A 62,871-nucleotide genomic window follows, 5' to 3' on the forward strand; every position below is an offset into this window, starting at 1 on the left:
ATGAGCAGCTGAAGCTTTTCTTGCCATGAAGATAAGCAACACTTGGTAACTGACATACCATTAAGCTTCTACTAAAGCAGCACGCCAAGCCTCACTGCCAGGCACAAGGTTGCCAGCCTCCAGGTGGGGCCTGGAGGGCTGGAATTACAACGGATCTTCAGAAGACAGAAATCGGTTCCCTTGGAGAAATTAGTTTAAGGCGGGTAGCCGTGTTGATTTGTAGTAGAAGAGCAAGATTTGGATCTAATAGTGCCTTTAGAACTACTGGACCCGAATCTTACTCTTCGAGAACCTGGCTGTTTTGAAGGAGGGAGTGTACGGTATTTTACTCTACTGAGCTCCTTTCCTTTCCCTTCCCAAGCCCAGTCCTCTCTAGCCTCTAGCCCCAAATCTCGAGAGCTTTCCCAACACGGACTCGGCACCCCTATTCAGGAAAGAAAGACACCCCCCCCCCGCCAGCCGCCCCGCAACTTGGCCACATCTTCCACTCTAGGCAGTCATCGCTCCTTTTCTTTTAAAAGAGCCCACCCGCTTATCGGCATTTCCGGGACTGCTTCCTGGTTCGAAAGCAAAGCTTCCGGTCCGTCCCCTTCATACCAGTCTTCGCGCCGCTCAGAGAGCGGAAGTCCGCCTGCCCTTTAGGGGCGCTGAAACTTCCTGTCCTCTTCTTGGACACGCCCTTGAGACAATTTCTGGAGCCTGCGGCCCCACCCCGACGTCTAGGAACGGTTGACGACCTTTCGTTTGTCGCGAGAATTTGCAAGGTTAGCCCATGGTGCGCGCCTGCGCTGTCATGTTGCTTGGTGCCGGTCAAAATGGCGGCGCCCTTGTGGAGGCAGGCGAGGCAGGGCTTGCAGGCGAGTTTGCTGGTTTTATTTAGTTACTTAATATGGTTTTTATTCTTATTCCCGCCTCCCTTTAAACTGTAGGGAATTTGCAGATTCGGCCCTGCTGTTTTGGTGTTATTAAGATATGCTGCCCTAGGCGGGCCGGCTTCTTTTGTTCTTGGGTCTTAGTTGCAAGGTTTCAGTTAGGTGACCGTGTTAGTTTGTAGTATAACAGCAAGGGGTGAATCCAGTGGCGCCTTAGAGACTAACAAGATTTTCAGGGTGTAAGCTTCTTAGAGTCAGAGCTCCCTTCTTGTGTCTGAAGAAGGGAGCTTTGACTTTCGAAAGCTTGCACCCTGAAAATTTTGTTGGTTTCTAAGACGCCACTGGACACATTGCAAAGCGCTCTTTTTTGTTTGATTGTTTTCACACTTAAAAAGATCGTATGTATACACCTAACACGTGAAGCGGGTTGCTCTGCTCAAGGTCTGGCGATCCTGGTAGGTGGGACTTACCTCTCTCTTCCCTTCCGGGTAGGTTTTTTCTCATGCGAATGCCGGGGGAAGGGTGTTTTGGGTGTGACCCCTTGGTAGGCTACAGGCGGGAAGACTTTTGGCTGCTGTTTCGTAGTTTACTTTCTCGGGTGGAAAACGTAAAAGGAGCGAGGGAAATGAAAAATTCACATTTATTTTAGAAAATCATTTGCTTTTGCTTATTTTCATAGGGAATAGAGAACATACTTTACAAATGCACGCTGTATCAGTTGTGCCCTAGCTGTAAAATAGGTGGGTCTAAGGAAAGGCTAAAGAGTTATGAAATAAATTGATTCCCCAATCTACAGTGTGGCCACACCTGGAATGTAATGTACAGTTCTCTTTGAAACTACAAATCAGACCATTGGCCCATTTAGTTCAGTATTGTTTTCTGTGACTGATGGCAGCTCCCTGGGATCTAAGGCAGAGAAACACCTTTCTTGAGAGTCATGAACTGGATTGCTCTTCTACATGCAAAGCATGTACAAACAAAACCTGTACAACCATCTCATTTTCTGTAAGACTGGCACATGGAGAAGGCCAATCCAAGATCTTAGGCTTGTTTGGGCAGAGCTATTTTATTCCAGGGAAGATCTTGGATACCTTTTCACTGCTTGCAGCCACATGACTGTTGCTGATTGTACTGTGCTTTATCAGGCCTTTGCAGGAAAACTTGACCACCTTTCCTGGATCCTTTGTTCAAGGCAGGGTTTTCACACCACCGCTATTTGTCATAAGGTAAGAGATTAATGGATCCAGTGCACACATAGGTATTTACTGTGGTGAATTGTGGGAGATTTGCCTTTTTGTAGAAAACAAATGTCCATTGTGTTCTAGGGTATGGTTGGTCAGTTTAAAAGTGTATCTGTTAGATACATGTATCTCTTACGTGTAAGCATTTATTATTTGAAACAAGTATTTCTACTAAATAAAGGTTTTCATGTTTTTAAAATGTTGAAATTTTGATACGCCACTCTACTTAATTCAAATACATACATATGAAGCTGCCTTATATTGAGTCAGACCTTTTGTCTATCAAGGTTGTCTGACCAGCAGCAGCTCTCTAGGGCCTGACAGATGTCTTTCACATATGGTACCTGCTCCTTTTAACTGGAGAGAGAACCTTGGATCTTCTGAATGCTAAACAGATGCTCTGTCAGAGACTTGCAGCCCCACCTTCCTTTGTAGCTAAAAGGAAGCTTGTGGTGTATGATTCTGCTCTTGTTTCAGAGAAGCACTGAGCCCAATGTAGCCAGCTGAGAAGCTGGTCTTAGAAGATAAAGGGGAGAGAAAAAGCTGGGATTCTCCATGCTCACAGGGTCATACTGGGGGTGTGTATTGCTATTGTATGAAATTGAAGGGAAGGGCAAAATTATTTTTCATCCTATGGGGAGGCCAGTTTGAGCTCTTTTAATTCTTTGTTTCAGTTACATTTCTCAGGTCTTTTTAGCTCGAGCGTGGATTGCTATGTCCGGTAGTGCTGAAGATGAGGTTTGGGCAAAATGGGTTTTGCCAGGGAAAAATGCAGAACGCACATGATGCACTAAGCACATGCTCCCTTTAGCATTATACTTGTTCCCCCATCCCTGTCTTACAGAACCAAGCTGCTCGGGTTCGTGTTGGAAAAGGGAACAAGCCTGTGACCTATGAGGAAGCTCATCCACCCCATTACATTGCTCATCGTAAGGGATGGCTTTCTCTACACACAAGTGAGTGAGGGAGCGAACAAGGGAACTAGTTGCCCAAATGGTGTTTCCTTTCCCTAAAATCTCCTTTGAAAAGAGGAGTGGAGATGGTCCTGCAACAAATATCCTGCCTTTGCTTTGGGAAGGTTATTCTTTGGGTTGTTCACCTACCTAAAATGACTTTTCCCAGATAATGAACCCTCCCCCCACTTGCAAACTGTATGTTTACTTGCCCTATAGGTCATCTGGACGGTGAAAGTGGAGCTGCTGAGCGCACCGTAGAGGATGTCTTCATTCGCAGGTTCATTTATGGCACCTTCCATGGCTGTCTAGCCAATGAGATTGTCCTGAAGCGCCGTGCCAATACTTTGATAATCTGTGTCGTCTTTCTGCAGAAGCTGCCGCCCCCCAAGTTCTATTTCCTGATTGGTTACACAGAGGTGCTGCTCTCCTTCCTGTACAAGTGCCCTGTCAAGATGGAAGTGCAGACAGTCCCTGAAAAGGTTGTCTATAAATACATCTAATCCTGGCTGGGTGCAGCTTCCGGGGGTCCCCAAGCCAAGGCTGAATTGCACTTCTCACTTAGCTCACATTTGGGCAAAAGTTGCTTCCCAGACAGTGATTCTCATAGATCAGTCAACAGTGCCTGGGGGAGTTGTTGAATACTCTGGAGTTCCAGGTTGGAGGATGTGAACTGAAAGGACTTATCTCTTGGCTTGGAATTGAGGAAGTGGGTGGATGCTGGTGCAGTACAAACAAGGGGGTATTGCTGTTCCTATGTATGGCTGTTCATAAATCAGTGTCTTCAGAGCGTGCAGAATGTATGACTGCACAGCAAGGCAAGTAAAGCTATTGAAAACTCTTTTCGCTTAACCCTCGGTAAGTTGCTACAGGCAAAGGAGTTTGAAGTATTTATGTTGCCACAGGAGTCTCAGGACTTACATAGGCTAGTTCAGTGCATCTTCCCTCCGCGCCCCCCGCCCACCATGCTGAAACTTTTGTTGGATAGTCCTGCATGTTGCAGTTCAAAAGGCATTGATGAAATGTCTGCTGGGCTGCTGTTCTCTTTCCCTCACCCTCCCACTGGAGCGCAAGCTGTCACTTTCACTTAGTTGAGCTGAGCTGAGGACTAGTTGCTGGAAGCAAAACTTTCCAAGCTGAGGAAGGTTAACATAACACGAGGGGGAAGGAATTGGCCATCATTGCCAGTAATCATCACAGACCGTCAGGAGCAGTTTTGGACACTTATGTAACTACATTCCAGGCATTTAATCAAATCAGAGTAGTTCTGCTGCAGAGAGAAACAAATGCATTTTCCCCAATGTAGGTACATTGCAGTTTAGCATGTTGAGGAAACGTAAATTCTGTGGGTTATGTGCCAGAAGATCACTAAATCAATGCAGCAAAGGTGCAACAATTGTGTGTTACAAATGGATTGCCTGGCAAACTTCTGAAAATGAGAATGCTTGTAGTCGGATGGTAGTAATATGCAGCCTTAGATTTTTTTAAAATAAAAGATAAATAATGGCATCAATAGTTTGACCTTTCACTGCCTGTGCAGCCCCCATGCCCGGCTGCAGTATTGAGTTCTGGGGGAACATTTCTTGACAGAAGCTGCACTGTCTTGAGATGGTCTCTTGCGGTGGCTGGATTCCCTGTCAGAGGGGCACTACTTTGTGTCTCCTGAAACAGCAGTGCGCTCTAAAAGTGACAGTGTGAATAAGTCTGAATCTTAACAGAGGTGAGCTTCTGGATCAGTGGATTGAAAAGGGATGGCTATATAGGCCTTAAGACAGAAGTATATAGTCAGGTATTCGGGTGTTGCTTCCATGACTGTTCCTGACAAAACTGAAGCACTGTTCCTTATGAATACACTGTTGCTGTCTCATCCTGCTTTTAAGAGGCAGGGGCCTCTGCAATCAGACACATGCACTCATCTTCAGAATCCCTTCTGTTCATGTTTGTTGGCTGAGCCCTGGCACTGTAAACAGGCTGTGGAGGTAATTTCCAGTGAGCCTTGGCAGAAGCCACCCGTCCTAATCCAATCTAATTTAAGTGCAATCAACAGGGTTGATGTCCAGTTGGGCTTCTGGGGTGTGATACCCAGATTGGTCTCCTATCTCTGTCCCTGCCACCTGGTTGCACCCAGTGACTCTTGGCAGGATCAGTGCCAACCAAAGCATGTGATGCAACATGAACTGGTTTGATGCAGACTCTGTTATCCCATCTGAATCACTGGGAGTTAATCATTTATGGCTGTCACGGGATGGGGAGGGACGGGGACCAAAGATAGGCAATACCCAGAGATGCAGTTTCTTTGGAGGTGTGCCAGTATGAACTCCATCAGAGCTGACTTAAGCATGAGAGGGGCAAGGGAGGGGGGACATCACTCCATGCGTTCCTCAAAGTCAGATGTACCCAAGACCCAGCACTGTATTGCAACTAATGTTTGTCCTCTTTCTCTCTGCCTGTGGGGCAGAGTGCCAAGGTGTAACCAGAGTGCACAGAAATGCTCAGCTCTAATCTCTGAGCCCACTTAAAACTCCTAAAGTAGAAGAGGCTGCCCCCAAACTGGAGGCCCCACCAGCACTACTTGAATTGTATAATAAATGCATGTTTCTTGTTCCTTGAGCCACAGAGATTCTGGGTGGCCATCATCACTCCTTCCTTGATTGTGTTTGTAGTGACTGCTATTCCCAAAACAGTAATTTTTAACACTTTGGGGGTTGAGAAACCTAGTAACATATAAGAACCCCAATTGCCTCCCCTTGCTCCCCCATGTAAAAACTGGTTACTTTCCCCCAATGCTAAGCTTAATATTAAAGTTTACCCTTACATTCCCAAACCAAAGTGCAGTAACATTGCCCTGCCTGTATATAAACCTAAATAAAATCAAGATTTATTCTTTCCTGGTCTGTTGCGCCACTCAAAATAAAAGACTGATTTTGAATATTCTGCACTGAAGAATGCAAGATGCATCATATAGCTTGACCAGACAAAATATTGTTTATGGCACTCCCATTCTCGGAGTGGGTGTGACTAGCTGGTGCAAGAAGAGGAAGTAAAGTGCCTGAATTGGGAGGTCATAACATTTCGTGGATTTCCTGGGGGAAAAACAAGGGCACCATGGAACCCTGGTTGAAAAACTGCAGTCCAATGAAACTTCATATTCCTGAAGTTGGGGATATGCATCCCCACTGGGAGTCATTCCTCATACCATTCAGTATCTCTGTGAACGGTATTCCAGAGAAGGCATGGGTTCTAGCCCACACTGGACAGATTGGCCTGGGAGCTTTCCCATCAAAACTAAGGGAACAAAAGGGGCTCAGTCAAGCTGGGAACCGCCTCCTCTCAGGACTTCTGTTGGGGTTGTATCTCCAGTTATAGCCCCATTTGTCAGTAAGCAGCCTGCAACCCACATCGAGACACCTAAATTCTGTGTCTACTCATTTGCACGAAATCTTGTTTAAGATAGGATCACACTAGTGTTGCAATCTTAAATATGCTTGCTTATAAGCAAGCCACGTTAAAATTAGCTAGCATAATGCACACCAACCCATGTGCATACAGTGTGTTGCGGACGATGGACCTCTAGCTGACTGAGATTGAAGTCTATGGAAATACTGCCAAGGACAGAAGGTCTATTGCCATTTATAAAGCAATATTGTACTGGGTGTGGGGTGTCACATCAAGCATTTCAAGGCTAATGGGACTACTGAACCTTAACTCTTCCGTTTTGGGCCTTCCTTCTGGGTTAATGATGCAGACAATGGCAACAGGACATTCACTGCCAGACCTCCAAGAACTGATTGCTTTGTGATGTCTCTGAACTTTGTCCTGAAGGACAGCAGACCAAGGTTCTGCAGCACCTGGTCGGGGAAGGGAAAATATGATAGTTGTTGATGTATTGAACTGGTTTATATTTATATTGCTCTTATCATATCATTTGGTGCATTTCAATTGTTTTCTTGTGACAGACTTTGGAAACAGAGGCTGGAACTGAACAATTTGTACAAGGCCACATAGTGAGCCATGGCAAAGATAGATGCTAGTACATCAGCCTTCTCGCTGGTGGGCCAGCCTGGTTTTGATGGCCATGCAGTCAGTGGCATTTGTTCAGTTGAACATAATGAAATGGATTGGATTTGATCACAGAAAACCCAGTTGCAAATCCCCTCTCACTTTGGTCACCAAGGTTGAAAATGAAAAATATTTCGTACCTTCAACCAATTCAAATGATAATTTAAATGCTTTTTCACAACTAGAAGCACAACTGCAGGGGCTCTCTTTAACTACCTAAGCAGCATTTCCTTTCAGTTCAGCCTGAGGTCCAGAATTGCCTTTCTTCCACCATGTGCAAGGCAGGAGGAGGACGGCACAATGAGCCATTTCTTGGCCTCGATTCTAGTGGGACCTACTATGGGCTTTCCACAGTTCCCTAGCAGCCATCTAGACATCCTGCTATGCAGAAGGAAAGCTTTGAACTGCTTTGAACTTATCTGTGCAGGGGAGGAGAGATTGGCTGTTTCCTTAAACAGAGCTAGGTGGGGGCTGAGTTTTTTAAAAAGTACTATCCCTGAGAGATGAAGGCTTTGAATCACTGCAAGTGTTTCCTCAGCTTGCTAAGTCCAGAGCATTATTAAGGCCTTTTTAATGAATGTGCCACAGCTTGGTATGACAGGCTGCATCTTAATCAATTCAGTGTTTGGTGCATGATCAAGTGTGCTAATATGTGTGTGTTAAAAACAACACCCTTTGCAGTGTGAGGGGTGAGGGTGTTAGCCACAGGGCCGGTTATTCCAGGCTAAGTTATTTTTATTACTCAGTGCAGAAGAAGAGCTAGTCAGAAAGGAAAAATTGGGAAGGCCACTTGGAACACACGAGCAACTCTTGGCCAGTTGCTCAGTGAAAACTGCAGGGAAGAGGGGTCATATGCCATATGCTGGCATCCTGCAAGTTAGTTTTTCTCTTATGGCCAGTTGGTACCTCGCTACTTTATTTTTCTGCCAGAAAGGTTTTCTGGCATTACTTTAGTTTGAGCCATAAAAATATTTCACACCTTCATATATTTTAATTAATTCACGCAGCAAAAGACAAACTCCATCTCAGACAATTCCAAGGTCCCCACTGCTGGACAGGAGCAGGCCGTATGGCTTTCCAGAAAGAAATGTCTAATCTGCTGTTCAGTCTCTTAGCTCCATAAAACTCCTTGGCATATAAGAAAACCTTTAAATAAAATAATAAAATTGGAAGATCCCAGCGTTTAAGTTAGGGGTCAGCAAACTTTTATGATGAGTCAAATTACTTCAAAATTCAGAGCAAGAAATCAAAGAGCCAGTATGAGAGAGCCCATTTGCCTAGCTGAAAATATACAGCTTATCGTTACTGATAATTAATATGCCAATTAACCAGAGTTTTTGCAGCCCAAACACTGGTTGTTGCAAGTCCTTCTGGAAGTGGCACTCACAAATTCTCACAATAAATAATAAAGAGGAGCACCCTGGGCATTTTAGTGCACTGGCTTATATCTGCACTTGGACGATAGGCAATTGCCCCTCTGTTACTTTTCTTTCTGTGAAGCATCTCCCCAAAATATTAGCCTGCCCCTCCCACTTACCCCTGCAATATACGCTAACATAAAGACTTCATTTTCTTTTTACAAGAGCCATATTTGGGTTGATGCTGAGCCACATTTGGGTCTACAGCCATAGGTTGCAGAGCCCTGGTTTAAGTCATCCTTGAGTAGGCATGCACAGCTATTCAGCACCCCAGAGCAGGATGGCACAGTGTAAGCACCACTGAGGCTGAAGCCTCAGATCTCCTGGCCCCCTTTTCTATTCTGGGTCAGAATTGCAAGTGTGTTAGAAGCATGCATAACTCACTGTTCATATTCAAGTGTTTGCAGTAGAAGCAATGAATGGAAATATGAATGTCCTCAGTAGACTTCAAGGGGCTACTGTGCATTCTGAAGCTCTCCCTGTTTTCAGAAACACGGAAGTGTTTTGCAGGGGTGATGGAAAAGCCTTCGCCTTTCGGAGTATACGTTCCCTTACAGCCCACAATATCCAGATAAGGGTGTTTGGTGTTGAGAGATCAAAAGCGATACTTTTATTATTGGCACAGCACCTGTAATTCCCCAAATGCTGTGATGTTCACAACTGCAACATTCAGTGAGATCCAGTTCCCAGAAATACCATCCAGAATAGGCATAGCTAATAAGCAAGAGTCAATATGAGATACAAATACAGACATTGTCAGGAAGAAATGGATGTGGCACTTAAAAATGGGTGAGATTGTTCTTAGCGATAATTCAAAAGCGTTTTTTTCTCTACCTTCATCCACTAAGCTGCTGGATGTCTTCAGGCTCACTTGAGTCATCAGAAACTTAAAGCTATCATTGCCCCCTCCCCTTGTTCCAAGTGACACAAGCCATAAAAGATTCCAGGTTAGAAGATGGGAGTCAGTAGAACCTGTTGTGCCACACAGCCTTAATTGCAGTTGCTGAAAAACTCCAAGGGAAGAACAAATTGCTCCTTCACCATCCAGACTTGACCCTGGTTCTTGTTTATGTGTAGGTCACATGTGTGGGTCTGCCTAACCTTGGGGAAGGCAGAAATGACCTTGGCATACCTGCGTGACTCACCTGTTGACTGCTTATTCACTCTCGTATGGCACTGTTTACACTCCTTGCCAGTTGGCTGCAGCACACAATTCTGTCCTCTGAACCACTGAAAGGATAAAATAGCTGGCTTCTGCCTAACTAGTCCATTCAGCTCTCTGTGCTGAGCCAGTGTCTGGATGCTGTGGTCAGACAGCTGAGGGTGGACAAACTGAGCTGAATCCAGATAAGGCGGCACTGATGTTTGTTGATGTATTGGAAGGGATTATGCTGCCTACTGTCTAGCTAGTCCATACAGCATCCTGTTGGCACCAAATTCAAAGTGGCCTACTGGGAAAAAAGAAAGCAACAAATCATATGACATCTTTTAAAAAAATACTCATTCCACAACAGGCAAAAGAAAACAGAAAAACAACATTCTGAATGACTAACAGTACCTGCCCAAGCAGTGTTACACCCTTCCATTGACTTCAATAGATTCTGAAAGGTAACTCTGTTTAGGATGGCACCATAAAATATTCTCAAATGTCCTGTTTCCTAAAGAGTTAAAAGCAAGGCACTTCCCAACTAACCACGGAAAGCACTTCTATAACTTGGATAGACACAGCAAAAGCCTGTGAGTGAGAAGTGGGAGTTTTCAGCAAATTTACTAGTGGACTGATAAAAGACCCAGCCAGGATGAGTGAAGTCACCGTTCTGATAGGAGGAGAGAGTGTCCTTCAGGCATGTAGTTAGTCACCAGGGTGCTGCAGTTTGGACCAACTGTAGCTACTGTGCTGTCTTCAAGGGCAGCTCCCTGTAAAGCACATTACAGTGGTCTTGAGGTTTCTCAGCATGATTCACTCGGGCTACACTAGCTGTGTATAGAAGGGAAGATAACTTTACAAGTTAAGTGAAGATGAGGAGAGAAAAGGATTCTTGGCAAGCAGAACAACTTGTTTTTCTAGCAAAACAGTCTAACAAGACTCCTAAGCTTTCAACTGTCAGTCAAAGGCAAACTCATCCCATCCAAGGAAAGCAGCCTAATCCCTTTCAATACATCAACAAGCATCAGCGCTGTCTTATCTGCATTCAACTTCAGTTGGTCCTCAGGTGTTTGACCACAATATCCAGGCACTGGCTCAGACCAGAGAGCTTCTAGAGGCTTATATGAAGAGATGTAAAGCTGTGTATCATCAGCACGTCTTCGGATGATCTCACTCCGTGGAATTACATAAATATTAAATAACATGGGTGTGACAGGACCCTGCAGGATACATCCCAAACAGATTTCAAGTTTCCAGGGTGGTTGGAGGCCAATACGTTACAATGACTTTACAATTAAAGTCTTGTATAATTCTATCATTTCAGGTTAAGACCTCCAAGGTACATGTGAACGTGTCCACATAACTGGTTGAAACATCTGTAGAGTCGTGCCTCTCCCCCGCAAAGGGGGAGATAAACCTACCAACTCACGAAATGATAAACGAAAAAAGGTTGAGGAACAGATAAAATATATTACCAACAGATATATAATTCTTGAAGACCAATTCTGCTTCAATAAATAAATAGGATAAAGGATGTGCAAGTTAAAAACTTACAACATACAAACAAAAGTAAGAAAATGTATAGATAAAAAATCATGTAGACCAAACATCTTTCTCTAAAAGGTGATATTGATCCATAAAGTACATACACATATATAGTATAATATCAAGAGTACAGACACAATATAGCCTAACTGTATATTGTGGGGCACAGCCAAGACCTTATAGGGCACTTCCAGTACCAGATGCAGTATTGGACAAAGGAGGCGATTGCCCTGGCTCCTTGAGTTCTAAAAGGCACCAATGAGATCCCATGAGAGACCTGGTCATCCTTCCAGCCGTTCTTGCAGATATTTGTCTCAGGGATGACTCTATTCAGTTCTGAATTTCTCCCCCTGATATTGCCATGTTCTTCCTGGCAATGATTATGTCTAAGGGATTCCTTGAGAAAGTAGGTTTTGATTAACATGTCACCATGGTCTGTATGGCTATTTCTCTTTGGGCTGTCTGAATCTTTTATCTGCCTTTTAGGGCCTGACTCACCTTGGAAGTACCGATGCTTACAAGCACTGGGAATTGCCCAAGTTATGCAACAGAGCCTCTTAGCTGCATGCCTGGGTGTACACAGACTCCTCAAGGCTGAGGATAGAACTGAAATATCCTTTACCCGTCATGCCAGGCAGGCTGCCCTACAGAGAAAGAATGGCTTCATAGAACTGATAAAATACAGAGCAATTTCTTCTGATCTTTAGGAATTAAAATCTACAGATATTATATTGGAAATCTGGTGTGGGCTGGGAAAATGCAGCAAAGCAAATAGTGACATTACACCTGGCTGGGTTACCGCTTTCAAAGGAACAAAGCAGGAAAAAGGGCTGTGCAGAACTGGTGTTCCCTGATGAACAGTGAGATGACTGTGGAAGACCAGAACTTGCTCACATACTGTTTTGGCCCCAGCGTCTTCTAACTCAATGTGCAAGCACAGGGGCATACACAGGGATTTGCTATACAGACACAGTTGCAGCACTGGTGCCATTTATTTATTAACTAGATTTTCACCTCACCTTTCTGCTCTCATATGGCTATCAAGGCTAACAAATTAAAACACACAAATTAAAATCTCATCTTAAAACCCATTAAAACCAGCAAATACATAATTTAAAACAATTTTTATCAGCATGCCTAGGAGTTCAGAGAAATTCTCCATGTCACTTCCCTGCGGAATATGCCAATGGGGTCAAAAGGTCTGCAAAGACTCTCTTGTCCCTTCAGTGAAAATATATTCAATAGACGTAAGGAACCTTTTGGTCAAGGGTTTATGGCACCAGCCAATGGGGCCACCTGCCTGATCCTAAACCGCAGTGGAGTGTGTTCTGTTTGAGTGAGGCATGAGTATGATGTCACTAACAGGCACCAACACAGAAATGAGATGTCTTTTGTTGCTTGGGCAGGAAAGGAGGAGAGGAGATCTTGGCCCAGGAACAGGGGCAGGATGTTAAAGGGAAGGCTTGTGTTCACAGGGGCAAGGATAAGAAAGCAGTGGAAGATGAACTCCTGCAGTCCAGCTTCCATACCACATTAAGCCCAAGCAGGAGAAAACCCAGACAACATCTAGAAAGTTCCAGGAAACCTGAGAGCAGGAAGACGAGAAAAACTCTATTGTTCCATCAGCACCAGCTGGTGAATTGGCGGGGGGTGGGTGGGTGTTTCAAACCAAACCTAGTTCACAAGGCTTATAGAGGCATCAAAAGGTGAACTGGTGTGGTGGTGATGGTGGGGAAATGAATAGGGGCCATGGGTATTTGGCAACAGAATCAGATGGAAAGAGCAGAGGACTTGAGGATTCTGGCTCCTGTGTTAAAGAGCACCTTGGAGTGTAACGCTTTACAATTAAATGCAGTATCTGCAGAACTGTTTCCTGTTCCAATTGGCTTCCAACTGCTGCAGTTTATGTATCTCCACAATCCTGCCCCATGTTGGTCCTCCGTCTCTTTCTTACTAAGTGTGTACCTTAAGGTAGCAGCAATGGTGGGAGCTGCCTGTGTGGGTCATGTGACTGTTGCACGATGAACCCACAAAAAGAACAACGTCGCCTTGTGAGACCCACGCCTGGATCTTTTTCAACACAAACATCAAATTAATAGTAATAACAAACACTGAATGGAAGACATGGTGTGGCAGCAGACGCCTGAAGCTGGCGAAAACAGCTGCTTGTGACTTGCCTTCAGGGTAGAAGTTGGGAGCAGATCTCCCCCCCCCCCCGCTTTCTTCTTCTATGGCTGAGATCAGCACTGAAACAGATATCATGGCATAAAGGAGGCTTCTTAGTATTCCCTCACCATTGAGTAAACAAACTCAAAGCATCTGGAATCCCACAGCAGGATTGCTATATTTGAACATGGGCTTTGGGCCCAGGGCCCCTTTCCTTTGACAAATTCAGTATTGCTCTAATTAGAGCATGGTCTGATTAGAGAACAAAATCCTGTATGCCCAAATGCAACAGTTTCCGCCTGGATTTGCGGAGCCTTTCTGGTAAATGTTTCCAGTGTCCTTTTTCTGAGATCACATTTGGCTGCTCTCTAGAAAGCAAGGCAGCATCTAGCCAAACACCTACAGCTTCCAGACAAAGAACCTTTCAAGGGCTGCTGGTGAAACAGCTTTTCCAAGTATAGCCTGCTGCTCCAGACTCTTGGGACTCAAACAACCAACCCAGGTTCTTATTGACCTCCTGGGGGCTGTACCAAAGGAGTGAAGGGCACCCTGTCCAATTGCTGTCAGCATGCATTTGTGGACTGGCTTGGGTTTAGCAAAGCTTGTGGTTCTTACTAAACCCATGTTGTGCTGTTTCAGGGGCTCTGCAGCATCCCTTTGGACCCCAGAAGCAATAGTGAAAGTTGCCTCACAAAAGAGCCACAGGCTGCCTACTCTCCTCCTAACAATTCTATTGCTTTCATTCTTACAAATGATGCAAGTGGATGGACTTTGCATAAATGAGGACAAACATAACTGCCACGCTCTAGGTCTGGTTATGGTCTGGATCTTAAAAACAATTATTGTCTTTAAGCATACATATAAATGATCTGAAATGGAAGATCTGATGAGACCTCAAGTTAGATGCTGGACCAAAGAAAGAAAATGAGGAAATAAAAACAGGAAGGGGGAAGAGACTGATAAGTGCTTTTCTGAAGATCAAAGGCCAGGTGCATAGAGAAGCTGGTAGCAGGCCCAGCATTCTGGTCTGCTAAAATCCTGAGGTGGACAAGGTCATTGGACTCTTTCCACGGCTCAGTTCCCTGTGACTGAGATTACAGAATCCACTTTGCAGGTGTCATGATGACAATGGTTGTTTAATTTTCATAATTCTGTCCAACAGGAGCCTACCTTGCAAGCAAAGGAAGTGGTTCTGTGAATCCACCCAAAGAAGTAGGAATATACTTGCTTAAACTCATTCACTGTCAGATTAAAAGGGCTGGAAATAGGAAAAAGAAAGCCAGGCATTTTATTTATTTATTTTATTACACTTCTAGACTGCCCTCCCCGTCAGACAGGCTCAGAGCGGTCATTTCAGTTTAGGCACTGCTTTATCCAGTCTGTGGAACACCAAAGAGCCAGGACTCCTCCTGTGGCATCCTTACCCCTCCCATGCATTTCATGAGGGCAGGAAATTACACCATAAGAGATGGAAGAATAAAATCTATTTTCCTTCATCATTTCAGAAGGCCTCAAGTGTCACACACAGCCTTCCCACATTTCCTAGCATGCCAAAGCCACAATGACTTGCTACCCAACCCTGCAAGGAAGAAAACAGGATCTCGCTCCCACTGTCTAGTCTGGGGGTGAGCTGACCTCGGTGCTCCTCAACTTGGGCCAAACCAAACTCACTTTCTCCAGTTTGAAAGTCATGTAAGTCTGGAAGGACTGAAAGACAGAAAGACAGCTCCACCAACTCTGCTCCTGCCGGGCCCAGTTTAGGCATTATTTTGAAAATCCAGCACCCAGGGTCTCTGCTGTGTTCATAGTTTAAATAGTGGTATGAGTGGACAAGACTGTACTTGATGTTTAAATCCATAGATTTGATTTGGTAAGAACTATGGCTCAGTGGTTGAGCACCTGCTTTGTATGCAGAAGGCCCCAGGTTCAATCCCCAGCATCTCCAGTTGAAAGGAGTAGGAAATGTGAAAGACCTCTGCATGAGACCTTGGAGAGTTGCTGCCAGTCCGAATAGACAATACTGGCCTTTATGGACCAATGGTCTGATAAGGCAACTTCATGTATGATACTGGATGAGGGTGCTGATATGGCCTGTACCACCAAGAACTGGTTGATGATATGGGGAAGGTTAGTCTGTCTCAGCTGTGTTTGGTCATATTCTTGCTTAAGCCTACTTGAGCAAGCACAGGGGGTTGGATCAGTGAAATCTGCCCATCAGGATGTTCAAGGCAGTTTCTGTCTAGGCTTGAAGCCAGATTGAAACAGGTGTAGGTCTTCAATCTTAGCTACAAAAGCCTGGGATTGGTCAGCCACTACTTATACAAGTGCCCAACTCAGAGAGGGGATATCTGCTGCCGAGTCAATAGTAGTTAAGATCTTTTGGGTCCAAATACAGCTTTCTAAGGAGAGTTTTCATGACTGTTTTCAAGGCATTTGGCACTACTCACTCTTGCAGTGAACTATTTATTACTCACTGCCTAGATGTAATAAACAATGAAAGACAAGGGTTAAACCTAGAAGTGGCACAACAAACCCCATGAAGTAGCTTGTCCACATACATGGGCTGCAATAACTGAAATTTATCCAAGCAAACACAATTAGACTGAGCTCTGATTACCATGCTGAGAATTTGTAGAGCTCACATCACAGTGAATACAAGCCATTTTGTCTGCTAAAAGTCTAGCAAAAGAACTGTATAATGCTCCAAGTACATATCATCAGTGCCGAAGTTGGGGAAGTCTACTTACTACCCAACATGGCACAGCAGGTTGTCTTTACACAGACATAATGAAGGTAGAAGTCAGTTCACAGCAATTGCCACTGCTGAGTAAGACGTGGAAATGCGCTTTCATTGTGTTCTGTTTAATTCATCTCAAGTTTTCCTCCACCTGTGCTTTTAACAGCCTGCCAACTAACTTCATTGCCTCAGGCTCCCTGGTAAACCATAAAGCTGACTGAGCTTGGAAGGAAGGAAGAAGGTATCTGAGAGTGATCAGGTCAACTGTCAAGGTCATCTGCATCTCCCACAGAATCAACAGGCCTGAGAGAAGAGGAGCAACAGCTATGCCAGCCAGACATTCCCCCCATTTGCGATCCATAAGTTTCTAGGGGTAGCCTGTCAGTTTAGATCGCATCAAATAATATTCAATTCATGATGAGACCTTTGAAGGATGTTCCCCACTAACAACAGAATCAGCTCTGTCCTTGTTTAGATTATAACCTACCAAATCTGCTGGACTAAGTTGTTTTGTGGCAGCCCCACTGATGCCACAAACTCCTGGCCTGCATCTGATATGTTGGACTAAAACCTCAGAGACGTTAATACCAAAGTTGAGAGTTTATTAGCTGCCAGGATTGGTGGTACACCACCATTCTGCCTTGTGCACCCAACATCAGGCACCTATTCTGGAAATCTGAGCAGCAAAGAACCTGTTGATAGTGATGCAGGCACAGGAAACCACCCTGTCTGACCAGAATGCTTAAGCTGAGGTTGCACAGAGAACACAAGAGGACAAAGCTGGGAACGGTCAACTCCCCCTACCTAGTCCAATCTGGTCTCAGTGATACATGCCAGGTCAGCTTTCTCACCCAGGAATGATCCTGGATGGTCAATTGTCTACTGATTTTTATTCAGCAACAGCTCTTTCAGGGTCAGCGGGTCTCTGGCATGCCTATTCAAATCCTTCTGGCTGAGAGAATAATCAGAATTGGGGACAAACTAATTCTCTGACACACACTCACCCTCCCTCTCAACTTCTACTACCTTATCATTCCATAATGACTATGAGTCTCTCTACACGAGACATCTGACACGTGAAGAACACATGTCAGGAGATGCAGCGTTAGCTGGGAAGGGTAGTTTAAAAAGGTAGAGCTGGCGGCAGGGCAAAGGCTTTACTATACACTGGAGCAGTATGAAGGGGCTGTGAAATGTCAGAAAGGAAACTTCAGTCCATTATAACCACTACAGGTCCAAGTCCGGCCCTGGAAGGCAGCTCCAGCCCATTTCCATTCCTCACTGCCCTCTGGTTGCCATCCCACACAGATTTAGACTGGGGAGGTGAAATTGACAAAGCCTTCTGGAAGGCGAAGTTGAAATTAACAAACCCTCTGAGGAGCAATCTCCGGCCAGCTGTCTTTTTAAACTACTCTTCCCAGCTAACATTGTGTCTTGCTACATGTGACGAACACGCGCTGAGGCGTCTCGTGTAGACAGAGTCTATGTCTCATGTTCATTATCACGTCAGCTTTAGACTATCTAGAACTCTGCTGGGATGAGGGACTAGATCATTTGGTCCACTTTCAAAGCCTGAGGGATCCAGTCTGAGGAAATCGCCAGTTAACATGGCCATCAGTTTTGTGAACACTGGTTGAATTCTGGAATATGGAGATAATGTAAGTGATTAAGGTGACTGCTCCTGAATGTCCTCTCCCACTACCTAGAGAAACATCGGTTCCCTGATATATCAGGGAATTGGAAACAATAAAGCAGATGGAATCATGACTAAGAACACAAGTGGAGAATATCTTGGGTCAAATCTGATTAAGCAGAGGGAAGATCCCATTTGACGACCTACTCTGCAACTGATGAAAGAATGTTACTTCTCTGACTGCAGTTTAACAAACATATGGTGGACACCAAAAAGTTCCAAGATAATCATATCAGTGCTCTGTTTTCAAGAGCCCCTTCATCACCTGGAAAAGTATCTTAGGATCACAATGAAAACATGCTCTGGAGTTGGAGACTTTTTGCATGCCTTGCCAAACAGATACATTCCCACTGAGCCATGGCCCCTCCTTGGTTAGAAGCAGTATAGGCTGGGCTTTTGGAACCTGCTTGGAACCAGAATGAATGCTCATTTCTTGTCCAAATGGCTCTTTGTGCTGAAAGAGCGGAAGGTAGAAACAATGGGTATGTATTATAAAGGGGAGAGGCTCCTCTTCAATGGCTGCTGCTTCTGAAGGCCAGTTAAGACTGATTATTATCTCCTTGGGTTGAACGGATAGCCCATAAACTAGAGACAGCCATCAACTAGAAGGACTTCTTTCTATTGGGGCCTTGAATTAGAAACCTGGGAGGGGGGATGGTTCTTTTATCATCTTTGCAGAAAGGAGATTCATATCAAAGACAGAGGGCCTTCCCCACTCATACAAGTGAAGTGAGAGCTCTCTCTCTCCTTGCTGTGCTGTTTTAAGTGTTTCTCTGTCTCTGAATGGAAGTGACTCACAGAGTGAGTTTTCAATGCGGCATCCAGTCTTTTGTCTTCAGTGAAAAATTTCTCTTTTTACTAGGAGTGCCAATGGATTAAAATGCCTTTTGAATCCTTCCATGAAATACATTGCACAACAAGGGGGAAGGGGTGGAATGCTTTCCAGCTCCTGCTTACCTTGAAGCTAATTTTTAAACTGCAAACAGTCAGACTGTAGGCAACAGGTTTTCGCAGACCTGCTGGGATGGCAGCCCTCCTTCAAGTAAAAGCTCCCACCTGGGCCCCAGTCTGGGGTGGAGAGGCACTTTATGCACATATAATCCCCCTCTTGCGTGCTTGCTTCAAAGACTGCTAAGGCCCACCTGTGGGACGAACTGCTTCAGCAAGAGATCTACATGAGAACTTCCCATGCGATCATAAAAACTCAAAAATGCTGCGAGTAAAGAGCTCCTTCAAGTCCTCTTCCATTGTTGCTCACCTCATTCCTCAAAGGCAACTGTATGTACTTGGAGAAGCAGACTTTAGGGGAGGGTGATGCCAGCACTGCACGCGGCAGGAAGAGAGAATCAGACATATTTAGTTAGATATTTATATGCTGCTTTTCTTCCAAGTGTGGAAACAAAGCAGATTGCAACATTGTTCTTCACTCTATCTCATCCTCACAGCCACCACCCTGTGAGGCAGTTTAGACTAAGAGATCAACTGGGCCAAGGACGCTCAATGAGCTTCCACTGTGGAGTGAAGATTTGAGCCTGGGTCTCCCAGACCCTAGCTTGACACTGTAACTACTACACCAAGCTGGCTGGGTGGAAGTTAGACCTTCTTTTTACACTTACAGAGTGAAACTCTAAAGAATTAAACCCACTGACATCACACCTAAATGCAAATGTTTGTGATTTTCCAAAATTCTAGATTTTTTGTTCTTGAGCCTCAGCTATCTTTGCTTGATGTTCTGAAGTTTCAGGACTGACATTCCCATATCTAAACAAAGATCTGGTCTTTCTCTGCATGTAGCCAACGTAAGGCGTGTATGCAAAACACCTGACCTGGAATACTGCTGACATGACAACAGTTACATGATGCAGCATGATACGGGTTACATGGTTACTGTGGAGGTTTGCCCACAACAGACAGAACAAAACAATCGCAGTGTCAATCAAGGTGAGTGTGCCGCCAATGGTCAGATCTTTTTTTATACACAGACTTGTAAAGGTTACCAGTATGGGGAAAAGCAAGATTCAGGTCCAGTAACACCATGAAGACCAACTAGATTTCCATGGAATGAGCTTTCGGGAGCCCCTTTTGTCAGCTCTGACTCTTGAAAGCTCATACCCTAGAAATTTAGTTGGTCTTAAAAGTGCTTGTAATGATTTTAAGTAAATGTGTGTATGTGTCTTTAAATGCTTGGTGTGGTACAGAAGTGTGGAGGTGAAAGAGGGGGATGAGTGAGTGAGATGATGGGCTGATGACTGAGAGTGTGGGCGGAGTGAACGCAGCTTTTAGTTACTGAGGGAGAGAAAAAATTCGGTCAGAGCAAGAGAGGCCAGCTGTGTGGCGCAGCCTTAGCATGTTAAAGCATTGCTGGGAAAAATATTGAGTCTGATTGTAGCAGGCAAGCTGTGTGCAGCCTGAGTATGTTTAAGCAGTTCTGAGAGAAATATTGAGTCAGGAGAAAGCAGGCAAGCTGTGTGCAGCCTGAGCTTGTTTATGTTGTCTGAGAGAAATATAACCTGTGTGGAAACCTGAACTGTGTGTTTGTGAAAGAACATTCAGTCAGGAGAAAGCAGGCAAATTATGTGTGCGCCTGAGAAAAGGTCTTACTTGTAACAGAGAGAAATTAATATCAAAAGCAGGCAAACTGTGTGTGAAGCCTGAGAGAAGATCTATCTGACTGGGTTTAAGTAAAGTAACTTTAAGGATTGAGAACTACTCTTTTGAAACCATCAAGTTTTAGAAATAATATGAAACTCATACACTTCTTATAAAAATAAAAGTTTACTTTGTTTTTTTTTTTAAATCCCAGAATTATTCCTATATCCCATTCCTTTCCTCAGGGCCACTTAGTACCACGAAAAGTCTGACCCTTGGGCACGTTACTAAAAGGAGAAATTTAAGTTATTCTGGATCTTAATTCCTGGTGGCAGCAATCTACCAAGAGGGGGCAAGAATAAAAGGCTTAAAGACCAAATCTACCCAAGAGAAAGAAAGGGTCGTAGCAGTGCTCCTGGACCTGAATCTTGTTCTTCTACTACAAACCAACATGGCTACCCACCTGAAACTATCAGTATGGGGAAAGTAACTGTGAGAAAGCTAGGGCACCCTCTCTTTCTGGGACAGAGGAAGGCCCTTGCGCTTTCCTATCACCTGTCTTGCATTTTAGATCACTGGAGCAAAGAAAGCCATTGGTTAGACAAGAGGTTCTGAGAGCAAACTCTCAAAGGTATTGGCAATCCAGGAAAGACTGATCAAAGATATTTTATTAGAATAACAAAGAGCCTACAAAGACAAGGTTTGATTGGTCCAGCCTAAGATGGCTGCTGCTCTAAGCATACACTAGCATAACTAGTTTGTACTCTATACTTCTCCAACAGCAATGTCAAAAGAATAATTATAAGGAAAAGTACAGGGAGAAAAGAAATCACATAGCAGCACTGCCAGCCACTTTCACACACACCTTGGCAACTACATGGCTACCCACCAATCAGATCCCTCCTGACTTCATCTTCCATATTGCCCATTCATGAAAGACACCTATTAGCAAGCAGCAACAGCAGGAATAGCTTGATGGCAGTATCCGAGCCATTACGCATCCCCTCCCATACAAAGTACAACTTCACTGCCTGACAGCTACCATAGTACTTTTATCGGTATCCTGAATGCTCACCAAGTTAGGGGAGAAGTCTGTGCCTAGCAGACTAAGCAAAGACAGCAAGGCTTTTGCCAAGACAAACAACAGGGACACGTAGGGATTACTCAGTTCTAGCCATGCCACTTAGCCAGCCACCTGCAAAGCCCTATGAGCCCATGCTCCTCTGCCTGAAGAAGGGTTCAAGTCCCACTATAGATACAATGCCACATGAAGGGAAGCAAACTTTTTGCAAAGCCAGCCAGATAAACAAGAATGAAAGTCAGGACTGTAAACAAGTTGTCTAGTAGCTCAAGAGAGAGAGAGAGGGAGAGAGAGAGAGATTTGAGCCCCACCCTGGGGAGATAATCCAGACTTTGCAAGGTAAAGCCTACCATTGTATGTGTGGAGGGGGAGGAGGTCTGGCTAGCAACAGTCTTATGGGATGGAAACAGGGAAACAGATAGGATACACTTGAATAGCTTGGAGGAAAAATTCCAGAAGGGTAGCTCTGTTGCAACAAAAACAAACAAGAGCCTTGTGGGACCTTAACAGTGTTTTATTCCAGCATAAACCTTTGTGGATAAAGCCATATAAAGGTATAACATCTGAAGAGGTGGGCTCTAATCCATGAAAGTTTATGTTGGAATAAAATTAAGTTAGTCTTGGGCAGCGCAATCCTGGGGAGGGGAGGGAAAAATGCACTGGGAGCTGAATAGTAATTACACTGGTATATCCCGGATTTATGCCAGTGTAACCTCCCCTATGCTGGCACAGTGACCCAGTGCCACTTGAGAACTGTGCTTGACACAGCTGTTTAGGGGAGGAGCGCTCCAAGCAGCCCATGGCAGGGCTCTGCTCAGACTGCCTTGCCTGTCACCCATCATGGGCAGAAGAGAGGGCACAGTTGTGGGCTGGATAACTGGCTGCTCACTCTGGAAACTCCCTCGCAATGGCAGGCACACAACCCCTTGACTGTTTCCCTCACAAGATCAGAGCTCTAAGCAGCCATGGGAGCAAAACAGCCAGATGCAGAGGATGAGCATCTTCCTGCCAGAAGTGCACCCATCATCTGGCTGCTGGGAACACTTTTGACAATGGAGCCACTGATGCCACCCCCAGCCATAGACACCTTCCCAGGACATGGCAGACCTGGCAATGGCTTGCACAAGGCCTGGCCCCTCACCACACGTGTGTCTGTTTCACTTTCAGGCAGGTCACAACCTGTCAGGGAGGCCACGGAGCATGGCTGTTCCAGCCCCTGGTGATCCTTCCTGGATCCCACCTGAGCCCCACCCTGGAGTCATTCCCTAGGCAGCCCGCAACTCAACCCTGCTCCTGAGAAGGCAGCATGAGGAATGGCTGTCGTAGTTCTGACTGCAATGCAAACAGGTGCAGCTCCCATCCTGGCTGAGGGGAGTTAGCAGCATGCAGCCAGACATCCTCTTCACTTTGGGCAGTTCAATAAAGTCTGTTTCAACTTCCTCCCGTTTGCCTGCGGCTGTCAGTAGCTCCCCACCACTTCCACCTAGGGCAGCCCCACAACACATCCCCAAGAATACTCCCTAGCCCTGGGCAGCCAGGGAAGCGGCGGCCCAGGGATCCACCATATGCCTCTGCCCCATATAGTGGCTCGGCCCCCAAACAGACCAGGAGTCTGTCTGTCCATCCTGTGGGGGCCATCGCTGTGTGCTGCCTCTATCCCCTCCTCGCATGGTAGTGATGAACCACCCACTGGTGACCTCCCCGCCCACCATCTCCAGGGGGCCTATTGGGTTGCCATCAGCGCCCTTCTGTCCTAGCGCTGGGATGGCAACTAGCAGCTGCAAGGGAACATGGGGTGGCCATGGCAGCCGCCAGAGCAAGGCTCCTATGAGCATCTCCCCAGCAGGGCACAACCAAGAGCGGTTGTTACAAGGACAGCCCCCTCAGCACTGGGGCTGCCCCTCCATGGATGGCTTCACCCTGGCTGGGCGCCCTGATGCGGGTGCCATGACCATAGGGGCATGTGATTGCTGGCTGCCTGCTATCTGGCTGGGGGCGGGGGCGGAATAGAAGTGTCAACAGGCAGCAGGGATTGCAGCCCGTGCTTTAGCTGTGCCTTTACTTGCCACTCATGTCCCTGTCATGAGGGCAGGGCGACCACTGGTGGATGCTAGCAGGGTTGTCAGGGGAATGGTGGGATGGGCACCCTCAGCAGCCTCGCTGCATCTCGCTGAGCTCAGCTGCTGGCGTAGTTGTCCCATGAAAGTCCTTAGGGAGCATGGTGGGGATCAGGATCGTGAGTAAGATGCCACAAGGCACTGCTATGAAACAGGTAAAAGCTTTCTTCCCAACAACAAAAAGAGATGAAATTCTGAAAAGAAATACTGAGGTTGACTGCCTGGAAAGAGCCAAGGCACAGAAAAGAGCAAAGGCCAGCAGGTGCAATGAACAGCAGCCAGAATGTGACACACGTGAGTGGGGTAATGAGGAGGTAGCAGCAGCTGAGGACTCTTCTAGTTAATATTATTTAATGTTTTGTTTTTATTATTTTTATTTTGTAAACTGCTTTGGGCAGGTTCCTGGAGGGCAACATAAAGTTTTCTAAATAAATAAATAAATAGGAGACAGTACCAGTTAGAGTTTGGAGGTTATGTAATTCCCCTCCCTTGCTTTGTCCTTGCATCTCCAGCTAGAAAGGAAGAGGGCCAGGTGCGGCAGTAGCTAGACTGATGGACTAGAACTGGGGCAGACCAGGTTTTATTCCCTGCTGTGCCATAGAAGCTTGCTGGGTGACACACACAACCAAATCTACCTCCCAAGGTTTGCCGTGAAGAAAACATAGCAGAGAGAAGAATGATATAAGCCACTCTGGGTCCCCGTTGGAAAGAAAGAGAGTCTAAATGAAGCAGAATAAATAAACAGACATTTATAGTCCACCTTTCTTGCTGAGACTCAAGGCAAATTGCAACTAAAACCAACACTGCAAAAACAGTACAATACATACAGCCAACGACATTAGAGAACATTGCACTAAAAACAGTATAATACAAACAGTAAAGCAGTAGTTCCAGGCCTGGAAAACAACCTAGTGAAACATTATATTACCAGCAATCAACAATGTAATAAGACTTAATTACAAAATGTAATAAACAATCAACAATGTAATAAAATTGGACTACAAAATTAGAGAACATCACAATAAACACAGTATTGTAAACACAGTGAGAGAGCGCTCCCCTTTCTCAAAACTGTCTCACCATGTGAGGATTCAGTAACCATGAATTCTGCCATCAAGCAATGCTAAGACCAGGCCACGGGCCTTCCTTTACACCTTCCTGCAGACCTTAACCCAAGACAAACACAGAAATGGGGGCGAGGAGCTTAGGGATGTTCCTTGGCAACTGTTTGTGCATCCATAGGGGCCCACTTTATGAAAGCTGTATGAATACATGCAGATGTCTTGATTATTTGAATGGGATTTTACCCCAAGCACAACCTTAAAATAAAATAATAATCCCATGCTCACTACTGAGAAATGGTCAAACAAGTAAGAAAAGAACACTGGCCATTTGTCTGGTCAAATATTGGTGAAATATTTTAAAGCATTAAGTTCATCAGAACAAAAATGACACTTTAAATATACTGATGATTAGTATGTATAGCAATTACAACAATAATCTGTTATTGTGAAACAATGAAATTCATTTACTACTGAAAGTTATTGCAACTTTTAACAGTATTAGATAAGGTTTCTGTAATTGTGAACAATTCAAGGTTTTTAAACCCTGGAGCACCTGGGTCAGCCTACAGTTAAAAAAAGAAAGAAAATGAAACAAAAATGAAGCAAAGTAACAGCAATGACTAAAAAACAAAACTCTGTTTTTAAAGGCAGTTGTAACAGAAAGCAGCATACCAATTTTCAGGTATATGTGTACATACAAAGGCTTCAATCTTAAGAACACTTTCCTTAGAGAAAGACCCATTTAGTAATATGGGACCTATTTCTGAACAGACCTGTTTAAGATTGCTCTCAAATTCACCTTCCCCCTTTTAAAGAGATGCCTGCATGTTATAGCAAGGGGCTAGGAGAAGAAACTGCTTGCCAGAGGTGGAGAGAGGAAACACACCCACTCCTGGCTTTGCTAACAAACAACACTAGAATGAAAAGAAATGACTGCTCCCACACAGGGCAGTCTTGGCTTCAAAAAACAGTTGGAAGTATTTCACCATAGGTGGTCAATTGATCAGTAGCCAAATCTAATAATTAATATGCCTCCTTCCTGCCTAACTAATTAATAGGCACTGTATGACTACACCAATCTCTACACCAATTTGGCAGGGGGAAAAAAGAAATGGTTACTTAGATTGACTTCTTTTTCCATACAGGGGCTAATATCAACATATGTGTATGGGGGTGGGTGGGATTCATGATTGCACAAATGCTGGTTTTGCAGTTAAGTTACACTTTGGGGGATCTGATCACCTGAAGTTTGGTGCAGTGCTCTGGAAAACTAGGCAGACTCTGTGCCCATGTAACTTATTTTAACAGCAATCCTAAGCAAGTCTACTTAGAATCCTACCAAGGTCTATTCAACAGGGCTTACTCCCAAAATAGTGTTTTTAGGATTATGCTGTTAATCATCCTATAGGATGCACCAAGAGGCCTTAACACTTGGCTGCAAAAAGTTGCTCCCCTTTTGTTTTTATTATCCAGCCTAAAGAGGTTTTCTGGAGAACTTGAAAGCTTGTACACTTTTTTTGTAATTTTGGTTGATCTTCATATACACTATTGTTTAGAATTTGTTTTTGTATTTAGCTTTGCAACCTCTTCAAATTATAGTTGGAGTCATTAAATATTTAAGCATCACATCAATTTTTTTTTCCTGCAAACAGAAAACTAGCATAGCAGGGAGAACGGTTCTACTGGCTTTCTTCTTACTGTGCTGTTTTCCTGTTTGTAGGGAACATTAGAGTTCAGGCTACCACCTAGGGCTTCCAGCCTTCAGGTTGGGGCTGGAGATCTCCTGGAAAGCTGCTTTGGAGGGTGGATTTGTCATTATAACCTGCGGAGGTCCCTTCCCACCCGAGAACCCAGTCTCTCCAGGCTCCACCCCCAAAATCTCCAGGAATTTCTCAATCTGGATTTGACAACTCTATGTACCACCTCAGGTCTCTACCACTTTGTTTCTGGTGAGTGAACAAGACCTGAGTAGTAGTTAGTAGTTCCCCGCCTGGTAGGGTTGCCAGGTTGCCTTACCCTCCTGCCGGAGGGGGAACCTGACACTCAACTCTCTTGTCTAGTAGGCATGTGCTTCCAGAGTAGCATGATTACTTTACTTCCAGGAAGTGATGTCATTGTGCAGGGTCTGATTCAGTTTCGGACCCCAATTGGCCCCCTACAAAGTGTGGGAGCGCTCCCAGGGTAGCACAATGCGGGGAATGCCTGTTTGCCCTTTCCACCCTTACTAGAGGCTCTAGCAGCCTAGGAAATGTCTGAAAATTTTGGAGTTGGAGCTAGGGGATAGCAGGGTTAGGGGATGGCTGGAGCTCAGCAGGCTATATACCATACAGTCCATCTTTCAAACCAGCCACTACCTCTAGGGGAACTGATACCTGTTGCCTGGAGATGTTGGAATTCCAGGAGATTTCCAGGCCACACCCGGAGGGTGGCTATCCCAAGTCGAGGCCATTTGCCGCCTTGGGAAATTCTTGGAGTTCTGGGGGGTGAAACCTGGAGAAAGTGAGGTTTGGGGAGGGAAAGGACCTTGGCATGGCATAGTTCCAGAGTCCACCCCAAAAGTAGCCAGTTTCTCCAGGTGAACTGATCTCTGTGGCCGGGAGACCAGTTGTAATTCCAGGAGATCTCCAGCCACTACCTGGAGGCTGGCAACCCTAACTATGACACTCGCGGTCTTTCCGCAGTCTGAACAAAGCCATACCCAACCACGTTGCGGATGCTTCCCCCTCGACCGGAGACACCGCACCCACACAAGTTCCATCCGCTCCGGTTCCGCAAGGGGAAAAGTGCCACTCCCACTCCGACTACGCCAGGGGGCGTGGCCGCCAGCGTGACGTCACTCGCAGAGCACGTGGTGTGCCTGCCGGTTATAAATAGGCGCTCCGCTCGCGCGCCTGCTGAGGTAAAGTCGTTGTGTTTGGAGGGCGTGAGGAGGGAGAGCGGCGCGGTCGACCGCCATTGCCCTCGCTTCGTAACAAGAGCCGCCGGGCCCATTCGGTGAGTGGCGTTAAGGCTTCCAGCCCCATGGGCGGGGGGAGGAGGAGATTTGCCCTTGTCTTTTTCCAGTGCCGGAGCGGCCGTTCCCTTCGGCGCGAAAGCGCGCGCGCGGGGAGGCGGGCAACCGTTGGGAACGGCGCGCTCAGAGAAGGGGCGGGCCCCCTGCTAGAGAGCTGCTCCTTCGGCGGCTCCCTTGCCCGGCGCTCCCTTCCCTCGTGGCGGCCTGAGGGGCTGCCCTTGTCTCTCCGGCCGGAACAAGGACTTGGGGGCGTGAGATGAGGCCGCCCGTTTGTTCTCTCCGCTCCGTCCCGCCGTCCCCCTGGTGGTGGCCTCATGCCGGCCCTTTTCTCCCTCGTGGCGGCGGCGGGGAGTCCTGAGGCGGGCTTCTTTCTCAGGACCCGAAAAGCACCATGTGGCTCCCGCCTGCCTCTTTGGCCTTACTGGAGGCAGTCCTTTGTAACCCCGCTGCGAGGCTGCCCGAGTGACCCAGCAGAAGGAACGGCCGGCGGCGCCTGGGTAGCCAGCCAACGTGGGGATCATGTTTGTCCTTGGGCCTTTGCGGTGGGCAAGGTCTGAGTAAGGGCCTCGCGCCTCATTCGCCACGCGGAGAGAAAGAAACGGGGCAGGAGCTTGAAGGCTCTTTCTCCGCCTGGTGAGGCAGCAGGCCCTCGTAATGTGCGGGATGGTGGTGGTCAGGAAAGGGCTCCTTGTGCGGCCTTGGTCTCGCCCTTGCTGAGCGTGGATCTGCCGGTGCTGTAGTTGGCACTGCGGGGAGACCAGGTCGCTGTTGTCTTTCCACTAGCCTTTCCGACACCTCTCAAGAGGGAAAAAGACCTCTTTCTCTGTGATTACACTGGCAGAGTCTGCCTGCAGTGGAAAGTCATACCTTGGTTCAGGAGATCTATTGCTCTGATAAATGGTTTTATTAGAATTCTTCTTTAAACTGGGCTTATTAAGAGGGACCGTGCTTTGAGATATGGCACTGGCAGAAGGTGGCTTCCAATGTTTTAGACTGAATGTTGATTACTTTTTCCCTCCTCCAGGATGAACAGCCTGCATTTACTCCTGCGTTCAGCAAAATGGAGTTTTGGTCTGTTTTTCTAACTCACCAGAGCCAAAAGAACTTGAACAAAGAGACTGCCATACATACCGTATAGCAATAACTTTCTGACTCTAAATACCCTAGTCCTCAGTATTTAATTTTGTAACTATTTATTATAGTACTTTCATACCTCACTTTTTTGTTTACATATCAAAGTAACAAATAGTTAAAGACCACCAAAAATTAATATCATGGCTTCATTGACAGCAACAACAGTTATGATGGATTTTATAACCAATGCAGTAGGAAATAAGGCCTCTGGCCCTTTGGTGGCTTTCCTTTGGATGCTGATACTGGGATTCATCATTGCTTTTATTTTGGCATTCTCTGTGGGTGCCAATGATGTAGCAAATTCATTTGGAACGGCAGTGGGCTCTGGGGTAGTGACTCTACGGCAAGCTTGTATCTTGGCATCTATCTTTGAGACAGTGGGCTCTGTTCTTCTGGGAGCCAAAGTGAGTGAGACCATCCGGAAAGGGCTGATTGATGTTGAAATGTACAACACTACCCAGGAACTTTTAATGGCTGGCTCCATCAGTGCCATGTTCGGTGAGTAAAGTGTCAGTTAAGTGGCTTAATGATGTCATTCTAGATTTGTCTTTGTTGGGATTGTTGTGAATTAACTTCAAGTAATGACTGTTCTTAACCACTTCACTTTTGTTTTAGGTTCGGCTGTGTGGCAACTAGTGGCTTCATTTTTGAAGCTTCCAATTTCTGGTACCCATTGTATTGTTGGGGCAACGATTGGCTTCTCATTGGTTGCCAAAGGACAGGAAGGAGTTAAGTGGTCAGAGTTGCTTAAAGTAGGTAAGCAAGAGTTTTATTGATGTGTTGTAAAATTGAAGGGTAGGTTTGAAAACCATAAACTATTGTAATAGGTCAGTGAAAGAATGTATGTGGTGATCGCATTGTAGTAGCAGCATATATTAAATACCGAAACCTTTTTTTTTCTAGTGTTGTCCTGGTTCGTATCTCCCCTTCTTTCTGGGATCATGTCTGCTGTCCTCTTCTATGTTGTTCGTATGTTCATTCTTAGTAAGGTAAGCATCGTTTCGAGGAAATACAGTACAAACATAGGAAGACTGGGGGGGGGATGAATTTCCTATTCTGCTAGCATACTTAATTAATTTTGGCACTTAAGAGAAGCTTTCTAAATCAAAATTGATTGTAATGGTTTTCTGATAGTGGATTGCAAGGTGTCCTGCATAAAGACAACCTGCATACACATTGACTTGGATCCTGAAAGCCCTTTCGGCTTGCAGTAGGGCTGTGCCATCTGGGATTTGTGAACTGGCTAAATAGCTAGGTTTATTTTGATTTGGCATAATCTGGCTATGCTGGTTCACACTGAAGAATCTTGGATTGGATCTGGGAAATTGGCCTTTGATGAGCTGGATTATTCAGTTGTAGGCAAGATGTGGGAGGAGAGCAGTTCAAGGCCAGTAGGGGATAGAAGCCAGCAGCAGGCAGAGTGGATTCCCATTCTGTGCCTCAACCCCTGCCTGAGCTCTAAAAATTAGGCAGCCGGGGACAGGGGGAGAGAAAAATGACCAGTGTTTCTGCCTCCTCCTACACCCCTGTCAGAGCTCTAGAAGAGCCTTTCAAGCTGCCTTTGACCTCCTTTTAAAACTTGGGGCTCTGGCAAAGCTCACTTGCTTCAGTTTAGGAGGATTCTCTGGTTTAACTTTGAAGTTCACTGGTTTGACATAGGTTCCCTTGCTTCACATTGGTCCAGCTGGGCTTTGTTGGTTCAGTGTGCATTGGGAGTGGAATTTTTGGAATGGCTTTTGGCCAAGGGTTGCCTTTGCTTAAGGTTTCTCTTTGCTTGGAAAGCCTTTGACATGTTTTCCCTATAGGAGGAGTGGTTGGGAACACCTTGTTTAGGGGCCCATAGAATTGGACTCTAGGGTTCAGTCTCCCTGAAACTTGGAGGGTCTTAAGTTGACTGGAAGGAGTAAGCTGCCTACAGATATAGTGGAGTGTCTTTGAAAACTGCTGCTCCCTCAGCCTCCCAGATAACTTTTCCTCATAGGGAATAGCCACTGGATATATCTGGGATTCTCTTACCCAGTTAGAGAATCTGACCTGGATTTCAGGAATACCAATTTTTTTTGGTATTCCTGAAATCCAGATAAACCAATTTTGGGGTGGGGGTGCACTCCCCTACTATGTACTGTGTCTTTGTGGAAAAGGGGGAAGTTAGTGTTTGTGAATTGACCACTCACATAAGTGTTCTTTTTGACCTCATGATGGTCCTTTGGGTCTATTAATCTAATGGGACACAGTTTCAAGGGTGTGTATGTGAGGAGATTGCAGTGGAGTGGGAGACAGAAAATCCAGTGTTTGTGAGGTGTGACTTTCACTGCATATGATCCAAGCCATTGTGGCTTTTCTCTTACAAAAACCTAGGTTGATTTTGAGCTGTATGGGCATTTGACGACAAGCCTCAGGAAAATTTTATTTTATAGAAATTGAACAGAATTGCTCATAGAAGGCTTAAGAAACCTGCTCTGATCATATTTGATTGCCCCCATTCCCTATGTTCATTTTTCCCTTACTGCAATTATAAGCTTACATAATATGCTGTTTAGTTCTGCAGGTGTAGTGAGTATGTTTTCTTTACCATCTATATGACTAGTTACATTTATTTGAATTGACAACTCAGGAATATAAAGTTCAGAGTTTTATTTACTTACAGTATTTTTAAAAAATGCCTTTCCATTTTCTTTAGATGCCTAAGATCATAACATAGAACTATAATGTATGTCCCAATCTTATTTTGGTAAATCTGGTTTTGGTTATTGATAATATGTTATGCAGTAACGTAACCACTGGATCTTCTGTCAGGATGTTTAAAAGGATCGGTAGGGTAGCTTCTTCAGACATTGAGTTAGCATCAGCTGCTTACAGTTGCTCAGATGGTTATTGCAGGTTACTGGGCGGGGGGAAGCAGACACCCCCCCATTAACTTAGCAGAGGATGCAAAGAGATAGTTTACAATGTATGGAAGCTTTATGCACACTAGACAATTTTTATTCTATATTCTTTTGTTTTGTGAAGTGTTGTAAACAGACTTTTTTACTTGTATTAATTTATCATGTAGCATATACAGTGAAACATTAAAAACCTTATCTACAATTAATAAATCACATAAATGAAGGAGGGGGAGGAAAACAAACCCCCAGCCACCCTCCTGGAAAGCTTGGAGGAGCAGTGCCATACTTCAGCGGAAGTTTTCTAATCTAGGGATGATGGCTGAGAGTCCTCCAGTGGGTTCTAACTAATGCAGTTTCAACAATTGCTGGTTCCTACAAGCACTGGTTGTTATTTTTACATCTGGGCAGTTTGATGCAAGGGAAGCAGTCTTTTTGGAATTTATGGTGTAAGCTGTTGAGGACTTTGAAAATTAGTATCAGCATCTTGAATTGGCCCTACAGATAAATTGGGACGCTACAGAGTGGGTCCCATTTAGGAGCCTTATTGCCACAACTTAGAGCTAGTGTTCTTTGAAGTTAACTTGAGTAAACTTCACAGACTTGGTGAGGATATCTTCAACTGCCAGCAACAACTGGAATGTGGTTCAGAGGCTTATGTGATCATTAGATTTGATTTTTCTTGTAACATGAGGTAAAGGGAATACACTGTATCTCTGTGTTGGTGAGTAATCCTTCATACTTAGGAATATGCCAGACCTAATGATGCGTAGCCAAAGGATATTCCAGAGTCCATCCAGGAGAGTATTCAGCTTGAGTTAGTGTAAGAGATTAAGTATGTGAAAGATTAAGTATACGTTCTGTGGATGAGTTTACATCCCAAAACTTTTTTTTTGTAGGCTGATCCTGTTCCAAATGGATTGCGTGCATTGCCTATTTTCTATGCCTGCACAATTGGAATCAATCTCTTTTCTATCATGTACAGTGGTGCTCCTTGTAAGTACATATTAAAATGCTTGTGCTTTACTTTTTATAATTATTTATTAAATTCTTAATCAAACACAGAATTTTACCCCTTTTGCTTTACAGGACTGAATTCTCCTAGAAGGCAGCTGGCCTGGGCCAGTTACAGAAGGCTGCAGGCTAGTGTATGCTGAGTTCAAACCTAGATAGCTATCCCACTCAAGAGGCCTGCTTGTACTCTAAATTACTACAGACCTTTCTTCTTAGTCTTCACAGGAACTACAGATACTCTCAGCCTAGCTGCCACTGCCAGAAATCCCCTAACTCATCTACCTAATGACCTTGCCTCTCACTTCCTTTTTTCCTACCCATTGCCAAAACCTGGAGTTAACCTGTCTGTGGCTGAAGTTTGAGCCTTCCTTGTGCTCTAGTAATCAAATATAGGCTAAGAGCAGAGCAGGAGTCTTCATGGTAGGTTTTTCACTGTGACCTCCAGATGCCTAGATCTGCTTTTATTCCCCCCCAAAACATTGCTACCTACCCCACTCCCTATAAGAAGAGCTGGCACCAAATTCTTTGAAGAGGAATTCTTCTGTTTTGGAACCTTCTAGGAATCTCCCAATTGAAATGTTAAAACTGTTGTAAGGGTGGGAGGGAGGGCTGTATTTTACTTCATTTTAAGACATTGTTTTTGCTAGAAAATGAGAATACCTATTGGAAGGCAAGCTAGTGGGGGAAGTATTACAGCTTGCGTGGCTAAGGTCTAAAGTTCACTTGCTGGTCACATATTTGTTCCCTCACCTACTGGAAGTGAGACATAACCACCTCAGCATGGTTGGCTGGCTTCTTTCACCTGAATGCTCATTACCTGAATGTGGGCAATGAAACAATAACTATAAAGAGAAGGGCAGGGAGCTCTCCTAGATACCAAGGTTCAACACAGCAAGGGCCAGGCCCTCAAGCCAGCTTGGGGCTTAGAAGAGGAGCTTTTGTTCCAAAACATGGTATGATATCTCAAATGGGTCTGAATGGCAGGCTACATGTATATGCTAAAACTTGCTAAAACATCTCAAGGCTGGATAGTGAATATTAATGGGTTCTGGTGATCAACTGTGTGCTTGTTTAGAGAGCTTGTCACTGGTAGCAGGACTTTGTAGAAGCAGATTGAATCGAGTAGAAGCATCTGTACATTTAAAGATGTTGCAGGGGCTTAAAAGACTACGGATTAAACAGGTTGTCAGTTTCTAGAACAGTCAAGCAGAACAGTCAAACAGACTTTCCAATCTCTTCTGAACATGAAGTCATATGAGAAGTCATGAACACCACAGTCATCCTTGGCACCTGTTATATTTTTGTTCTGGGAGTGATGGTATGTGGGTGATAAATGAGGCTATCTGAAAACTTCTGTTAACTTTGATGCAATTAAGCTGTCTCGGCGATGCCAATTACAACCAAAAGTGCAAACGTTTAGAATAATATGCTGGCACTGTTTATGTAAGCAGAAGTTCCTTATTTTTCCTATCCAGCTCTTGATGGGATTTCTTTGAAGTGGGTATATAAAGTGAGTATAACTGAACTTTGGTTGCTGTCCCCTTAATTACTTTTAAGTGGGCAAGATCCAAGGAGTTTGGGTAGAAGGCTGTGGCGAGTATATCCAATTGCAATAATGTAATTCAGTAAGGGAGAGCTGCTGAGCAGGTGAAAGTGATTTAAATGGCAGAAAATGTAATAAGGCTTTAACTTGCTTACTTCAACTTTAACTAGTATATATATCAGACTTACATTTATTGCTGGAAACGTAAATGACAGTTCTTGGCATGACATAAAAGCTTAAGCATTAAACCTATTCAGCTGGGAAGAACTCTTGCAAATTATACTTGGAAGGGGCTTGGGGTTTTCAAGATGCATTGTTTTATTTCCTAGTGCTGGGCTTTGACAAAGTTCCCCTCTGGGGCATCATCCTCATTTCAACGGGGAGTGCTGTTGTCTGTGCTCTCATCGTTTGGTTCTTTGTCTGTCCAAGAATGAAGAAGAAAATTGAACGTAAGTAGTTCCAAGGCCATGAATATACAGCAGTCTTTTTAAAGGCATTGTCCTTGATATTGAATGGCTTTCCTAGTTTCACGTAATTACTAGTTTGGTGATTTCTGATCTCTGGAAAGGGTCTTTGTAATAAGGGTTCACTCATTCTAGTCCATATTGGTGCCTAAGTGACTTAATCCATTATGTAGTTGTGAGTATACGGTCACTTGAATGCACATATACTGCAGTTTTAATTGTTAGTGCAAAAATAAAATGCAGAAGGGACATACATTCCCTTTTGCCAAATGGGAAACTACCTTTTCTCGGAAACTTGTCTGCACCTTAGTGCATGTGCACTGCAGTGCCTGAACTAGCTGCTTGTGAAATGAATCACAGTTGCCATATACAACAGCAATCTCTGTGGAGCAGTCAGTCTGATACTGTTAGTGGTTTTTAAAGTGATAGTTTTAGCACTTAGACATTTCCATTTGTACCACTTGAAGTTTTGCTTCCTGATACGATATTTGATTGGATATTAATAGTTAAAATGGCTCTGGCTCTGCAGTACAGTCCCCTGGAGCTTGTCAGTATTTTTCTGGGGGTATTTCATAGTACTGTTTTAGAAGTGCAAATCATCTGCTACAGTGCATCATTGGCTCCCGCATTCTGTCCTGTTGGCTTTGTCTCTGCTACTGCATTCTTGTTGATATAAAGTCAGTACAGCAAAATGTTGTTCATCATACAGGGAATGGAGGCAGGGTGTTGTAAATCACCCTGTGTGTGTAGATTTTACTTGTCACGCAGTGGGGAAGAAATGCAAGTCCCCACTTCTCACCTATAGGAAGCATAAGTTGCTCATGCCTCTTCGTTTGTAACACAGAAAACTGCCCTTAGAATGTGTGAGAGAACTGTGTTCTCACTATGTTCTCTAACAATGGCCTACTATAATCTTTTTCCTGCAGAGGAGATCAAATCAAGTCCTTCTGAGAGCCCCTTAATGAAAAAGAAGGGTAGTCTTAAAGAACAGGAAGAAATCAAAGCAGTCATGGATAACCAAATTGGTGCTGATGATAGAAGCCCTGCAGCTGAAGTACCTGCTGTGCCACGTAGAGCAGCTATGGAGGAAAGGATGGTCTCGTTCAATCTGGGAGACTTGGAGGAAGTTCCAGAGCGTGAGAGGCTCCCCAGGGTAGAAATGAAGGAAACAAGCATTGATAGTGGTGAGTTGGGGGAAAGGTTACAGCAGTTGATAGTATGCTTGCTGGTCTTACTATAGGGTGGGGTTACCGAGATTGTGCTTCAGTAAGGCTACTTCTGAGTTGTTAAAATGTCTCTGCTTTCAGGAGCCATGCAGCTTCCCAATGGGAACCTTGTTCAGTTCAACCAAGCTGTCAGTAATCAGATAACTTCCAGTGGGCATTATCATACAGTGCATAAGGATTCTGGCCTCTACAAGGAACTGCTTCATAAGCTGCACCTGGCAAAAGTGGGTGATTGTATGGGAGACTCAGGAGACAAGCCTCTACGACGCAACAACAGTTACACCTCTTATACAATGGCTATCTGTGGCATGCCTCTGGATTCATTCCGTGCTAAAGAAGCTGAGCCAAAAGGGGAGGAAATGGAGAAGCTGACATGGGCTGGGGCAGATTCCAAGAAGAGGATCCGAATGGACAGTTACACCAGCTACTGTAATGCTGTGGCAGATGCCCACCCAACTGATGTGGATCTGAGAAAGGCAGAGATGGGTATTGGCAACAGGAAAGGGAGTAGCAGTTCTCTGGACGAGTGGTATGACCAAGACAAGCCAGAAGTGTCTCTTCTATTCCAATTCCTGCAGATCCTGACAGCCTGTTTTGGCTCCTTTGCACATGGAGGAAATGATGTGAGGTCTGTTGCTGGTGGGCATTGTTTTCTATTTTGTTAACTGCATACTGAATGTCAGCCTGCCTTCAGGTAAAATTCTACTAATGTGACACGCAGTCTTAACAGGCTTGAGATATTTTGGCCAAATTGCTCCTGTGTCATTACTGGCACCCCAAATGTGGTAAATCCAAGTTTTAGGAGGAAAAATGTTTGCTTCTTTAGTTACATTTTTCTCCATTTTATCATCTGACTATGATGTGTTTTCTCTTTGGCAGCAATGCTATTGGCCCTCTCGTTGCTTTGTACCTTGTCTACCAAACGGGTGATGTGGCTTCAACAGTGGCAACTCCAATTTGGTTGTTGCTGTATGGTGGTGTTGGGATCTGCACTGGCTTGTGGATCTGGGGGAGAAGAGTCATTCAGACTATGGGGAAGGATTTGACTCCTATAACACCATCTAGGTAAGCTACCAACTGTGCCATGAACCACTGCTTTACAGGAGAGCATGTAGAAGGGTGTGTTACTTGTTGAGCTGGACTTGGGTTGAAATGCATTTTAACTGGCAAAAATTGGCAGAAAAACATGCAGTTGAAATGTTTGCTTGGAGAATGGTATCTTAAATTCTTTGTATTTGGTGGTATTCTGTCAGATAACTATCAAAAACCTTGATTCCTGTCAAATCTAGTTAGAAGGACTGAGTGGAACTGTCTTTAAGACACGTTTTATACCTAGTCTAGCATATACCTATATGCTACCTAGTCTTTGTTAATTGATTAGGGAGATTTTTTTTTCAGTTCCTTTACCTAAATCTACCATTTTTCCTATTGTGGATTGGATTGTACTCATATTTTCTGTTCTTTTCCCCTCTCCTGCCTTATATTTAACTGACACTTTTTGAGGGTTTCCAGCTTTACTGTAACCTGTTCCCTTGGCCCAAGGATTTATTTACAGCATGTAATCTTTGAATGGAGTGTAATAGCTTCTGTTGCTTATGGAAAGTAACTTTGTGGATAGAATACAGATGATGTGTGTTGAGGGGCGGGGAGCAGTAGCGTTAGTGCATGATGTCTGGACCGTCCACTATCCCTGCCTCTAAAAAGCTTTTTAAACCCCTTTCAGTATGTTACCAACAGCCTTTGGATGCATCCAGATACTGTAGTTGGAGTTAGACAATAGGTATGCAGGTTTTCATAACCCATGCCAAAGATGAGTTTTGCTTAGGTTAAAAAAATCTTTAAAATTTCTATATCTCATTGTTGTGTGTCCCTTTTCAGTACAGAACTTAATATTTCTTTTCCCTGTCTGTATTAAGGCAGAACCTATTCAGAGTTTGTCTTGGAAAAGCAGATTTATACTTCTGGGAAGCGTCTGACTTCCAGATATGGTATCTTCAGGGAAAAAGACTGAAAAAATCTAAGCTAGTTAATGAGCCTTGGAGTGTCTAGCACACTGTATTCTAATGTGGAGTGTCAAAGGTATCTAAACAGTTTACTCTTTTTACAGTGGCTTCAGCATTGAATTGGCATCTGCTTTGACTGTGGTCATTGCCTCCAACATTGGATTGCCTATCAGTACAACTCACTGTAAAGTAAGTAAAAGGGCTTATCTGTGCAAAATGAATGTTTAGCTGTCAGGGAGCATAGCAGGAATGCCTTCTTTCTCTTATCAATGAGCTTGTCAAGAAATGATTTCATCACTGGGACATGAGGCATGTCTCATTTTCTCATGGTAACTCTGTGAGCGTATGCTAAGGTGGGTGATGGTAACTTGCTTACAGTGGCACCAGGAGCGCTTTTTTTTTTGTGCTGAGCAGGGATTTTAGCCAAGTTGCTGCTCAAGTTTTAGTGTAACTAAACTCTTGATATTGATATATTGGTAATCTGGGGTATTGTGAGAACTTGAAGTAGCAAAGATGCTATGAAAAGCCTTGAAAGGCTTTTATGTTTTGCCTGCCTCAGGCTTACTGATAGCAGAGTTTAATGTGCACATGCTTTACAATAAAAAGAGGTCTTAAGGAGTTGTCAACCTAAAAGGAGATGGAAGTGAAAGTAAATGGGGAATATACAGGTGTTCAGTTGCATATACTTTAGTAGGTGGTGAGAATTAAGTAATATTGCCCAAGGCTGCCCTTGGAAACAATTTGAAGCATAAAAAGCAGCATGAGAGAAAGGGTGGAGTCATTAGGGTAGTCATTTCAGAAAGCAGTAAAACTTTTAGACAGCTAGGGCAGTGGAACTATAGAAGCTGATGTCACAGATGAGATGTATCTGGCTTGGAGAATAGAGAAGTGTTGGTTTGGCGTGGGAGGGTTGAAGGTAAGGTTAAGGAGTTTGTATTGGATCCTGTATGGATTTGGGCAGATGACACTTGTTATATGCTCCCAGTGAGAGAAATGAATTTGACAAAGTTCTGGATAGAGGTGAAGGCACTTAAATGTGGAAGTAGAAGGCTAGAGAAGATGAAGTTGCAAAAATGAAAGTGGAAGATTACCAAAATGTGAACTGTTGCTTTGGGATGTAGAAGAACAGTATCTTGGCAGCGTCTCCTGTTTATGATCTTTATATATACATGACATAGTTCCATGACACAAAATATTTGAAAAGCAAAATGACTTGGTGATGGGTTAACCACAAGTAGCAAAGGAGAGTCAAAAGACTAGCCCAAGCCTTCCTACTTAATGAACCTGGGTGGGTAGTGTTTTTAGATATTAAGCATATAGGAAGTCTTGAGAGTAGAAATTCAGACTTTGGGCTTCTGGGGGCTGAGAGAATGCTTATGAGAATGATACAATCAACTGGTTAGAAGTGTAGTATTGACTGTAGGGTAAAATTTCATGGCTGGTTAAGCTGAGTTAGTGGTCATGGCATTCAGAGAGTGGTCAGGAAAACCATGGGATTTGAGATTTCCCATGGGTGGAAGATGGAAGCAGAGCCAAGGATACTCAAATAAAAGCAGGGGGAAGCAGAGGCAGAAATTTTGATGAGGGAGTGATAAAGAGGGCATGCCTCACAAGTTGGAGAGAGAAGAAATTAGGCAATAACTGGAGAGGAAAGGTGGATAGAGTGGGTTTTTTGTGAAAATCTGAAAAACTAGTGTTACGGTACAGAAGGAAAGGAGCCAGAGGAGAGTGATAGGCTGATTAGGTGACAGAGAAGAGGTAATGGCAAGGGAGGTGGTGCCAACAGTGCATAGGGCTACATTTGAGAGGAAGCATCGTTGGATTAAATGGGGAGGGGGCTACAGCATAATTACCTCAGGTGATGGAGGTGTGGTAGAAAGTAAAGGCCTAGGAAGAGGTAAAAATAAAAACAGTTGAAAGCAATCTGCAGCTGGGCTAAGGTACAGGGCTTCAGAAGTAGAGAAGAGATGCTGATGTCTAGTATTTGTAGATCGTGGAACTGGTCAGTAGATGGAGGAGATGGTGAATTTGTAATGAACAAAGCTTCTACTTTGTCCTCCAGAGGCATTTTGCTACTTTAAAACATGTTTACATGGTTTGCAATGGAGCAGGATTTGGACTCTGTAGCCAGATGTGTGGAATTTTGAGCTGTGACAGATGAACCTGAAATGTTGAGGTGTACAGCGGGAAGAATTCTTGTAGAATGTCTGCATCCATGTTAATCTCTGTTAACCAGCTCACCAGAAGCTGGGGCCTGCTAAGTCTTTTGCTTTGTCCCTTGCTGTAGGTGGGATCTGTAGTTTCCGTGGGCTGGCTGCGCTCCAAGAAGGCTGTGGACTGGCGCCTGTTCCGCAATATCTTCATGGCCTGGTTTGTCACAGTCCCCATTTCTGGCCTCATCAGTGCTGCCATCATGGCACTGCTCAAGTACCCCATCCTAGGAGCATGAAGCAGATGTACTGAAAAATCTGTAGCTTGCTGCACAAGCGCCTGCCTGCATATCCTTGCCAAGTGCTGAAACAGTGTTAGGGTGACTACCAAGTGCAAGAGGGGCAGGGTATCTTTTGTGCTGTACCTGCTTTACATGTGCTATCTTGTCTTGGAACTAGCTATGTCAAATAGCTTTCACATGTCCCATTTCTGTTGGGCTGTGAATTGTGTGTATACATTTCTATACTCTTTTGTATTGAGCTTTAACTTCATAATTAATGTTGTCAGACGTATCATTCTCAATTTTATTCTTTGAATTGAATTTCAGATCTGTCAAGCACAATGAAAGAGGGAAGAGTAGCCTAGAAATGTGTGTGAGGGTCCACTTTTATAAATAAAGCTTTTTTAAATAAACTGGGTTGAGTTTGCGTGAAGCACTGAATTTTGTGCCAGTTGAGTCCTTGCTGCTGCTATTATAGAAAGGAGCAGAAACAGTGATGCATGCCAGTCCTCATAGGAATTGGGTGATCTTCACAGTTGATCAATAAAATCTGATGTAAGCAGAGACTGATAGTCTCAAGGTAATAGAATTGTTCTTAGTTTCCTGCAAAAAGTGCCTTTCGAGGTTAATCTGCTGTAGTAGCCCTGTCCATGCTGGCAGTTGACTTCAGGCTTGGTCATTGCAGGTACAGTCTTGATAAAGCAAACTGCGGAATGTTAAGCCATGTGAAAGGCTGATTTCTGACAGTTGAGGCCAACAGTGGTAGTTGGTTCAGCTCGTTTTGCTTTTTGCAAAACTAAAGGGAGTGACAAAAAAGGAAAGGGTTTGGATGAGAAATTAAAGCAAAGGGAGGGCAACAGTGAGCGAAAGAAGTAATGGAGGACAAACAGGCTCTATGGAGCTTCATTGAGAAAAAGGTTCTTGATCATAAAGACTATTGGAATGTCTGTGTTTATACTTCACTAGAACATTAGCCAGATAGAGGATTTTTGCAGTTATCTGATACCAGATTTTCGGCCAGAAACTGACATAAGAATGCTGCTTGGCATCAAGGAAGTAACATCAACAGTTCTCAAGTGAACAGTTCTCAAAAGGCTAACACTGGGAACCTGTATGCAGATTTTCTGGAGTTTTTGTCAAAAGCATAGATTTCTTTTACGGTGCTTCATGGATAGAAGACTATATGCCTCCTACAAATCTCTGGGGCACAGGTGCTGAGCATCCATAGCTGCTGCTCCTAATATTTGTCTCTGAAGGTGAGATCTTTAGAACATGAGCTGTCTAGCAATTCCTGAAGCAGCAGAGAACCATGAACTTGTTGATTAGTTTCAGGGCTGGAATGCATTCCCTGTTTGTGATGGAAAAATTGGGATGACAGCTCATGCTTTGGTCTCAAATAATATATGGCTCCCTAGATCCTATGGAGATGCCGGGACAAAACAGTGGCTGGTGGATTCCAAAAGCAGGCATCGGTAGTTTTTAACCAAGTGCTTCAGGTGTTGTGCTAGTTCTCCACTTAACAGAATTGTTAATGCAGGGAACTACATTAACTCTCATGAGCAATCTGAAGTGGTACCAGCTTTACCACCCCATTGGCTCTCTAGTGAACCTTTCCCATCCAGCATTACTACCTTAGAAAAATTTGCCTCATGAAGTCTGAGACAGTCTTCTCATTCATTCTAGCTTCTGGATCCACCTCTAACTTCAAGTAGTGCTACCTATAACATGGCAGGCAACCTTCAGGTAGAGGAGTTTGACATGCCCATTTGGAAAGACATATTTCGTGGCAAAGTCAGGCATTTTTGCCTGAAAGCTTATTTCCATCCACTTTTGATCATTTTCCTGAGAGATTCAGTGGGTGGAACCCGTTCTCTAGGAAACCCCCCTTCCCCCCTGGCCCAGCTAAGAAAACCTGGAGCGCCTTTTAATTTAGAAGGACCAGTAATAGATGGCTGTATTACGGACAGTGTCCTGAAGCTGCTCAATAGCAACCTTGGTGAGTGAGGCTGATGCCCATGTAGACAAACCTTTATCCTGCTCAGAATAGTTCTCCCACTATTCTCACTGAGATTATCTCTGTTTTAGCTTGTTCTCCCCAGTATACCTACGTCATGTGAAAGACTAGAAAAATTTGGGCAGGTGCGCCCATTAGCTGTACAGAACTTGAAGGATGCCATTTGTTAAATGGATGCTTTTACTGCCTTGGCATATGTCCCCTGAATAACAGCATAATCTGGGCGTCTGCTCATAGTTTTTTGACTTCAGCAGCTGTTGGAAGTGGTCCTAACCTGATTCTTACCAGGGGTTTGTCAGGATAATTCTTGAAAATAACATTGCTTTGTTCTTGCTTGCTGTTAGTGTTCAGCAGTATACAGTAGGGATATAATAAAAGTAAAAATGTTATAATAAAAAATTACTAGGTTATCTATACAAAATGTAACTCATCATTTATGAACATTGTAGGCTGAATTCAAATCAACCCAATATTTCAGTATGAAAATCTGTCAATTGGAAGTGCTCTTAGCTACTTTTTGAGAATGTTCTTGGGGAGTATGATTTGGTACCCCCCACTGCTGTGTATGGGCACTCCGTGACCACCCCTTCTTAGGCTTTTCTGCCAGAACTCTGGCTGAATGCCTGAATGAGGACAGTCTGGTCTGCACTTTTTTACTCTTTGTAGATCTACCCATTTTATGACTCTAGGCAGGCTCATCAGCTTGCTTGTTTGCCCTCTTGTTCACTATAAGGTCTGGTCAGATACTCCCTTCTGTCAATCAGTGTTTTGACACACGCAGGAGACCAAGCTGCCTCAGTCATCTATATATACTGCCTGAGAGTACTTTCCAGCCAAGTACAAAATGGCTCAGATTTGATTTTTACTCCCCCCTCCATTTATATCAGAAGTGATATCAGGCTCCAAACAAACCCTGACCCAAAGGGAAGCATGCTTGAATTCTAACAGTGGTGAGTGGAAGAGCCTAACTCAAATGGCACCACAAGATGATTGGATTCTGTCTACTTGAGCTGGGAATGGCTGCTGGCATGGGACAGGACTTCTGAGACGGAAAAAATGCTCAGGCCTGGCTGCTTCGAAGATTCCAAATTCAGGAACTAAAAAAAAAACAAAGTCCTGAAAAATTCTTTGCCATTAAGAGAGTAGGTTCCAGCCCTGAACAAGAAGAGTAAATGTTTTTGTCACAGCAAGGCGAGAAGCTGTGCAGAAACTGTACTTGTTAAGGGAACTGGAAGGGTGAAAAGAATAATCCATTCTGCTGTCCTGTGTGAGACTATCTAAGTTGATGCCCTTACCTAAGAATCTGCGGATGAGCCCAGCCAGGCTTGAAGGATTTCCTTTTCCAATCGTAGTGGGAGAAAAGTGTTGGGGTGGTGGGGGTGGTTATTGTAGGGAAATGCCTCCCTGCTTTTGCCATAAAGTGCCTTCTAACAATTTGTGGAGTGCTCTTTGGGAATAGCTACTGGTATCTTAATTAGGCCAGTGGGTTAAACATTCTCGTTACACAACAGTTTTTTCACATGTCTGTTACAAATGGAGAAGAAAGTGTGTGGAAACTGTAAGTGGCCTTGTGCTCTATATACCAAACGTTTCACCATGATTGTGATTTTTGGATTTTTGAGTTCTCTGTTTTGTCACAGTGTCCTCAGAATGTTGTCTTAAGCAAAGCTGGCACGAAATTTCTCCAGAAGGTCTTTCTGTGCTGACTTTGGTTCCCTTCTTGCTAGAGATGTCACATCCGGTTAGGATGTGGCCCTTTATGACAACATTATGTGGTTGATTTGAGTTTCCTACTCACACTATGAAGAATCAACTTGTTAAAATCTAAGTTTAAATTTATCCAAAACAGGCTTTTTCAAACAGCTGAAACAAATATTGGAGGACAGACATATCTTATCATTTGCACAGCACTGTGGCCATGTATGAAACCCGATGATACTGCATCAAAAATGGATGATCAAATAGCCACCTGCTTCCTCCTTTAGGCATTCATGAACTTCATGATCAGTAACTATGGCAGCTCATCTGTCCCCATCACTTCCAGTCACAGTTACAACTGGCCTGGTTAAGTTCAGATTTCTTGATTTGATACGGAGGTGGTCTTAGTTTGACAGCTGTAATTGCTAATTGTACATTGGGGATTTTGTGTCTTAATTGCAAGCAGAAAGTATGACAGCAAAGCTGCTGGTGTCATTTTCAAACGTGCTTGCAAGCCTCTGATAATCTTGATATGCTTTGTATTGTTAAGACCATTTCCAACAGTTGCTCTTGAGCTTGAAAACCTAGGATTAGACATGCCCAGATTATGTTTCTAGGTACCCCAGGAGGGAAGACACATGCCATAGCAGGAATGCCGTTTAACAAGATGGTGTAGCCCAATACTACAAGCAGGGATGTCTACTCCAGTTTTTTTCTGTTGTTTCTCAAGTATTCTCCGTGGGGCAAGCATTAATTAAATCAGTTTTGTCTTTGTTATGGGATCTATGTCAGAGACAAGATTAAACCTACAATTAGGGCTCTAACGGAAAAGTCTGTGGAGGTGTTGGCACTTCTTTTGTGTTACCTCTCCCTTGATCTGCTTCAAGATTCTTTTATACCTTCTCTCTTGATCAGTTCCAAGAACAAAGGGGTGAAATCTTCAAGCTTTGATTCTTACCAGCAGTAAGAAGTTTCTGTGTGGGCAATCACGCACTGGTGGCTCTCTGAGGTGCTGGCCATTTGGGGGAGGTGATAAATTCCTGCTGGTTAAAGGTACTCTGTAAACAGTCCTGATCTTTTGATAATAAAATATAATAAAACAAATTATAGTCTGTACATAATGGTTTAATGGAATTTCAACATCCAGGATCCGGTCTCAATGGCTACATTAAAAAAACCCTCACTGATACAGTAAAGTGTATTTTTTCTTAGCAAGAGAAAGGATAAGTAGTTCTGGTGCAGTAGCTAAAAGTGGTTATGGGTTGCATGGGCCCTTAGTTCCATTATGGGTCATCCCTGTGTATATGTTGATCTGTAAACCTGTTATGGAGACTGGACATGACAGGTAAGATTGCCCACACACCATCCTATGAATTGATGCACTTCTGGGGCAATAGAAGGGCATAGTAGCGTGGTTGATCAGGTCCTGGGGCATTCTTTCATCCCTGCAAAGGAAGTGATGAGTATCACTCCAGTTTCTCTTGTGCTTTGGTGAAGAAGAGAGGAAAGAAGAAAAGGACACGAGTCTGTCCTCTGAGCTGCAGGGAAAAGGCTAGTGCTCATTTGGAGGAGCTGCTAGAAGATGCTGCAGAACTGGCACTGAATAATGCTTCCCCTATCCAGAGGCTTATCTCTGAACTTTGGCCCTGCTTGTGGAGATAGATGAGAGGTCCAATCAATTTCAAGATACCCTCCTTCACTAAGAAAGAATTAGCTCATTGATGGATTTGTAGGAATGAGAGAGTAATCTGATACATTGCTACGAATTTAATAACAGTCCTGCTGCAATAGCTGCCAGTAAATGCCAGCCCAATATATTGTTCTGTGTGTGTCATAGAAACCAAATGTTTCTGACAGTGAGTGGAAGGAAGGAAACTCTGGAGCAAAAACGGGAACATGAGAACTTGCGCTATGCTGAACTCCCCAAACATTTTGTTCTTCAGTCCTTGTAGCAAGCAGCACTTGGAGCTGTGTGGCTATGGAAGAAATGCTGAGATAGAGCACAAGTATATGTAGAAGGTCCAGGGTGCAATCCTAAGTGCATCTAGTTAATCACAGATAGGACAGCTAGGAAAGGCTTGAAAGATTTAGATGATGCCAATCAAAGACAATCTCAGGCAATAGATGAACCAGTGGCAGTTTCACATGCTGGCAGTCTGAGGCTCTGAAAAACATCCAACCATCCTACTCTTACTGTTGAGAGTGCTCAACCACTGCTGTGTAATTTAGGAAGCTTAACCCACAAAAAACTTGGCTTGAGGCCTAGACTTAGATGGATAAGTGGAATCTGAAAGGAAGATACGACGCTATTTCTCTTAGAGCACTCAATGGACTAGGAGTTGAGGGGGTAGGGTGTTTGTCTTCTAGCTAGCATGGAGTCTGGCAGAGAATTTAGCTTCTCAGAAATCCCTTATTTCTGTTAAAGATGTGAAGTTTCTAGCACTTACGGTGGCAGACAATAGTTGAAACTGCATGGGCTGATCTCAGTGATTGTTTCCAACCTATTCCATTTCTTCTCAGTTTCCTCTTTCCTCCATAGCATTGCTCACCTTACCCCATCCATAGTTCATTGTCTTCCTTGCCTTGACCCCCACCCCATTCTAGCTGAAAACATTAGGTTGGGAAAAAATATTACAGTCTAGAACTCCTTTAATCCGGGATTCCCAGGTTGGAGAAGATATATTGGCATGAAGGACTTTGAGAGGGAAACTGCCTCACAGATGTCTCCTCAGCAGCACTACTGGGTCCTACTCGGTGCTCCCCCAAATCATCTATCCCCTCTGATCCCTTTTAGCAACCTTGTGAATGAGCAGCTTAATTGCATAGTGGAAATGATGCAGCCGTCAAAAGCTGAGTTGTTTCACTCGGCAACCTGGTGTCTGCAGCAAGCTTAATGTGTGCACCAATCTTGAAACCTACATCCTATAATTATGTCATTATTCTAATTCCTCTTCCGCCCCTGCCAGGCTATTTGGAGACTTGAATGGGTGGGCGGCATCTCTAAAGTGCTAAGTATGTGGCAGGCTGCCCTCGCCTAGAGAATTTCCTGCTCCGGATCCAGGCAAGACTTGTTTCCCAGGGGCTGCTCCAAGCTTATCCAGACAAGCTCTCTGGCATTTTGTTCCAAGGAGCAGTGTGTTGCTGCTCTGTAGATAAGGCCTCTTGGGAAGGACGCAAAAGGGGTTTTTTCTCCCTCAGTGGGGGAGTGCAGGTGTTGGCAGCAGAGTAGGAGGACCATGAGAACTACTCAGCTGGGTTAGACAGAGGGTCAGTTCAGTCCACCATTCTCCAGCAACAGCAACCAGAAGCTTGGCTGGAGGTAATAACTTTCCCCTGTTGTTTGACCCAGCACCTAGTATGCGAACATGTGCTGCCTCTGCACACACAGGGCCTAGTTAGCTTTCTGCCTAATAGTTTCTCTTCCAAAAATTTGTCTAAGCCTGTTCTAAAATAATCTAGCTAGGGGCTATTGACTCTTGTGGCACTGAACTGCGCAAATTAATTATGTCTTGATAAATCTATTCAATTTATCAGATGGAAATTAGTTCATAGGTTGGCTTGCAGCAATTAAAATATAATATAGAAGTGCTACGCATGGGGGTGTAGGGCATTCTCAAGGAAGGTCAGGGCCCAGGTATGATAGATGCCTTCTGCAACTTGCTATCCCTCTGGTGGTCACCGCTCTGACAGCCAGGAAGAAGGATGTTCTCAGCTGCAGCTGGGTCCTGCCATGACTTCCTGTTGTGCCCTGGGCATACTGCCAATCATCAATTTCACGGGATGATCTTATTTTTATTAATGTATTTTATTTATATTTATTTATAGTCCGCCTTTCTTACCGAGACCCAAGGCATATTACAAAGTGTAAGCCGATATGGTCAACAGCTAGGACATTCAGTGAATAAATGCAATAGGGTATGGGTTGCAGAAATTTGAAAACAGGAATAAATCTGAATGTAGAGGTGAAACATTGCTGAAATAAAGTAATTTGACATGACAAATTAAATAACATGCAAATTATCCAGTAAACTTGTCTACATCAACAGAAAGTACTCAGTAGTATAGTCTACAGTCCTTATCCCTTTACCGGAGCATCTTTCTGAACCATTTCCTTACAGTACAGCTCTATTGCCTGAGTAAAAAAGCCTTTCTGAATAACTGAGTTCTGCATAGTTTGTAAAAACCCAAGACAGTAGGAACTTTCTTGACCTCTCTTGGCAGCCCATTCCATAAAGTGGGGCCACCAGGGCCGGTGGGCCTATTGAGGCCAGGTAGGCACTGGCCGCAGGCGCGGGGTGCCGGAGGGAGCGCTGGAGGAGGCGCGGCGGGCAGGAGCGCATGCCACAAAGCACCAGCCTCCTATCCCTCCCACCCCGTGCCGCTGCCGCCACCAGCACAAGCCCCCGGCCAGGCGCAGCCACCGTGGGCAGGCATTTGTGGCGGCGCAGGCAACTGAGCAGGAGAGCTCGGAGGCTGCCCGCCGCAGCAATCGGGCCGGCGGCGGCGTGTGTGCTCCCGTGATGATGTCACACGTGCCATCATCATGCAGGCTGGTGCGCGTGCGCACTCATGCGCGTGCGGGGGTGCCCGGGCGCCCGGCCACGAGCGTGGTAAACCCTTGCGCCGCCCCTGGGGGCCACCACAGAGAATATGCATGTACAGGCAGCTGTTGATTTTACCCATTTTCATGGTTGTATTTGCAGCAAGCCCTGTTCATGGTACCCTGTGAAGTGCCTATAAGCCTTCTCTGAAAGAAGAGTCTCAGATAGTGCCGTTCTGGAGTAGCACAGTGAGTGGAGAGCATAGTGTCAGAACTGCTGTATATTGTATATCATTAGGTAGTGCCAGGTTCCAATTGGCTGGTACCTTCAGTCTAGCCTGCCTGAGGGTTCTCTGGCTGGCTCCTGAGTCACTCCAAGGTCACTGGCAGCTGCTCTGCTCACATGGACGTCACAGTCTCATTTCTTTTATATGCCAGAGCAATCCACTTAATAACTAACTCCCCACACTTGTACGCCAGATCAATGCAGTATCCTTAAGCATTTAACTATAAATATACAGGGCAGCTCCTGCTTCTGTCCTGTACCAGAGTGTTTATTCTCAAGGTGATTTTTATATAGCAGGAGCAGTGGCAATCTGATTTTTCTATCCATATTATGGCGTAGAGGGGACAGTGTCTGCATTCGCTGGATGTGCTACGTTTCCAGAGGATGAGAATTGCCCCTGAATAAGGCATGCAGCATCACTACAGTTTGTTCACATACACAGTGGCACAAGGGAGGCTCATGATGAGTTGAGGTTCCCATCCTAGTTACAAAGCAAGCTGTGAGTAGCTTGCAGGAGTGGGAAAAGAATTTGGTTATCATTATGTGGCTGAAGCAGTGGTAGGAGATCAGTCTGCTTTCTGCTGCCTGAGACAGGGCTGGCAGGGCTGTCAAGTGTCCTGAGAAGCCCTTTCATCTCATTCTGGGTGAGTGTAGGCTGGTTGAAGGAGAGATGCGTTGAAGCTATGGTACAGCAAGCAGGTTTCTTTTAGGGCTGCAGTCTTGCAGAGCCAGAGAAAGCAGGTCCTCTTGTCCTCCTGCTTAGTTTCCTTAATTTCTAGGATACCTTTCTACAGTTCTCATTCTCAAGCTGGTTTATAAAACATAGAATTAAAACTAATTAAAAATAGTCATTGTGCTTAAATCAGCAACTAGAAACATGATTAAGTGCAGCACGCTCCCTGCCCCCCCCACTGTGATACAGAGCCTCCCTTTGTCTAAAATTGCTTTCCTTTGCCTTTTTGTGCATGCATCTGTGTGTGTGCGGGGGGGGGGGGGTTGAGAGAGAGAAAATGTAACTAACTCTTGGAGAGAATGGCCCTGGATAATCTACTGCCTTCTGTGAAGGGTTCAAAGAACTCCTTGAACTTTTATTGGGACGTAATTGGCAAAAGCACAGGAGAAATTACACGCTCCTTGCTGCCCGCCTGCCTGCCTCTGAAACAGGGTGAAAGCGCAAAATCAACTCAAATGATTTAGTCCTCATTACAGATGCTTAAAAAAAAATCACACGGGCACGTGCACATGCATGCGCACGCACACACAAAAACTGCAGGAGCCTGTGAAGAGGATAATATTCTGTGGACCTTTTTTGGGGAGGGGAACTCAGCAGCAAATATCAGTCTTAGCCAAGGTCCTGCTTCATAAGCTCTTTCTTTGGATGCTTGAGCCGGGGCAATTATGATGAGTGTCACCCAACTTGCCTACCTTGACTGAGGTGTGGCCGAATGGAGAGAATAGGCTTAGGGACCTCATATATTTGTCCTCTGGACTCAGCCCCCTCCAAGCTGAATTTTGAAGAGGGCAAATCAATAACCTGTATAGATGGTTTATTTTGCATAATGCCTTCACTGTTTACTTTGTGCTTGTGTAGTTCAGAGAGTGAGGGTTTGTTTCTATTTTTTTTAAAGGCCAGGGCCTCACTGGTGGGCAGGTGGGATATAGGACTAAGAAACAGGACTAAATAACAAGATACTTGATACCTTCCTGTGGTTATTTTTCATGCCCCCAAGGCAGAATGCATAAATTAATGGAAACAATGAAAATAGGGTGGCTCACAATATTTAATATATGAAAAAACTATAAATAGGGAAAAGAAGTTTTCAGTGTTCAGGCATGCACAAAAACGTTTCAAGATACACGGATTTGATGATACTAAGGTAAGGGGATAAAGTGTAGGCAGCACATTCATTCAAGTGACTTCCATCCATTTCCATAGTGTAAGACCCACAGGTTTTTGGATGAAGCCCAAAATAAACTTACTGCCTGAACATGCTAGGGTTTCCTAACTGGTGAATTTGGCGTTGTCCAGTCTGGATGAGCGATGCCTTTTGTCAGCCAGGTCAGATTAACACCTGGGTTGCAGAAGAATGTACATCTCAAATCAGCGAACACCTCCCCAGCATTAGGGAAGAGATGACACACACACACACACCCCGCCCCAGTTCTCTCATCTCAGCTTGCTGTGTCAGGAGTGAAAGTCTAGAAGAGACTCCATTGTAAGGAACTTTGTTCATATACCAGAGTATATGATTTCACTGTAAACTGTTAATAATTGGAAATTTAGTTTTAATAGCAAAATTGTAGAAAATAGTAAATATATTGCATATAATCCTTTTTTCCCTATTTACCATTTTCCTCTTGTAGAACTATTGCTATTTTTAAAAATGCTTTTTAGTATGCAAAGTGCTGTCTAATTAATGTGAGATTCAAAGCACTTCCATGAAGCTCCAGGAACATTATCTCCACTTTACTAGGAAACCGAAGCCTGGGTGTGGGTCATGAGGTTTCCTGAAGCTGTGACCTGACAATCACGTGCCAGGACTCTATCATGTGCTCCCAGCTTGCAGTCTTGTTTTGAAAAAACCACGTGCTCTTTGCAGCAGGCTTTAGAAAACTCTCCTATCTGTGGAGTACATGGCCCATTTTTGCAGAGTGAGGCTATGACAATTCTCAGTTGGATGGCAAATGTTTCTTCTATGAAGGAGCATAAACCATTATTCCCAGTTTACTTGAGAGTTGCTTGCTTTCCCTGAGCATGCTCAAAAATCTTGCTTAGCAGTTCAGTGCTTGGGATGAGAAGCAGCGGCATAACAAAGGATGTGAATGGGGGAGGGGGAACTTTTCACACCTACCTCTTCCATGGAAAAGCAGGTGCACCCCCCCCCCCCGCTTCTTATTAGATGTGTGTGGTCTGGCTCAGGGCGTCTGCCAAAGATGAAAGGCAGAAGCAAGATCTGTTGACTGTATACTTATCAGAGGAGAACAGCCAGGAGGCTCTCACAGAACTTCCCACACTAGCCAGGCTACACCTCCTTTGCTGCTGCTATCTTTCTTGCAAAGGGCTCTGGAATTGAAGGGAAATCTACTTATGCTTGAGAGCAGACAGTTGGGGAAGTGGGGTGTCCTCCAGGAGAATGTTATTTCTACAGTGTGCATGTTAAATGTCTTGTTTTAAGTTTCATCAAGGATTTAACCAGACATGTGGTGGGTACAGAACGTAAAGCTTTGCTTCCAGATCTATGTTCCAGGCACAACTGCACAGGAGCGGGAGGCTTATTGCCAAATTGCTAAAACTCCCCACCACTACATATCCCACTGAGATCCACTCCTTGTGCCTTTCAGGCACAATCTCTAGAGGCTCTGAGAGCCTTGCTGCTTCCCTGGAGTGTGCTTATTTAGAGCATTTCCTGTCCTCTTTTTCTCTCCAATGAGTAGCAAAACTGGACTACAAAAAACCCTTACAATTTAAATAAAATACAGTATAAACAAACGGGAAAAAAATCCCAAAGTATGTGAAGTCCTAGAGTTGTCTGGTATACACTGACTGGGCTCATACCATCAAGGCCTCGGACTGTGAGCCATGTGCTAAGAAAATAAGAACCCTTTCGCTCTTGTCCTTCAACTTATGGCCTGGAGCTCCATATTTGTGCCAAACCCAGGGGAGCCAGTTGTGAGGAGGGAGATGTGGCTTCCAGTGCAGCCGGCCTTTTAGGTGATGGCCAGTGGATGGGACTTGAGGTTGCATGATAAGTGTTGCACGCTGGGCCCTCTGGATCTGATTGGATCCTGTTCCAACAAATGAGGATGAGATTGGGAGAGAGGGGAAGGTGGATGGGAGCTATAATGTTTCAGGCAGCCAACAAAAAGCTGATTATAATATAGGTGTGGTTTGACTGGAAGCCCCAGGGACTAAGGGCATAGAAGTCAATGGGCTTAGGACAGTGGAACTCTGCGTAGGATTGCGCTGCTGGTTTCCTCCACTAGTTGATGTGGTTTGAGAGCGTAGGAGAAACTCAGTCACCATAGTTAACTTCAGTGAGCAAAGCTGCAGAACCCTTGTGTAAGTAAGGCCAGAGGGCTATATTGCACAAGCTGGCACTGAGGGAATTTGCTGCGTGTGCAGTGCCACCTCTGGTTCTGGGCTTGAATCTGGGCCTCTGCCTGGGAGCCACACAGCCTCTGTGACCCTGCTGCTGTGGCCGTTGCTTCATCGAATCTGATGGTTGGTTGGTCTGTACTGCGTTTCCAGCGGCTGGCTGTGTTCCTGCAGCTGCTTGGTTAGGGCAACCTCTGGGAGTCAAGGGCAGGCCTTGGTGATGGGAGAGCATGACAGGGACAGCTGCCAGGATGTTGCAAGAGAGCTGCTGATTGCATGAATGCTTCTGTGGAGGAGGAGGGATGGGGACTGCTGGAAAGGAACTAGGTAGAAGTGATGATTGTATTGCAATAAGGCCTCTTGGCCAAAGGCCTCCTGTTTCCAGTTTCACTGAATGATCCATGGGGCAAGAACGTGAGAGGGGGCGGGTAGGAGGTTAGAGAGCGTGTTCCCTGCAGTCACAGTTTGGTGCTTTAGTGTAAAAGACTGGGGCAGGTGCCCCTTTAAAATACTGTGGCGTTTGAAGTGTGTGTTCTTGTTTTGTGATGCAATTTTATCTTAATTAGGAACCTTATATATTAGCCAAGAGTACAAATGGCAAGCCCGGGACGTCCCCAGTTCAAGTCTCCTCTAGGCTATGTGCTCAGTGGGTGGCATTAGCTATATCCCTCTCTCTCAGGGCCAATTTAGGAGTTACAAAATCCTCCCTTCTCCGATGGGGCTGCCACAAGGGCTTTCAGTCAGACGTACGCAGGGAGTTCCCTACTGTGGAATTAATTCCCAAGCATGCCTGGGCCCAGTTTGGATCAAGACTGTGGCACATGGGAAAAAGATTCTGAAGCTCCCACCCCAGTTTTCCTACCCTGAAATGGCTCTAGGGAGTCAACACTTGCCCTGTAGCCATCAGTACATATAAGTTCCCCAATAGGCAAATAGCGATTCCCCAGGGGTGTTTCACATTGGGAAAATGGTTCTGGGGAGGGGTAGGCAGCTTCTTTCTCCCCACACACTGCAGTCCTGATCTCAGTTGCGTCCGTACACACCTGGAAGTTGAGTTCCCAGTGGGAGATTCCCAGAATATTTGTCAGAGGTCCACATGGAGGACACACAGGCCTTGTAATGTGTGAATTGGCCCCAGTTGAGGCCTCAGCCTGACTCCCTCTCCATCTGCAGAACTGTCTTACAGGATAGTTGTAAGGATAACCAACAAAATGTATGCGAAAGGCTTAGAAGGTGCTAAAGTGGCATGGAAGAGCTGCCCCTCATTCTATCTAGTGAAGTGTAAAAGTAGAAATGGTGAAGTCTATTGTACTGCATTGGTGTTTCCATTATGCAGCCCTGCTTCTTTGCTAGTGAGAAACATGGCCAAAATAGGCACGATGCACAAAATCCTATTATTTTTAAACTTAAGAGCAGCCGGCAGGAGGGGGTCTCCTCCACTTTGATCAGTACTGGTGAAAGGGCCATTGTTCCACTTACTCCCCCCCCACCCCCCACCATTAACTCAGCAGGGGAAAAATACACATCATGACAAGACACCTTAATTTGTGGGCTAATAGCGGTTTGTGTGATTTAGATCAAGAAAACAGGTTATGTATGTCTCCCCCCTGTCCCAGTCTTTCTGCTCCCCTTAGCTAGTTTTGGAGTCCAAATACAGGAAAGAAAGAGTCTTGCAGTCTTTTGTTTGTGTGGGAGGTGGTAAACCTGTCGCTTGATAGTTTTGATCTGTCTAAGGTGTTCTATGACCAGATGAGTCTCTCATGAAGTATATATTCTTAGTATTCTTTGTGTTGTGAGGGATATTTCCTGGTTTCAGTGCTTCCTGGAATTCTCAGTTTGCCCTGGGATTTGTCTTAATTCTGTACTTCTAGATTTGGATTTCATTATGGAAGTTCAGTTTGTTTTGATATTGTTCTATTTTCTGTATTTTGGTTATATAAACCAATTAATTTTAATTTCGGTCAAACCTCCTTGTAACTGTCAATTAGCCTCCAGCCTGGATAAAATTGCCCTGCAGGACTTTGTGAGAGACGAGATCAGTATCATCAGACGGTGACTCACTAAGACACTCTAATGGGCTCTAGCAAGCACGCAGCCCAGAGTATGGGAGCAACTGCAGCTCTTTGAAGGCCAGAGGTGGGGGTGGTCAGCCCCTCCAATAGCTTTGGCTTCAAAGGATTCAGAAGCAATCACCAAAGACGACAGTGATCTCGGTATGTGCAATCAATGGCTGAGAGAAATGTGATGAAAGCATTTTTGATCTATCTGAAAGGCAACTGTTTGGTAGCATCCTTTGGGGGGGGCAAAACATTTCAAATGGCAGCAAAGCAGATTTCGGTAGGTAAGAACCATAAAGCTGTAGAACACATTGCCCAGGGAGATAGGCAATCAACTTTTTCCCTAGAAGGGTCCTTAAGGAGGCTGAGAATGGATATGCCTGTCAATTTCACCTCTCTACAGGAGGGTAGTTTAAAAAGCTAGAGCCAGTGGAGATGGCTCCTCAGAGGGTTTGTTAATTTCATCTTCCCATCCCCCAAGGCTCTGTTAATTTCACCTCCCCTTTGGGGAGGCAAAGATGAAATTAACAAAACCTCTGAGGAGTGATCTTTGCCTGCTCTGTCTTTTTAAACTATGTTTCCTGACTATCATTGCGTTTCCCTACACTTGAGTGTCCCCATGTAAGATGTCTCATGTAGAGAGTCTCTCAGGCTTCTTTCCTTGCAGGAAATTATTCCCTTGAAACCCTTTCCAAGTTTTTCTGGGCAGGTGCCAAGTTGTTGTAGGACCCTGTGCAAGAACACTGTTCACTCACTCCACCCTGCCTTGAGCACTGGTAGAAAGTAGGACAGTGATAGAATGAGTACTAAAGTTAATGTAAGGGGTCTGAATGGCTATGGACAGAATGGGATGTTTGCCTGAAAGGTATATGTATGGGAGAAGAACAACCAGTTTGGCAGAAAGAGCTGGAAGTTCAACTGGATGTGGGTGAAACTGGGCTGGTAGGGCCTTTCTCTGAGAATCCAGGAAGCAGGATTAGTGAGTGGATTGTCTTCATCAAGAACAATGTTGGCGCTGGAGAGTCCCACTGCTACAGGGAACCACATCGTCTGGAGTTCAGCATGGTGCTGGAAGGAGAGCCTGTCATGTCCTTGAAGGAAGTCCCTAGCAAAAGCACGTTTACATTGCATCTGTGGTGCAAGCTAAACCAGTGTTCTGCCTCTGAGCCACAGTTCCTCATCTAACCTCCTTGCTGGTCCCCAAAACGAATGTTTCAGAGTACTTGACTCACTCACGTGTATGATTTTTTTTTTACAACGCTCAGCAGATCTGTGCAAGTTGTGAAGAGCTAATAAAGAAGGGCTGAGTAAGCCTCAGTGCCATAGACACAATCACAGGAATAAACTCCAGAGGGGTGGCTGTGTAAGTCTATTACTGCCGTAACACAAAACAGAGAAGCTGTGGTGAGCCAGAGGCCAGTTTGTAAGATACGCAAAGCTCTATTTTCCATTGGCAGAAAGATGCACACATATACAGAGAGGTCCAGAAAAATAGTGAGGCCATGACGTTTGATGGCATTGAAGATGATTGACACCCAACCAACAGTCATCTGGTCTGAGACAGGCTGGTTTAAAATGGAACAAATCACTGGACTCACAAGTTGTTCCAAAACACTTTTGAATCACACAAAATTTTGAGGCAGGGAAGAATTACAGGTGTTTTTCCAGTTTCCTTTGAGTCATGTTGCCTTCTGCTGCCTTTTGCTGGGCAGAGAGCTCCCTCTGCTGGCTAATCGCTTCAGTTACCTCTTTCTGCAGTAATTCCATGTAATACCTTTCATTAGGTATTCAAGCCCCATTCTGCAGGTGCCTGATTCCAGGGATGCTGCACCCCAGGGAGCATTTTTCCTATGATCCCTTTTGTCCTTTGACTTTTCTTTTGCTTGTGTAATTGGGAAGTCATCGTAGTACATGTAAAGACCAAGTGGTACAGCTCAGCCCTACTTCAAGGAGACTCTGGATGCCCCAGCATTCATCTGCAAGAGAGTGGGTCATTTGGGGCAAGGCAGTAGATGGAGGCATCAGGTATTTCTGCTTCAGACCCCGGTTTCCTAACTGAAGGTCCTGCATCTGAGTCTATGTCAAGTTTCTTTGACGGTCCGCAGGCTTGCTAGGTTCTGCAACCTTTCTTTCAGATTGGGCCTATAGCTTCTGCAACTGTCCAGAGAAAACAGGCAGCTAATTCCTGCATTCTTGCAATGGAGTTTCTCCAAGGAAGCTGCCAAGAATCCAACACAAGCCACTTCCCTCCTCTTACTGTATCTATCTCCCTAGCAGCTCTGATGAAGTCTTGACTCAATCCTGCCCCCAAAATTTCCCCTCTGCCCTTCTCCATTTCTGGACATGTCACCTGTTGGCCAGTTGCAGCCCTGACAGTTGACTCTAATGCATCCCTCAGTTTGCTTTCCTTCATGGCCAGCTAAAGTTATTGAGTCTCACTGTTAATGGAATGAGTTATGATGGGAATCTGAGGAGCGGGCATCTAAGCAGGACAGGTATGATTGTATAAGGCTGCTGATGCTGGGCCTTGGCGGGGCTGTAGGGAGTTGCTGCTATATTGATTTGACAGTCCAGGAATATTAAGACGCCCCTTCCTAAGCATCTGCTGATTTTGGGGACCCCATTGGGGGAAATGGGAGGGGGCACAAATGAAGTAAAATAAAATGTTGAGTCCAAGAGCAGTTTGGGAATTTTGAGAATGGAGAGGAGGTGCCGTCACACAATAGCTGCTGTGGGGTGCTGGGGCCATTGACAAAATTTTGAGGAATTGAAAGCCAAAGATGGAGGCAGCTGTTTCTGAACATGTGCTCCCTGCAGACACAAAGTAACGCTTCCTGGGTTCTTCTGAAGCCCCTCCTGCTTCAGTGAGGCCAAAGGAGAGCCAGGACTAGCTTTTTGCCTTCAGGAACAAGCAAGTGGGCACCAGGAAGCATATCGGTGAATGCCATAATGGCCATGTTGATGTTGGGAGCCACTGATTTAATATTTAACAGACATTTCTTGCCTAGAAGCAAGTATATCCATAGGCAAAATTTATCCACATTTTGAAATGAGGGATGACTAATAACTTATATGCTTCCTGAGCATCATGGGAGCTGCATGGCATGGTGCCCTAAGTCCTAGCTTTTAGAAGGATCAGGTAGGCCAAGCAATTGGCATAGCTACTTGTCCTGCTATATTCACCAGCCCATTTCTCCCACATGTGCCTTTTAGTGAAGAGATGGATTTGGGGTAGTGGTTAAGAAGAGTGCCGGGACTCTAATCTGGACAACCGGGTTTGAGTCCCCACTCCTCTGCTTGAAGCCAGCTGGGTGACCTTGGATCAGTCACAGCTGTTCCAGAGCTCTCTCAGCCCCCCTCACCTCACAGGGTGGTTGTTGTTGGGGATAATAATAACATACTTTGTAAACCACTCTGAGTGAGCATTATTCACTTTCAAGGACCATGGCATCGAGGTGAGTGACCTCTGATGCAATATCACAAGGAGAAGAGCCAGTGCAATTCTCAGTTCTGTACTACAGAAGCCAGAAACCTTCATGGGCCACAGAGGTCTAGTAGGCTTCTTCAGATAAGCCTCAGTGCCAGTGGTGGCTGGAGCAACTTTTGTTTCCTGACTGCAACCAGGTGTCAAAGGCTAGCCAGAGCACGCAGTTGTTTGGAGCGGGACAGCAACAGCATGAGTAAGTTAATCAATGCACAGGCTGCCTGAAGTCGTGGCTGTTACAGACTCAAAGGACCTGTTTTATGATCTGTGCACTACCATTGAGAAGGGAGTTGCAAGGAAGTCATCATTCAAATGTGTAACAAGCCGGTGCAGGGCTGATTGGTCCATCTAAGCAGCCTCCCTGGAGTGGCTTGTCATGTCCACCACCAGCCCCAACTCTGCTAGCTCAGGTGGAACCAGGCCTGAGATGGTCATTTCTAGAGCTCCCAGCACCAGGACCCTACTGGGGGATTTTCTTCCTCTGCTCAGTCATGATCAGCTACAAATACCATTGTGACAGCACGGTATATTTGTGTTCCCCCTTTCCCAGTGGAGAACTCTGTCCTTAGATTCAGGACAGATAAAAGAAGGTACTAATTGTAGATAGCCCAGGTGAGCCTGATCTCGTCAGATCTCAGAAGCTAAGGCCTTGGTTAGTTGGGAGACCTTTGACAAAGACCAAGGTTGCAGAGGCAGGCAATGGCAAACCACCTCTGTTAGCCTCTTGCCATGAAAACCCCAGCAGTCAGCTATGACTTGAGGGCACTCTCCACCACCAATTGTGTAATGTACTGCCAGTGGTGGTGATGAATGATGGCTTCAAAAGGGACTTACAGATTCATGGTGGATAGGCCCATTCAGGGCTTTTTTTCAGCAGGTACGTGGTGGAACGGAGTTCTGGAACCTCTTGAAAATGGTCACATGGGTGGTGGCCCTGCCCCCTGATCTCCAGACAGGGGGGAGTTTAGATCGCCCTCCGCGCCACCACCCATGTGACCATTTTCTCCTAGGGCAACCCACTGAGTTCCACCACCTCTTTCCCCAGAAAAAAAGCCCTGGGCCCATTTATGGCTACTAGCCATGGTGGCTTCATACACAGAAGCAACAACCCTCTGAACCACCAGCGCTAGGAGACAGCATCGGCGAAGGCCTTAGCCTCTGTGTCTTGCTTGCTAGCCCTTTGGGGGTGTTGTTTGTGTGATACAGGATGCTGAGCCAGACTGATCACTGGTCTGATCCAGCAGAGCTCTTCTGAAACTATAATGTTCCTTGGGATGTAGACAGCTTTACCTGGAAAATCCTGAACAGTCCTTCTGAAATCCAGTTAGGTTCAGCTTGATACAAAGGAGGTGGGAGGAACAGCCAAGCTCCTGCATCTGTCCTATGCCTCTCTTGTCAGCCAGCCATAGAAAGTGACCACTGCTCACAGGTTGGCATTTGTTGACTCCAATGCCAGTTGTCCAGAGATGACTCAGCTTCTGCAGCATAGCTTTAGCCTGGACTGAACTCTGAGGGCCATTGATGGAGTTGAGACTAGACGGAGATAGAGAGGGGTGTGAAACCAAAGGGGGAGCAGTGGGTGTTGTCTTTATCTTCTGCACCATTTTTACCTTGAGGTCTAGCTGCGCTCCTCCTATTCTGGCACTTGATCTCAGCCCTGCCCACCTTTCCGAAAAGATCTGGCTGGATCTTGTCTATATTCCGGCCTCGGAGCTAATCCACATGTTCAGCAGATCATGTGGTACAGTCCTGCTTGGCTCCTGATCATGCTAGATCAGGCCTTTTGGTGTTAAGTGGGGCATCACTTCCCCAAGCAGTCATTGTCTCCAGCCCTTCTGGTCATCTCCCAGAACATGATCTGTGTACCCCAACCGCCACAACCCCTTTCCAACCCCTTACTCTGCCCTTTCATGCTGGTGCTGCTGACTCACTATTTGCTGTTCAAACAGCAGTGATAAGGGGCCCAGCTCTACGAGGTCAGCTGGGTGGGCAGGAGGCCAAAGGAACATGGGCCCTTGGAAAACCTGCTGAGCCTGGGTTTGCAGTGATCGCCCGCATCCCAAAGAATGGAAAGGCTGCCTCTAAAACACTGGGCAACATTCATGCAAATGGCATTAAGTCGTCTTTGGACTGAATGTTTCTGACTGCCCAGCCTGTTGGGATGCGATTAAGCTTTAAACATGCATAAAGATGCCAGTAAAGAGTACACAAAAGTTGGTATTATAGTGAACCCAGAAACTCATGGTGAGAGTGCTGTAAAGTTGCAACAACAGCCACTAATATTATAACGTTTACACCGCAGCAAAAAAGTCTTTGGACTGCAGTAGGAGATGGGATCTGATGGCACTGCAGGCCAACCTACTTAGCCTTGCTTGTCAATAAATAAACAGGCAACTGGTTCCCCCTTGGTGTGAGCTACAATGAGTACTTCTCCCATGTACAGATGCATATAGACCACCTCCAAACAATGGTTCCATCAGAACATCATAGACCAAGGGGTACACGTAGACCACCATCCTTTTCCCCCAAGAGTGGCAAGTCGGAAGCTTTTGGGAAGCTCACACAAGCCAGGTATGGAGGAGACAGTCTTTTCCTGCTGTACGTCTTCAGAATATGGGATCCAGAGATCTATACTGCTTCTGGACATTGAGGTTCCATTTATTTATCATGGCCAAAAATAGGTCCCGATAGACTCTCCCCCTTGAATTTGCCTAATCTTCTGTTCAAGCCATCTTAACTAGTGGCTGTCACCACATTGTGTGGCATGCAGTTCCATACATTCATTGTATGTTGTGTAAAGATGGATTTCCTTTTGTCTTTTCTGAATCAATTTTATTAGATGACCCCCAAGTCCTAGTATTATTTTTCTCCCTATCCACTTTCTCTGTGGGACTCTAATCTGGAGAACTGGGTTTGATTCCCCACTCCTCTGCTTGAAGCCTGCTGGGTGACCTTGGGTCAGTCACAGCTTCTAAGAGCTCTCTCAGCCCCACCCACCTCACAGGGTGTTTTGTTGTGGGGATAACAATCACACACTTTGTAAACCGCTCTGAGTGGGCATTCAGTTGTCCTGAAGGGCGGTATATAAATTGAATGTTATTATTATTATTATAACTGTTTATCATATTTCTCCTTAGTTGTCTTGTTTTCTAAACCCCAAAGGCGTTAGGAAAAGTGCTCTAACATCTCTGTCATTTGGGTTGCTCCTCTGTGATACACTTCTTGAGATAAAGTGGCCACAACAGTGCAAAATATTCCAAATGCATACCACAGATATATTATATAAGAGCATTATCATGCTGGCTGTTTTTATTTGAGTATTACTAACTTTGAATAATCATTTCTAACATAGAACCTGCCTTAAAGCTATTGCACTGAGCTTCCATTTTCATTGGCCTAATTTCAGGATTTCTTTCCTAAACAGCCTCAGACCCCATCTTGGTATATATGAACTTGCACTGGTCTCTGCCTTTACTGATGCTGACCTCACTTGCCACATTGTTGCCTGCTCTCCCAGTTTGGAGAGATGCTTTGAAAGCTCTTGACAATCTCTTTGGGTTTTCATCTTTTGGAACAATTAGGTGTCATCCACAAACCTGGCCGCTTCACTGCTTGTCCCCATTTCCAGCTCTTTTTATGCACATTAAATAACACCAGCCCCAATTCAGATCTCCTCTGTTACAGGAACTGACTTGAATCCTCTCCTTAGCTCCCTGGCTCTTTAACCAGTTACCCGTCTGTAAGAGGATCCGTGCACTCCTCTTATCCGATGACTGCTAAGTTTTCCCAGGCATGTTTGATGACTTTGTTGAAAGCCTTTTGGACGTCTGAAAATAATTATATGTCTGCTGACATTCTCAAAAGAATTCTAAAAGGTTAACAAAGTGGGACTTTGCAGAAGCCATGCTAATTTATCCTTAGCAATGTTTCTTCTTTTATAGGTCAAACCATTCTGGTTTTAAGAACGCTTTGCACGGATATATTCCTCCACCCCGCCCATTCCTTAGTTAAAAATTCTAGTAAGGAGGCCTATTTTGGTGACAAACTGCAAATTGTTATGCTGCTGGGCGAGAGATGGAGAAAGAGATGGATTTGGAGGTCTGGAGTTAACAGGCTGGAGTACAGCCTTGCCTCTGGAGTGGAAGAATGTCTGTCTTGGAATCTGATGCAGGGTCAACTGTTTTGCTGATTGTTCTCCGGAGGTCGCTTCCTTCCCAACATGCTTAACATTTTTGTGTAGAAGCAGATAGATATCACACTGCAAGTCTCTCGTCCAAAGGGAACTGAACCTTGTAGCAACCCCC

The 62,871-nt window shown here is 44.9% G+C and overlaps 2 protein-coding genes and 1 long non-coding RNA gene across 3 annotated transcripts; 2 read left to right on the forward strand and 1 right to left on the reverse strand.

Moving 5' to 3' along the window:
• The first annotated feature begins 789 nt into the window (after nucleotides 1–789).
• Nucleotides 790–5,954, forward strand: MRPS24 (mitochondrial ribosomal protein S24). Its single transcript, XM_054997152.1, has 4 exons — nucleotides 790–857; nucleotides 2,018–2,098; nucleotides 2,958–3,069; nucleotides 3,286–5,954. Exons 1-4 carry the CDS (start codon nucleotides 816–818, stop codon nucleotides 3,567–3,569), a joined length of 519 nt encoding a protein of 172 aa, XP_054853127.1. The 5' UTR covers nucleotides 790–815; the 3' UTR covers nucleotides 3,570–5,954.
• A 3,176-nt stretch (nucleotides 5,955–9,130) lies between these two features.
• On the reverse strand, nucleotides 9,131–27,449 carry LOC129342540 (uncharacterized). The gene is made up of 2 exons (XR_008598222.1): nucleotides 27,381–27,449; nucleotides 9,131–9,994 (listed from the first exon to the last, which is right to left on the reverse strand). It is a non-coding gene; the product is annotated as an uncharacterized LOC129342540 (long non-coding RNA).
• Nucleotides 27,450–27,584: 135 nt separating this feature from the next.
• SLC20A1 (solute carrier family 20 member 1) lies at nucleotides 27,585–40,833 on the forward strand. Its single transcript, XM_054998443.1, has 11 exons — nucleotides 27,585–27,676; nucleotides 28,720–29,327; nucleotides 29,445–29,585; nucleotides 29,733–29,818; nucleotides 32,611–32,707; nucleotides 34,598–34,717; nucleotides 35,659–35,916; nucleotides 36,040–36,586; nucleotides 36,838–37,023; nucleotides 38,066–38,150; nucleotides 40,249–40,833. The coding sequence occupies exons 2-11, from the start codon at nucleotides 28,970–28,972 to the stop codon at nucleotides 40,408–40,410; spliced, it is 2,040 nt and encodes a 679-aa protein (XP_054854418.1). The 5' UTR covers nucleotides 27,585–27,676; nucleotides 28,720–28,969; the 3' UTR covers nucleotides 40,411–40,833.
• Nucleotides 40,834–62,871: the final 22,038 nt, after the last annotated feature.

The sequence above is a fragment of the Eublepharis macularius genome, chromosome 14 (genome assembly GCF_028583425.1).
Source record: "Eublepharis macularius isolate TG4126 chromosome 14, MPM_Emac_v1.0, whole genome shotgun sequence".
In the NCBI taxonomy this organism is placed as follows: domain Eukaryota; kingdom Metazoa; phylum Chordata; class Lepidosauria; order Squamata; family Eublepharidae; genus Eublepharis; species Eublepharis macularius.

Coding starts and splice junctions, on each gene's coding strand:
- MRPS24 (XM_054997152.1), top strand. CDS start 816: ATGGCGGCGCCCTTGTGGAGGCAGGCGAGGCAGGGCTTGCAG. Junction 858..2,017: donor AGGCGAGGCAGGGCTTGCAG/GCGAGTTTGCTG, acceptor GTGCTTTATCAG/GCCTTTGCAGGAAAACTTGA. Junction 3,070..3,285: donor ATGGCTTTCTCTACACACAA/GTGAGTGAGGGA, acceptor CTTGCCCTATAG/GTCATCTGGACGGTGAAAGT.
- SLC20A1 (XM_054998443.1), top strand. CDS start 28,970: ATGGCTTCATTGACAGCAACAACAGTTATGATGGATTTTATAACCAAT. Junction 36,587..36,837: donor CATGGAGGAAATGATGTGAG/GTCTGTTGCTGG, acceptor TCTCTTTGGCAG/CAATGCTATTGGCCCTCTCG. Junction 38,151..40,248: donor TCAGTACAACTCACTGTAAA/GTAAGTAAAAGG, acceptor CCCTTGCTGTAG/GTGGGATCTGTAGTTTCCGT.